Source organism: Calliphora vicina, chromosome 2 (assembly GCF_958450345.1).
Source record: "Calliphora vicina chromosome 2, idCalVici1.1, whole genome shotgun sequence".
Classification (NCBI taxonomy): Eukaryota; Metazoa; Arthropoda; class Insecta; order Diptera; family Calliphoridae; genus Calliphora; species Calliphora vicina.
Genome location: NC_088781.1, coordinates 103,787,206 through 103,859,294, shown reverse-complemented (window position 1 = coordinate 103,859,294; position 72,089 = coordinate 103,787,206). Strand labels below are relative to the sequence as shown.

At 31.6% G+C, this 72,089-nt stretch overlaps 2 protein-coding genes across 2 annotated transcripts; both read right to left on the bottom strand.

Annotated features, from left to right (window-relative positions):
* Nucleotides 1–39,489: 39,489 nt before the first annotated feature.
* LOC135950763 (putative nuclease HARBI1) lies at nt 39,490–40,309 on the bottom strand. Its single transcript, XM_065500294.1, has 2 exons — nt 40,254–40,309; nt 39,490–40,192 (listed from the first exon to the last, which is right to left on the bottom strand). The coding sequence occupies exons 1-2, from the start codon at nt 40,307–40,309 to the stop codon at nt 39,490–39,492; spliced, it is 759 nt and encodes a 252-aa protein (XP_065356366.1).
* Nucleotides 40,310–48,962: 8,653 nt separating this feature from the next.
* Nucleotides 48,963–50,698, bottom strand: tj (traffic jam). The gene has a single exon (XM_065500987.1). The coding sequence runs from the start codon at nt 50,624–50,626 to the stop codon at nt 49,328–49,330; it is 1,299 nt and encodes a 432-aa protein (XP_065357059.1). The 5' UTR covers nt 50,627–50,698; the 3' UTR covers nt 48,963–49,327.
* Nucleotides 50,699–72,089: the final 21,391 nt, after the last annotated feature.

The following is a 72,089-nucleotide window of genomic DNA, read 5'->3' as shown; positions in this document are numbered from 1 at the left end:
TCCTCATATCTCAGCCATTTGTGGACCGATTTTGCTGATTTTAAATAGCAAACTTCTCGAAAGCATGTCTAATAGAATTATTGAAGATTTGGATCCCGAAGATATCCGGGATCTTCAGAAAATTGATTTCAACAGACAGACGGGCAGACAGACATGGCTTAATCGACTCCGCTATCCATAAGGATCCAGAATATATATACTTTATAGGGTCGGAAATGAAAAATGTAGAAATTACAAACGGAATGATAAACTTATATGTACCCTTCTCACGAAGGTGAAGGGTATAAAAAGAGGGAAATAAGTCTGTAACTTCTAAATGGTTAGATTGGTTTGAATGAAATTTCACATGCGCAAAGAAGAAGTGTTTTCGAGTTTAAGTTTTGAACATGGACCTCATGCGCCCACCGGGGGCGCTACCAAGGGCCCTGAAAGTAGGATACCTCTTGTATGTTACATTTTTAAAACGATATTATTTCTTGGTTTGAGTTCCGATTTCAATAAAATTATATATGTAGAATCTTCTCATCGAGCACTATAAAAAATAGCTATAAATTATTTCTTATAGCTTAGGAGATATTCGCATTTGAAAATTAAATTTTCAAAATTTTTACCCACCCTACTCCAGTTTTTTGATAACAGCGTATCCAAATATTTCCCTATTTTCTCCAGTTTTCTTTTATTGTACTAACAACACATGTATGTGTCAAATAGAAAAATAATTGTTTAAAAATAATGACTAAGTCCAAAGTTATATGCATTTGAATTTAAAAATTTTTAAAAAAGCGATTTTTTGCTAATTTTTTGGGGAAAAATTACTTTTTTTCTTTTTAAGTTATCGCAAAAAAATTCTAAGAGGATGTATAAGGAATTTCTACTTTCTGAAAGCTAAGCTTTCATAAAATATTTTAAAGGAAAACAAATTTCAAAATTTGTTGTTACCGAGGGTTACAAAACTTTAGGGCAAAAATTCTCAAATCGCATATTCGATATCAAAAGATAGTAACCGATTTTAGGTGGCTAAATATGTTTCTAATGGTTTTGTAAAGCGTCCCGATAACCTCGACCCTGGTATGGATATTATAGCCAAAAAACTAAAAATTCCCATTTTTGTAATATTTCAACACTTTTTTAGGAATTGCGGGATTACTGATAATAAATTTCAAAATTCGTTTTTATTTTTCAATTTCAAATAGAAAAATCTACATAACTGTGAAATTTCATTAAAAACTAAATAAAAATTTAATTTCAATTCGAAAAATTTGTATCTATGCAAAAATTCAATAAAAAACATTTTTTGTCATATTTTTCAATAAAGTATTCCATGAATTTTTAATTGTCAAAAGTTATAAATATTTTTGAAAAATAGACAAATAGCTTGAACGAAATTATATTATATCGCATCATAACATTTTTAATTCTTTGTATAAATTCCAAAATAATCAAAAAAAACCTTCTGGCGCTAAGGGCTCGATATACATTCTCAACATCTAATTATTTAACTTCATTTAAAGACTTTTATTTAAATAGAATTGATTCATCCTTGAATTAATTCATAAAAGAATTCATTCAACCTTTGAATGATTTAATATTTGGTAATTCAAATCTAATACAAATTGAATTAAAATAAGTTTTCTTCATTCAGTTTTTGTTTACAAAATGAATTGAATCTGTGCAGAATCTTGAATACCCACCATCAATACGCAGTTTTGGCTTTCTATGTGTACCTGAATCAGTTATGGTCCGAACTGTAAAGAATTTGATAAACTGAATAAGTTATTAAAACTTTAAATGACTTATGAAATTTATGTAAATTATTTGTTGACAATAAAATATTTTTTCGATATAGGGGTTATATTGGGGATAGGGTCAATTATGGACCGATCCTTACAAAAGTTGGTAGAAAGATTTAGGTTCATATAAAACTTGTCTATGTCCAATTTCATTATGATATTAATTATTATAAGACAATTATGAATGTTCAAGTCATTTTCTACAGGGGACCCTGTATGGGGACTAGAAACAAATGTTGCCCGATTTTCGCCATAGTTTAAAGTATAATTTCAGAGTACTTAGAGCTAATTTGTGCAATTTGTATGGGTGCTGGATGAAATCATGGACCGATATTGCTAATTTTCAATATCAAACTTTATCAACAGAGTATTTGTGGAAAATTTCAGCCAGCTAGCTCCTTTCATTTTCAACAGACAGACCGACAGACGGAGGGACATGGCTAGATCGTCTAAAAATCTTATGAGGACCTTGGGTACAGGACCCAGAATACATATACTTTTCTAGATTTGAACTATGTTTAAATTCGCTTTTTATTTGTAGCTCTACTATCATATTTCCAGGAAATTGCATTATCAATTTGAAATCATCAGTATACACTTCTTATATCAACAATGTTGATAAAACTGTGTTATTTACATTGTTTATAAGTATGACAACATTAACTGTACTACTTTAAAAGCTCTAGGTGATAATTGTGGAAACCGAAGCTTATGGTGGATGTGATCCATCGGTATCAACATTCAGAAGTGTTAATTTTGACACAGAAGACAAAGATCGTCCAGGCCAGGCAAAAAAGTTTGAAGACTTATGGTGTTTTCTTTTCTGACACAAAATGTTGCCTATATATTGTGTACCATTTATTAAATGTTACCCATACCCTCATAATGTGTTGCATTTTTAACGATCACAATAGAACAAAATCATTACCATTTATGCAATTTTCTTTTATATAGTTTCTAAATATTATAAAACTATACTTTTTGCTTACATAAAAAGTGGTGCATTTCTAACCCTATGATAAAATTGAGGGTGAAACATATTCAGGGTTTTAGGGTAACATTATTAGAAAAGAACACGACCAAACTACATTTTTTTCAGAAAAGTACACAAAGAAGGGTAAAAGGCAGAATAAATGCATAATTTATGCTAGAAAAGAAAACACCATTAGAATTGGGGATATTGCTCCATGAAGATTGTTGTCAAACTCATCAAGAGCTTGCAAAATCATTGGGAGCTACTCAATCAGTAATATCAAAACGTTTGCTAGCAGTATGATTCATCCAAAAGCAGGATAATTGGGCACCATACGAATTGAAGGTAAAAGAAAATCATTTTTCCACATTCATTACTTGCGATGAAAAATGAATTCATTACGATAACCCGAAGCATAAGAGATGGTATGTGATGCCAGGTCAACGAGCCGATTCTACACCAAATGACGCTAAGATAATTATCTGAATTTGGTGAGCCAAAAGGGTCCTATTTATTATGAGCTGTTCAATTTTGACAATACCATCTCATGGAACCTGTACCGAACACAACATATTCGTTTGAAGCAAGCATTGAACGAAAAACGTCCAGAATATGGGGCCAGACATGAAACCGTAATATACAATTCTTGTAACATCAAACAAAAGAAAATATGAAAAAAATCAAAATCAAAGTTTGACGATATAGGGGTAAATATTGAAAACTCTTCCTAGTGATTCAACCTTCTACATATAAGCGTAGCTAGACTTTTACTCTGGGGTGGGCAAGTACTTCCCAAATAGTAAAAATAAACAATTTTTTTTATAAAAAAAAATAATTTTTTATTAAAACAAAACTAAAATCATAGAGAAACATAGAGCGGAAACTAGAAAAAAATTCAAACAAAAAAATTACTCAAAATAATTTATCATATCAAAGTTTAATTGTTTTTCGCTGAATATGTGTTTAAACTAGTACTAGTGCTTCAGCTTTCATAGAATCAGAAACAATTTGCCAAACATGTTTGTAATTAATAATGAATTCATCGGCGCCATCCAAAACTAATTTAAAGAAATTGTTAACAGCTTTTGGTAATGGAATGTTTTGGAATCGGTATTCGATATTACAAATTATGCTATCTATTACTGGATTATATATATTTAACTTGCAGTAATCAACTGAAGGAATAGAATCCAGCAAATCCAGATTTTAGCTTTTACCTAATGTTGATTCTATATAAAAATCTTCAAGATCACTTTTAATTACAGCGTAATTTTTAATTACTGACTTACAATTTTCATAACTACAACTCCATCTAGTTGTGCAAAGGCTATTTATTTTATACTGTTTAATTTGAAGAGCTTGGCTTAGGCTTTTTAAATCATTATTATTTTCTGATTTCGAAATGCATAAAGCCTCTATGCTAAGAATGTTTGCGCTGATGATACATATGTGTGAACACGAATCCACAATAACTAAGTTTAGCCTGTCGGATAAACAATGAACCAAAATGGCTTGCGGATTTGACTCCTTTATTTTAGTTTGTAAACCGTTTTTAAGACCAAACATTACATATGCTCCGTTGTACGATTGGCATTGGACTATTTGTTTAACTTTTTGGGTACCATAAACCCCATGATTAATGTTCTAGGGCACTGGAATCTCTTAACGGAACAATCTACAAATCCAAAAAAATCTTTCTGCGACTTTCCAAATTTTTATTTGGGGTGGGTAGATGCGAGTCTGGGGTGGTTTTGAACAATTATTGTATAATGGGCTATTGTTATAAGAAGTTGGACAATGTTTCTTTACTTACTTATAGTAAAAACGTGTGTGTTATTTGATGCACTATAAAAAGATTAAAAACATATGAAACAGTGTTTAATAAGTTTGGATATTTTAGTCATTTAATTTTTCAGAAATATAAAATTGTCCTGGAAATTGGAGAAGATCCTATATAAATGTTTTGTTTGGTTTATTGCATACTGGTAAAATATGGATATGAGATAAATATGGATTCGGAAAACAAATTTATTAGTTGAGGCTCGTATACATTTTATTGAGTGACTTGAACGTTATGGTTTGTAGTCTTTATTTCTAGACTCTTGATCATCTTCAGAAAACTTTCGAAGTGGTAATATTTCAAAATGACTAACTGATTCAACATGTTATGCACTTTGGAAGGCCAGTGTGTTTTTCAATGATATGTCGAAATATTCTAACCTGGAGATATTCTGGGTCGGGTCACTCTGATGTTCCTGGGAATATTATCGCGGACGAACTAACCAAAGTAGGCTCACGTTTGTAATGTGACAAGATCGATCATTTGGTTGGTGTTCCCCTTTCATGCTGTAAGTCATTCTTCATAAACCGTGAACTTTATGATCCTGCTCAGAGCAGATTGTTTACTTTGAATATTTGCTCTATACGAGGCTATCACGTAATCGACTACGGATTTCACAGCTGTTCTTACAGAGCACTGATAAATTGCTGAGCATGCAAGGAGATTAATATTCTTTCCAATTACTTCCGTAGATGTTGTTATGATGACCTTTTATGCATTACCTGGCGGATCTATCGATGGTGGATATTAGAAAGATTGAATCGTTGTTAGGCATAGAATTCATCCTTCGGGGTATCACAAAGGGACCAATTCCAGAACCCAAGTGAGCTGGTGTAACTGGCTGCATTTATAACCTGACCTAAATGCCTAAAATTAATATTAGGAAATTTTATTCTTTACTGGGTTAAACATAATTTTGTCACAGAATTTGATGTGAATATTTTTTAAGACATTTTAATAACAAACAAAAGAAAAAAACAAATAAGATTGCTTTATTCTGCTACACCGAATGTTATATACCCTTTACTTACTATAATTTTAAAAAATTGTTTGTGCAAAAGCAGTTTCTCAGCAATCGTTGGAAAGGTCTTGAAATATCTCTCACTTGATAAATGTATATATAGTACATACATATATAGAACTTTGTATCCTAGATATATCCAACAATCAATTTAGTTGAGGTTTTCTAAACATAACTCGGCCATTTATGAGTCGATTTTGATGATTTTTAATACCAATTTATATACAGAAATACGATTTGGGTTCGTCGTTGTTGTCGCAGCAGTGATTGCTGAGTTGACAGCTCTTGGCCGAGTGAACTCGGGTCATAGGGTAACATAGAGACGAGACAAAATTGTCAAAAACATAAGTCTGTTGTCAAAAACCTATCTCTTGCAACAACAAAATACATGCTAGTCAATGTATTTTGTTGTTGTATCAAACATATGATTTGTTGTATTTTCGTTTGACAAATCGGAGTGTCTCGTCTCTATGTATAATTCTCTATGACTCGGGTCATTACGGTGCGTATAACCGGCTGTCGTGGGAATGGGGTTCGTATCTGGCGACTTCGGAAAGTTTATTTCAACCGACATATGGCCATCGTTATATCATACTTTCCTTTTTATAAGGAGCCAGAATAATAGGGTTTCGAATGAATATTGTAAAAATTATAAACCGAATGACAAACTTCTGCATAAACTTATCACTTCTGGTGAAGGGTATAATAATTAAGACCGTCATTGTTTATATTTCTCCAATTCTTAGAATTTAAAGAAAAAAACCACAATAAACATTTTGTGTGAATTCAACTACAATTTAAGTATATTCAGAGCTGTAAATTTCTAAACATAATTTTGTTAATATTTCAAAGTGTATAAATTGTTTGGACAGAGACATAAAAAACCACTTGAAAATACATTGTAGCCAAGTTATGCACAAAGCAGGAAGTGTAGAATTTCTCAGTTGTAGTTTTGTCTTTATGAACCGCAACGACAATAATTGAGAATTAAATGTTGTTGCCCAATTTGAAGTGTATGTGTGTGTATTCTGAATAAGATTCTACGAGGGTCATGACGAGAAGACATTGCATTAGAAAATGCATATATTGTGTCCCTAAAGATCATTAAAGTCTGAGCCAATGAAGTGATCTGAATTGATATGGACAAAATTGGTATAAATGTAAAATATAATAAATATAAATTTATTTTATGAACCATGACACAACAATATAAGGTATACTCATTAGAAAATAAATTCTCAATTATACAATTCTTGTAAGGTCAAACAAAAGAAAATATGAAAAAATATGAAAAAAATCAAAATCAAAGTTTTACGTTATAGGAGTAAATATTGAAAACTTTTCCTAGTAATTCTACCTTCTACAATTATTGTATCATGGTATGAACTACAAAATGTGTTAAAAACTTTTGGCAAATCCCTAGTGAAATCTTTAACTATATTGTGAGAATTATATAAATATTTTTGTAACTTTGTGAGTATAAATAAATATTTGTGCTATTGAAAAAAAATTAAAGCAAAAAATAAAATATTTCTTATACATATTACAGTCATCATGGTTTAAATATTTTAAAGAAAATATTTATATATTCTTCCATCTTTTAACTTTATCAAGAACACTTCATACTCGTTATGAAATTGTTCAATTACCAAGTAATTAACTTTAAGATAGTTGATGTTAAATTCTTTTCTTCTGATTAAAGCCACGTTTACAACTGTTTGAAATACAGAGTAAAATCTTTACAAAATTATATGTCAAGTTAATGAAATTTCTGTGTTTTAAAAATAGAACCACCATCCAAAGGAAAAATCCACAATCTGAGCAAATAATTTGACAGTTCAGTAAGTCTGAAATACATACCCTTTCTTATATTACGATTATCCAATATGATTCCCCTACTCTGTCTCAAATTTACCACCTGTCCACTTCATTTCTGTAAAATCTATATGCTGAAAAAATCATGATTATTTCCACAAATACATAAAAATAATTTGTTCTTATAAGAAAAATATATTTTGTAACTAAAGAAATATTTGTTTTTATACCCTTCACCATGAGTGGCAAGGGTATATATAAGTTTGTCATTCCGTTTGTAATTTCTACATTTTTCATTTGCGACCCTATAAAGTATATATATTCTGGAACCTTATAGATATCGGAGTCGATTAAGCCATGTCCGTCTGTCTGTTAGTTGAAATCAATTTTCTGAAGACCCCAGATATCTTCGGGATCCAAATCTTCAATAATTCTGTCAGACATGCTTTCGAAAAGTTAGCTATTTAAAATCAGCAAAATCCGTCCATAAATAACGGAGATATGAGCAAAAAACCGGGACAACCTCGATTTTTGATCTATATCTGGATTACTAAGTCATTAATAGGGGGCGGATTTTCATGCATTTATTATTGGAAAATATGCGCCTAAAATATGCTTCAAAAAAATCAAAATATGACCTAAAAATTTAAAAAATATGCACTTATATTTTTGTGCAGAAACATAAAATAATTAAGTATGGATTTCGAAATGTCTTAAAAATACACAACACTGTTGCCAGCAGTTAGAACTCTTTAAATTATACCAGGTATTAAACAATTACAGTTCTAAAACTATTTTTAACATTACTTTTCTTCTAAAAAACGATGGATATTTATATTAATTTTTGGTATAAATACTTGTTTAAACTTTAAAGCCTTTAGAATCATCAATATTTTGATCGTGCTGTAAAGTAGCATCCAACCTTAATATTTATCTCGTCAATTGGTTAATTTATACATCCCATGTAATCTAGCATAAAGACAATTGTCACTTAAGTGTCTATATGTAATCTATAGTGTAAGGACTTTAAACGTTAATTGTGTAATGTATTTGTCTCTAAGTTATCCAAAATCACTAGTTTACGACAGTCTCGTAGAACTGCTTGGACATGACTGTCAGGAGCGGTTACTGTGTAGGTGAAGTTACAAAATCTTTTGATAACGAAATCTCTTATAAATCGAATGTGCAATGAAAACAAATATGAATGTTTTCGACACATTTAATGAATTTTTGATACTTAAAAAAACTAAACTTTTTTGAATAAAAGTGTTTTGAAATGATAATTTTCAATTACTGATAGAGAAATGAAAAACTTAATACCAGTTTCTCGATGTCGAAAGAAGTTAGTCGATAAAATTTACTGTTATTTCTATAACAAATTCGACAAAAAAATTTTTGTCGAAACAATGTATTGCCCATTAACGACAAAAACTTATATTTTTATTAAAAATTGGCATAATATGCATATAAATATGCATTTTGAAGTAAAATATAACAAAATATGCATTATCAATAAAATATGCAAAAATATGCACTAACAAATCGATGCCATTTTGCAGCAAAATGTGCGATTCGGATAGATAATTAGTCTACATTGTATTTGGACGTTCGAGAAAAAACATGCATTTGCATATAAATCCGCCCCCTAGTCATTAATATAGACAATATGGATATCCAATGATAGATATTTCAAAGTCCATTGCAACGATGTAGATAAGGCTATAGTAAGTTGGACCTACAATGGGTCAAAATCGAGATAAATATTTTTTAACCCGAATTTTTTTTTTATCAAAAAAATTTTTTTGTCATACATTTTTTTTACAAAAAAAAAATTTAAAAACTAAAAAAAAAACTTTTTTTCAAAAAAATTAAAAACCAATCTCAAAAAAAAAAAATTTGAAAAACAATTAATTAAAAAAAAAAAATTAAATTTTGTTTACCTAAAAATATTTAAAAAAAAATTTTTTATTTTAAAGTATAATTTGGTGAAGGGTATATAAGATTCGGCACAGCCGAATATAGCTCTCTTACTTGTTTTATTTAGAACTGGATGTTTTTTTGTTTTGAATTGTAATTCATTTTGTTACATATTAGACATAAAATAAATGACAGAAACAATTTTTGGATTTACTTTATTAGTTTTATTTTTATTCCATAATAAGTGCACAAAATGGAAAAATGTACTCATTTGAGTTCCCCACTGTATATGTATATGACATAAATAAATACACAAAGATCGGAAACTCTCCTGTCAAAGACCTAACTCAGTTGTCAAAAACCTAAGTAATGAGGTATTTGTGTGATTATTTTGATTAAATTTTTTGTTTGAGTTTTTTTTCTAGTTTCCGCTCTATGTCTATTTTTAAAAATAATTAATAGAAATAATCACACATACAAGTGTTGTTTTTGTTTTCACAATTTTGTGAAAACAACTGAGTTAGGTCTTTACAAGGAGAGTTTCCGAACTATGTGTAGTTATCTATGATATGATGTTAACTCCTAAAATAAAATCATAGAAAAATATACATAGAGCGGAAACTCTGCTGTCAAAGACCTAACTCAGTTGTCATAAACCTGAGTGGTGAGAATGTATTGGATTGATGTGTAAAAAAATGTTAAATGTGATTTCCTTTTATATAGAACTTATTTGTGGAAAGATTTGTGTAGACACCTATATAAATCAGATGTTTCTTACAGAAACATTTTATTTCGGGAGGACATTTGAATGGGAGCTAGGTGAAATAATAGACCAGTTTCAATAGGATTCGTCTTTGGGACAAACTTTATCGAAATATCTCCAAAATCGAGAGCTGTACTTTGCGCATATGGTTTACATGGACAGTTAGCCAGTCAGACTGACCGACACACAGTGGGGCAGAATAAAATTTTTTTGGAAATAAATCTGGCATTTCTAAACGGCTGGTTCGATAGGGATAAAATTAGAATTGGGCGTAGCCAAGGAGTATTCGAGTTTAAGTTATTAAAATGGGGCCTACAAATAATCCAGGGGCGGCGCTATGGGGGATCAAAGTAGTGTACCTTCGACATGTAAAATTTTTAAACACGTGCCATTTTTTTGTTTCCCATCCGATTTCAAAGAATTTTATATTTTTGATGCTTGCGTGTGCTATTTATCTCTTATTCTAGTTATAGGCATTTCAAAATTGAAATTTTAAAATTTTGCCATACCTTGGTCCGCTTTTTTAAAAATATAGGGCGCAATTTTGGACCGAATGGACAAAAGATTTCAGAGCAATATCAATTACGAATCCAAAAATAACAGATTTTCAATTTAAAAATTCAAAAAATAGTATATTTTTGCTGTTTTTTGGACAAAAAGGTGACATAACTCTTTTTTTATTAAAAAACAACTTTCTTTAAGAACATATAACAATTTTATGTTTTTCTATAAAGTTTCTTTACGGAGAAAATTTTGGTATAAAAAACATGTGCTATTTTTCGAACATGTCGGCCCTACGCTCTTTGGAAATTGACCTATTTTTTATCAAAATTTCAACTTTGGGCAACATGTTCTAAAATCCCAAAGCTGGGATCAGAAAACGGAAAGCAGTTTTGGAAACTCTGATGTGTTCCCTATTTATCCCTAAAGTATTTTCCCAGCCCCGAAGGAAATGTGGACCCTATAGACAAAATTGTAAAAAATATCATTTTTGGGATTTTCGCTCCAATTTTTAGGAATTGCGGGATTCCCTTTGACCTTTTGTCAAGTTTATTTACACCTTGTTATTTAGAATGAGAGACTTAAAAAACGCTGAAAATTTCATTGAGTTTTCCTAATAAATAAAGATTTTATTACATATTCTAAAACTAAAATTTATATCAAAATTTTAATAGGATTGCAAATATTAAGAACAATTTGATCCATATTTTTTCCGAGCTATATTTTTTTGTTTAGATAAGTTCATTTTTGGTCTTACAAAAAAAATTTCAAGTCAATATCTCAATTAGATTCAAAAATATGCCACTTTAAAACTCGGTCCTTCAAAAATATTGCACTTTTTCATACTAAATTTTTTTTTTATAAATTTTCTTAATATTTTATTCAACACAAATCATTGGTTCTGACTCAATCACATTAAGAAAATTTATAAAAAATTTTAGTATGAAAAAGTGCAATATTTTTGAAGGATGGAGCATCTAGCCGAGCGCTTTCCAAAAATATAAAATTCTTTGAAATCGGATGGGAAACAAAAAAATGGCACGTGTTTAAAAATTTTACATGTCGAAGGTACCCTACTTTGAGCCCCCATAGCGCCGCCCCTGGATTATTTGTAGGACCCATTTTAATAACTTAAACTCGAATACTCCTTGGCTACACCCAACTCAAATTTTATCCCGATCGCACCAGCCTTTTAGAAATGCCAGATTTATTTCTAAAAAATGTCGATTCTGCCCCACTGTGCGACATCGTTTAATCGAATAGAAACTAATATTTTTGGTCTAACATTTTTGTGCGTTACAAACATCAGCTGAAACCCAATATATACAAAATATTTATTAATTGATGTTATTTATAATTAAAATATTCCAATACCCTTCTTTCCATAACCTTTTGGATAGATTTTTAAATTAAACAGATCAGACAGAGCCTTTAGCTGTTATCGTTAACCTAAAATCCGCAAACAAATTACCGCCAAGCGGTATGGAAACTACTAACATTGTTCTGATTAATTTATATTCTAGTTTACTAAATACTTGCTATGAGTTCAACAGATGTCCCTTTCAAATATTTTAGTTTTAAATACATAAAAGTTCTTTAAAAATGAGTCATCAAATTAAAAATTTTACTGAAAATTGTGTGATAATAATGATTGAACACGAACTAATACACAACTTTAAGAATAAAAGGAAATCATTTTATTACATTTGCTAGCCATTAAATTATCGGCACATACAAAGTAAAAAGGAAGAAAAGAGTGATTTAATTTATTATGACAATCGTTAAAATACTGACTGAATCGAACAAACGATGCTCCAAAACGAAGTCATAAAACAGGGATGACCAGTTACGTTTAACTTTTCTTCGTTTTGGTCGACATGCAGTCAAAACTAAACGGATTCAAATAAATTTAAGGATATTAGGAACATATATGTACTAATATACCAGCATCCTTATGCTTTGAGTTAAAGAGAGAGAAAGAGAGAGAGAACGAACTGTAAAAGGAATTTTTATTATGTGTATTGGTCATTACGGAAATTATGTTAAGCGCCAATGTGTTGTTGCTTTTCTTTTTTCTCTGTTAAATTTGTTAAAAAATGTGGAAGAAAAGAAACTGTAATAAAAAAGAAACAGAAGACTCATATCAAATCATCAATAAATGGCTCATAAGATACATTACAAACGGATGTATCTAAATATACGGAAGCAATCGCCTTTGGGATGATTTGAATTGTTGTGCACGGGAGTGTAATGAAAGTATCTGCTATTTTTTTAACAAAAATAAGTTTCGTGTATGGCTGGTGTATTTGTGGCAGTGATGGACATTCATTCCTTCAGTTGTTCATTGTTGTCCATCAATAAAAAACACACATTCAGTAGATACAAACTTAAGATATGATTATTTTAGTTTTTTTTTTGTTCTAGAATCTACCCCCTCCCTTCCTTGTTCTTGTATGTACTTTTTGTAGTAGTAAGTCCATTGGGTATAAAGATTTGTTTGTAGTTTTTTTTAGGTTTATAATACAGGGTGTTTTAGTTGTTGAGGTTTTTAGCAAATGTCTATATATCGGCTCATAAATGGCTGAGATTAATTTTTCGAAGCCTCCAGATAACGTATTGTTATGAAATTGTACTTGAATTCAAATATAACGATTTTAACGGCTGATTTAAAAGTTGCATAATACTTTCAAATAGCAGTGCCTCTCAAACTGTAACATATCCGCGGGCATTATTACCATTGAATAAAAGCTTTCACTTGATCATTGATCGTAAGTATGGCAACGCTGAATGTTTGCTGCGACTCGTATATTCGAATTCGAATATTCAGTTTTGACAGTTAAAGAACATTGTAGAAAGTTCACCACAGATGGCGTATGTATTAGAAAGCTCTAGGCTTCCAATATACGAGCTTTGACAGTTAAAGAACAATCTAGAGTGCAGATGGCAGTGTTATAAATAGTGGCAGAGGTTGCAGTCTTAGTCAGTTTATCAGAGAACTCCAGAATGCTATTCGAATAAACATCTACTGAGTGCCTTAAAGTGTGTCTGTATTTCTGCGAATTTATAAACGTGTATAAAATACATTCTTTGTTAAAAGAATCATTAAATTCAGTTCATAAAGAGGGGCAAACAGCGTTTGCTGCAGGGTCCAGAATGCGCAACATAGCTAATCTGTTGATAATGCCTAATGCCGTGTGACCACTACCAAGTTTTCTTGCGGAAGTTGCTTCCAGAAGTGACTTCCAGGATTTTTTGTCGTGTAAACAAGTATTAGAAGTCGACTTCCAGAAGTCACGGCTTTCCGCAGCAATTATGTGGAAACACGTGTTTGTTGCTTGCTGGAAGTAACTTGAGTGACTTGTTTGGAACAAACACATTTGGAAAGTAAAAAACAATAAAGTTATCCTGAATTACGGGACATGTCCTCAAAAGACTATAACAATAAAAAAAAACAAAACGCTTTACATGCAATAGCCAATGATATAGACGCGCCCGAAGAAGAGGTCAAAAGGATATTGCACAATCTCCGAACGCAGTTTTGCCAAAAAGTAAACAAAGAAAATAAACTCTACTGCAAGCTGTACTCACATTGTGTGGAAACACGTCTGCAATTTATTGCAGCAAGTTCATCGTAATAACTTCTAAAAACTACTTCTGAAAGCAGACTTTAGCTAGTTTCGATTTGAGTGGAAACATTCCAGCAAATACTTGCAGAAGGACTTGCTAGTGAACACACATCTTAAGAATCATCGGTATCCAATGACCATCCATACGTGGTGTAAGCCGCACCCTACACGAGGTGTCTTCGTTTTTTAAGCAGAACATGGCGGACCTAGAGCGGACGCTCGATAAAAGCCTGTAATTCTAATGTAATCCACAACGTGTCCATGGAATGAACTGTACAACGTTAATGTGTCTCCTAACGGTGGCCTCCAGAAAAGGGCATTGTTCGGTTGTATTTTTGCCCATCAGCAACAAGGGGCTGTGTTGTATGATGTTCTGTTGAAATATCTCATGATCCTAACACTCAAATCGAAGAAAAGCTTGATACCTTGGTGTTGGGGGACTCTTGTCCCGAATAAATTTGGAATCCGCCAATACCGATGACACGGAGCACCACGCTGCACAAAAATTACTAAAGATCTATATGGATAAAGGCATGAACATCCTGAAAACCGAATACTCGTAAAAGAGTAGCTAGTGCAACTTCAGATGGTGTAAATCCTACCAAAACCATAGACACATTTAAATCTCCTGTACCTTTGTACAGAGATGTGGTTCATATTGTCAGTGAAATTCCATTAGACTTTCCGAGGACAATATGGCCTGATGGAAATATTTGTAGGATATTTTCCCGAAGCGCCTGAAACCCCTACCAGCAGGACTTTCTTATCTTATTGAAGTCATTCTGGCCTAATGGCAAATTACGTCCTCCAAACTGAAGGAAAAGGAGCGTATGACCTACCGAAGAGGAGAAAAGTGAGTGACAAACCATGACAGACAGTGTCTAGACCAACCTTCTTGTTCTGGTACAATCACCAAACCCGACAAGCAAAAGTATAACGTACCCAATTCAACGGATTCGGTTCGTCAAGACCAAGTGGACAACATTGTCCACAAAATGTCCTCTGTTGAGCTCACAAGTTCGAAAAAAGGTATGAATTCTCCAGCGAACAAGAAAAAGGCCACGAAAGGGCTTTAGTGCATTCACAGAAGAAGCAGCACTCCATATCACCAACCTATCTTTTGATGAATCCAATACACCGTTTTCAGTTTGGTTATAAACCTGGTAAATCGAAGGTGACTGCCATTCATCATGTGACGACGATTATCGAGAAGGCCTTATCGCTATGTGCGTTTATTGACATTCAGGAGCCTTCGGCAATACGTCATATGGTGTTATTGATCTAGCACTGTATAGAAAAGGGATTTCGTACATTATAAGGAAATGGAATTTGGAATTGCTGTCATCGAGGTTTATTCAGTTAGACTTAGGAGGATCATCGAGAACCAGACAAGAAACTAGGGGATGTCCACAAGGTGGATGATCTGTTTTCCCCCATTAATATAGCTTTACTGGAAGAACTTAACAACTTAATATTCTGTACATATGGTTACGCCGACGACTTAGTAATATCTGTTACTGGGTGGTATGACGTAACGATATCGGGCAGGATGCAGACTGCTCAGAATATAACCACCAAATTGAGCTTGGAAAAGGGTTAACCATCCACCCAGCCAAGAGAATCCTTGTACAATTTACCAAACGGAGAGTTATTAGACTCATAGAGCGTACATTGAATGGCTCATCTATAGGGTTTTCTAAAGAGTTAAAATATCTAGGGGTTACACTTGATAGGAGCCTCACTTTTAGGTAAGACGTGGGAGTTGAAACCGAAGATGATTTAATGGTATTTTATTACAGTTTAATAAAACATTGCCGCCTTTGGATGGTGGAATAAAGTGGAACAGATTATTAGTTGATAAGGTCTATCGCCTTATCTGTATTTCTATTACTGGGTTTTATATGTAGATCGTCTCCGCTATCTACATAAAGGAATCCACTCATGATGAAGGATACTCAAATCCAGATGTGTAAGGATAGGTGCCACGACCACAAATCCAATCCCGCCCATTTTCAGCCAAACTCCGTAGTGATAAGAAATGATTTATGCTAAAAATTTAGATACTTTTACGATTATAGTTCTCCAGATATTCTATAATAACCACCAGAAATTTCAAAATAAAAAGTAGCTTACTGGTCCTTCCAGATATAGAGAAACATAATCTGAATTTCAAGAGGATCGGTCCAGTAGTTTAGGCTACAATAAGTCACAGACAAACAAAACTATAAATAAATAAACAGGCTTACATTAATTTTTATATAATAGTAGATTCTTAATTTTGTTCCAATGTAACATTTATTTTTATAACACCCTCTTCTTTAAATGCCCAATAGCCCAAAATCTATAAACCATATAATGGTTTCACTGGTCAAATTGTTGTCTTGTTTTTTTTATTTATTTTATGGCAAAATACCATGAACAATTTTTTTCTTTCATTCCTTTATGTTGTTTTCTTTCATTTATAATAAACAAAACAAAATTGAATTGGAAGTTAAATTGTCATTGTACTGTTAATAATTTGTGTGTGTGTTTTTGTCCTTGAAAATAACCACCACAGCAGAGAAGCAAAGTTATAATTTCAAAATTGAATAAAGTTTTAAAAAGTTTGAAATTCCTAAAGGAAGCTTTTAGGGAAACCCTTTAAACAATTAACTTTTTATATTTAAAAACGCAAGTAAATCAAAATTTAATGAAAGTAGATATTAAAAGCATTCTTGTAGCTAAAATATCGTATACCGAAATTATTAAAAAATTACCTCTATAAATATTTTAAAATTATGAAAATACAAATTTTGGTTTTCTATAATTGAGTTAATTAATATCTACAGAAGTAAAATCAGAATACAATACAAACTTTTTCTATTTATTTTGAATATTTTATTATTAATTTAAAACAGATCGAAATTTCCGTTATCGAAATGTAAACCAAACATTCAAATTTGAAGCCAACCTTGTTATTTCTTTCATTCCTTTATTTTTTTTTGAACTCTTAAAATACGTATGTATATGAATACTACAACTAAAAATCTAAACATAAACAAATATTATAAAAATAAAAAAACGGAAATTTAAATTATTTCTCTTAATTCCATAAACATTTACCGCTAAATTCTTGTTAATACGATTTTTATAAAGTAGATTGTTTGTAAACAAAATATTGAAAAAAACAAAACGAAAAACAAAATAAACATATAGAAATATTATGAGACATTAAGACAAGCTTCATTGATAGTGGTCAATTCAAAACATAAACATTGTATACATTATGAATCCATTACAATAAAACAAAATTAATGTCCCTCCAGAATATGCACTCAAGGCTGCCAGATTATGAAGACTGATTTCCTCATGGAGGGTAAATTGAATAGGGTTAAGCATTCGGTGGGTAGACAAATAGTTAAAAATAGAACACATTTGATACTGTTTGTGCTTTGTTACTGAAAGTCATGGAGGAACTTTTGTAGCGGCGCTGAAAGATCCAGTAGATGGACCGCTAGTGGACTTGAGGCACTTTAAGTGCTCATGGACTCATTTCCCAGGAAGTCTGTCATTAACTTCGGCATACGAATCCCAACCGCATAGTCGGAGAACATCCTAAATTGAGATTAACGAGGATAAGGTATATTGGGCCATACGGAGCTTTGATCCATATTAATCTTTAGGCCCCGATGGTATTATACCGGCTGACCTGCAAAATAACGCAGAGCTAATCACACCCAGGATGATACCAATTTATCACGCCTGTCTCACATGGTCTTACATACCCAATAGTTGGACCGAATGTAATGTGACCTTCACCCCAAAGAGAGGTAAGGCTTCAAACAATAAGGCAATGAAAGATCAGTTGAGACGGCACTTCACTCACTAGTAGGGTACATCGAAAGATCCATCGAATTAAGTTCCAGACTCTTGGCCTTTCTGAATATAGAAGGAGCCTCCAATAATGTAAAATCTGCAACCATAATATTAGCCCAATGTTCCCTAGGACTTGATCAATCCATAGTTACTTTCATTAGGTACCTTCTGAATTATAGGATCATTCGCTGTAAAATTGGAACGACTCTGCCAAAAGAGGCACTATCGCCTATGCGGATGATGTAGCGGTGTCAGTTTCAGAGATTCATCTGGGCATAATATCGCAACGACTGGAGACGGTAGTCGAAATACTTTATCGATGGAGCATCGAACTTGTACTGTTCTCAATGAAGACTAAGATCCATAATTTCACCGATAAGTGTTTATACAACATCAAATACACTCCAGGAATTCCGGGTATACTTAAATTAGATGGCGTGACATTTAACAGTTGTTCTCACTTGGGTACCTGGTCACAGGGATAACGAAAGCAGTTGTATTGCTGATAACAGGACGGAAATAGGATTCTCGATGTTGTAAGATGAAATAGACTTCCTCTGAATGATGCTTATTATGAACTTGCCCAAACAAGGAGGGACTTTGCACTTTCCGTACCCATGCTGCAAGACTTGGCCTGGCTCACTACGACTTCTGCGAGAGTTCTCAAAATGCGGAGGAGGAAGAGACCATCTTACACTTCTTTTTCAATTGTTCGGCACTTGGTGATCTGCCTGCCATGCTTTTGGCGAAAGATCCTTTAGCAATCTCTTCGAACTACCTAGGAAGGAATTAAGGTGCATAAACGCCTTTATTAGGATAATCAGGTAGCTAATAAGCTTGCAAGTGACACCTCATAGTGAGCCGTAACTGTCGCATGATGGTCTGCGCTATTTGAATTCTCTCCTCTAACTCTTCTATATTTTCTATAGCTATCTCTACTCTCACTTAACTTACAGCTTTCCCTCGTCATTTACTTCTCTCTCTTCACTCCTTTATTATCTCTTCCTCAGGTAACACAAAGGGAACAATCAATGGACCCACGTGATCTGTACAATACGAAAGTCTACCTTTGATTAGAGGAGAGGAGGAGAGGATTATTTGGTTCATCGATCATTAAGGCATTAAGGAAAATAGGAAGTCGCTTAAAAACACAAAATTAAAATTCCTAAATATTAAGAGAAAACATTCTACATCTGGCAACATCAGTTACACCGCAAAGCACAGTGGCTACAAACTCAATGTCTACAAGACGACATCATACAATTTTTAAAGTGGCTGTTACATGATACATGCGAGAGTGATGGAAATAAACAATAAAATCTGTTGCCAGAATAAATAAACATTCAAACATTTAATTCATCCATTGATCCATTCGTTACTATGGTGGTCGTACTTTGTATTTGTTTATTATTTTTTGTCTTTGATTGTTGGGTGGCCAAATTAATCTTCTGTTCAGTTTATTTTGTTCATAAATTGTCATAAAACACCAGTAGTCGTATTGATTTGTCTGTAAAATGTTTATTGTCTTAAAAGAATTTGACATTGCAACTGCATTTGAATGATTATCAGTTTTTATAAAGTTTATTTGTGAAATCAAAGTTTTAATTAATTTTAAAGGGAAATTTTTTTGAAAGAAAAATATGTCCAATATTTGTTTTGTTCGACAAAAAACAGCCTAAATTAAAGAAATATGAATCAACTGATTTCAGTAATATCCCAACAGTTCTAGTAGACTGTCCCGAACTAGTGATTTTACTTATTATTTAGGATTACTAGTGATTTTAACACGTACATACATGTCATAACCACTATGTCAATTGACTCTTTTAAGTTACAAAGTAGTCAGAGGTGTGGTAATCCTGATAACATTATTTAATGGGTTATCAGTAGAATTAATGGCTATTGAACACGGCCTTTAGGCTCAACGCATGGAATTATAGATCCTATGTACATTCTTGCATAATAGGAAGTATTGCAAATATTCCTGATTATATTGATCAGGAATATTTGGACGCCTAGAACCTTTTCCCTGTGGAACTTCGGTTTCTCAATCTCGTCCAGTATGGAGCCTGTTGATGGTCCCTACCTTGGTTCAATGAGGCTATCCATCTATACGGATGGGTCTAAAAAAGGGGATATAGTGGGCGGAGGTGTCCACATTCTTGTATTTGGGAAAATAATGTCCTTTAGACTCCCAAATGGATGTAGTATTCTTCGGGCCGAGGTATCGGCTATTAGAAGATCGGCCAGCTGGCTCAGATATTACAGGATATCTGATGCAGACAGTAAAGCTGCAATCAAATCCCTGATAGGTGTTTATACAACATCCAATTCAGTCCAGGAATGTCGGGCATCCTTAAATGAGATGGGGAGACATTCAACAGTTGTACTCACTATTGCTGATAACTTGGCAGGAATAGGAGCTTCGATGTGGGAAGATGAAATAGACTTCTATGTGGCATTCCGCTGTAATCAGCGGCTAAATAATGCATATTACGAACTTGCCGAAACAAGGTGGGATTATATGGCCTGCGTTGGACTGTAAACGCACGTCGTATCTACTTCGCTTACAACGAATATGACTTAGCAATTTGGGGGCGATGATCACCGGGCATTGCAATTTCGGTACCCATGCTGCAAGACTTGGGCTGCCTCATCATGACTTCTGCAGAAGTTGTCAGAATGAGGAGGAGAAAGGGACCATCTTATACTTCATTTGTAATTGTCCTGCACTGGGTGATCAACGTGCCAGGCTTTTAGGTGACCAATTATTTAGTTATCTGGGAAGGTCTCTATGCCTTTATTAGAGAAAGCAGGTGGTTGATAAGACCGAACATGCAAATTGCACCTCATAGTGACCCAGCAATTGTCCCATTATGGTCTGTGTTAGTTGAATTATTAAATTATTCTCTCCTCTAACTCTTGTAACTTCTATCTATATCTTATCTTGCTAACTCTACTCTCTCTCAACCTATAGATTTCTCTTTTAGCATACTTCTTTTTCTTCGTTCCTTTACAACAATCAATGGTGAACTGTACGAGACGAAAGGCTTTGGTCGGCTACCTGTATACCTAAACTACTTCTGGTTGGTAAAATATCAACTTTCTGAATTGCAGTACAAAATAAAGTGACTACACTCTAGGTTACTTAGAGACACTAAAGTGACAAATAACTTCACGCTAGGTTATAGAATAGTTTATTGTAGTATTTGCTTCAACAAAAACTAGTGAATTTGGCAGCTTCAACATTCAAACAACTACGAGTATAATCAGCTGATCGGTTCAACACCCCAGTTAAATCCATTCGCCTTGCCACCACCATTGACAACTTGTTTTAGAATGTCATAATAACCTAATGGTTCGATATTACAACTGTCATTTATTGCATATCTGTACTAATCTGTGCAAAAAAAATCGGTCAATCAATATGACATTGTCTATTTTTCACTGCCTTCCACAGACTTTATTCTGTTTTCTTATTAGGGTCCAAGTTTGGTAAATAGTTTCTAAGATTTGAGGCGTCATTATTCTTCAATGTAACACTGTAAATATTTAAAACCAGGGAATTTAGAACCTCTTTAGTGTATCTTGTAAAATTTATGAAAACGGACTTAGCATGTTTGCACATTAAGCTAACTATATGTAAATTTGTATTTGAAATCAATTTGTGAATTTGAGTTTTGAAGTAATTTCATAAAACTTTAATTTTTAATAAATTAAAACAAATTACAATTTCAAGAAACATTTTCTATTGCAAAGAATACGAGGTAATTATTCTTCATGCATAAACTGGAGCTGTATCTATTGTTGTGGGCGGTATACCTGGCGTCCATTGTTTTTATGCTGTTCGATTTTTATCACAGTTTTTACGAAAATATCCAGAAGAAATATGTATTTTATTTGCTAACCAATGCTACGCTCATATTGCGTGTGATCGGTGTCTTCTGGTTCATTATCATTTTACATGCCTGCGTCCCGTTTTTTATACTTTTTGTCGTCGTCTACTCTAACTTGGAAACTCATCATTTGAAAGGTGTTCCCCTGATGTTCGTTTGGCTGCCTTTGGTGATACAAATTGTGATCGCGTTCCTTTTGTTTTATCTACGAATGAGTGGCAATTCGGAAGATAAGGGCTTTTATAGTGGCATTCATGCTCATTTGGGTATTTTGGTTGTGGTCGTGTACTTTTGGAACTTGTGTCATATTGTAAAAGAAATTGCCTGGTGTGGACTGTGTTCAATGGCTTATATGTTGATGTTTTTGATTATTACTTTAACACCGCATTTTCAGGGGTTAAGCAAGTCGTTGTTAATGATGCAACTGAACGAGAATGAGCCAATAGAGACTTTAACCACTTTAAGTGTTGAATGTGGACCAGTTGCGCCTGGTCATCGTCGTGAACTATAATAAAAATATTTTTTTTTACAGTTTGGAATTTTAAGTTGTTTATTGTTGTTTAAACCAATCGTTAAGTTAATTAATTTCTTTAATTTTTATTTAAATAAAATAGATTTGTTGTAAAATTATTTAGAACCTTTATCATCACTTGATTGAAAATGATGTTTGGAGATTATTTGAAGGCATTCTGGAACTGTTCAAAAGAATATGTTAGAAATATTAGAAAAGTGAAACAGATGTATTGTGTAGTTAAAGATCTAATATGAAGCACGTTAAATAGTTTAGCTATTCGTTCACTAAAACAGCTGGGATATCGATTTCAACCGGCTTTTAATTATCCTTGTATGGATCGACAATTAATCAAGACTTCAGTATATATACAATCGAATGAGGACGATGGGATGATGTTACTTCCATAGTGTCGAAAATCCATTGGGATATGTCGAGGAAATAGTTCATGTATTATATTCTTCAGCTTGGGGTGAATAGGCGAGGGATATGCTATCAGAAATTGTGTGGTCTATAACTATAATTGATCTGTTGTAAGTAAGAAAAGCTTTCACCCCTTTAAATCTTCAGGTATTGATGATATCATTCCAGCGGATTTTCAGGAGAATATTGATACTCTTGCACTTATCTCATGTCCCATTTAATATGGACAGCTTACAATATAGTATTCACGCCCAAAGGAGTGTAAAAATCTCATACCAAGGCTACATAAGGTCTATCAGTATCTCATCCTTTCTACATAAAATATTGAAAAGGACTAATCGACTTAAATATTAGATCATTCTTTAGACACAAAATGCAGATCTACCGAAACCACGGTGAACTCAATAGTTAGCCACGTAGACAAATCTCTGAACAATAAGGAGTACATTTTGATGGCTTTTCTTGATATAGAAGGTGTCTTCAACAATACTAAAGCGGAATCGATTATTAACGCTATAAGACAACTGGATATTAATCCTGCGGTCATCGCATTTGTTGGAAGACATTTTAAAGTACATTTGCTTTGAATTTACCCTAGGCACCTAGAAGTATTTCGTGGTATACCACAAGTCGGTTTGCTGTATTACACAAGGTGTAATCTCACCACTGCTCTGGAACCTTACTATCAACACTCTGCTAAAAAGCCATGGAGAAAACATGACTATTGCATATACAGATGATGTGGCAGTGGTTAAACGATAATTAATTTGGAACTAGAATACACAATCCAGGACCACTAAAGCGGCAACTGGCCTAAACTGGGCCATCAACCCTAGGAACCAAAATAATTAAATTAGAACTTGTGTACACAATCCAGGACCACTAAAGCGGCAACTGCACTATACTGCTGCAAAAAAGCAATTGACCTAAACTGGGGCATTAACCGTAGAAACCAATTATATTCTACATGACAGCGGTTTGGTGGCTAGAGTTGGAAAAGAAAATTCACCAAAACGGAAGGTGGCAATTGTTTTAACAGATGCACTTAGGACTACTTCATCTAAGTCACTGTTCACTATTCTTAACTGGTTACCACCAGAAACAACACAATGTGAACAAATGCCACGAAAGCAAGGAAACATGGAATATTATGGTCATTATAATTTTTTAGTTACCGTCAATATGAATCATACCGTTGATTACACGATGCTGAACTGGTTTTGGGTTCAGATTTTATGACGATTATACCGAATTGAGCCAATTATGACAATGGCCTCCAACTTTTGGAAAATGACAAATGAAAATCACACGACAAGACCTCACATCTAAAAAGTCTGGCCCAATATGGGTTGTAGTTAGAGCACACCATTTACGAAAAATCTGTCTAGTGAGCCCAGAAGGCTAAGAACTTCATGCAAAGATTTCTGTAGAAGCTGTATTGTCGAAAAAGAAAAGAAGGTATTTGGTATTTGGATGTATTGATTTTATCATGCCGTTTGAAATATTGGTCGTAGATCCAAAAAGTATATATATTCTGGGTCCTCATAAGATTCTAAGGCGATCTAGCTATGTTTGTAAATCTGACTGTCTTTTAAAAAATTGATAATGCCCAAATTAAAGAATCCAAGGTCTATTAATAAGGTCTGTGCAACTCTACAACAATTCAAAAACAAAAAGAAAAACAGGCATTTTGTTTGTGTAAAACTATACTGAACTTGTCAAAAACATTACCAAAACAAACATACATAATATAATTTTATTTTCAACAAAAAAAAAATAAATGTATGTATATTACATTTATTTTTTTAGATATATAAAATTCACGAACTATTGAAGAGAAGTAACGCATTTTTTATTAATTTTTTTATGATTTTAATTTATTTTTTCCGTTTTCAATTTGTTCACGACACTTTTTATTATTTGTTTAAGTTTTTAATTTATTTTTTCAGTTTTCAATTTTGTCACGAAACGTTAGAAAAGTAAACAAATTTGAAAAAAATACAATGGCGCTCTAAAATTGTAAACAAATTTTGACAAACACAGTATGTAAACACAAAGGGACAAAAAATTATCAGCTGTTTAGTTGCACAGACCTTATTAATAGACCTTGAAAGAATCTAGCTGGCTCCTTTTATTTGGGCTCCTTAATACTATCTGTTGATAAGGTTTTTTTGGTATTGAAAATGGGCAAATCGTCCAGAATTTCGCTCCTGATAAAATTTTATTCAATTTAGTTCTTAGTACTCTGAAATTATACTGTATAGTTTGGTTGAAATCGGGCAACATTTGCACCTAGTCTCCATAAAAGTTAAGATCCACGCCTTCATTAAAACAGTATGACTGCTTAGGGCGGCAGGCAATGAAACCAAACATGATATGGAAATTTACCTAATCAGATTGTTTAAAGAAATATTGCTCACCATTTAATTAAACTGTGAATTAATTAACCCTCTAACCCGCAAGAGTGCATCAAGAAATGCATTCTGACTTTAAGTTTTTGTTCTGTCAGCTGTTTTGCTTCACCATGAGTGGCAAGGCTATGTATAAGTTTGTCAATCTGTTTGTAATTTCTACATTTTTCATTGCGACCCCACAAAGTATATATATTCTGGATCGTTATAGATAGCGGAGTCGATATAGCCATGTCCGTCTGTCCGTCTGTGTGTTGAAATCAACTTTCCGAAGCCCCCAAATAACTTACATACACGATTCATACATCGATATCTCCGAAATTCTTCCGGCTCGGTTGCTATTTAAAATCGAGAATCGGTCCACAAATGGCTGAGATATATGGAAAAAACCAGGACAACCTCGATTTTTTTACCTATTTTTGACCCATATCTGGATTACTAAATCATTAATATAGACCAAAGTATATTTATACAAGTACATGCAACTCTACAACAAATCAACAATAAAAGAAACAACATTCATTTTGTTTGTGTAAAAACTTGTGAGATTGTCAAAAACTGTTGACAATTTTTCCACAAATTTCACTCACGTTGCCCATTTAATCGGGTCTTTTCGCACATAGAATAAGTCCTCACTGCCACTGGTACATTTTTTTTTACATAATGAATAAAAACACATTTTTAAATTATTATTCTTGCTTTTATTATAGAAATTTTTTAAAAAATTATTGTTTTTGATTAATATTTTCAAATACAAAAAAAAAATTAAAAATGTAAACAAACATAGAAAGAAAAACAAAAAAGTAAAAAAATTTGACAATCACACAAGTATTTACAAAGGAACAAAAAATGAACAGCTGATCACTTGCATGTACTTGTATAAATATACTTTGATATAGACTTAATATAGACAATATGGATATCTAATGATAGATATTTCAAAGACCTGTGCAACGACGTATATAAGACCTACAATGGGTGAAAATCGGAAAAAAATGTTTAAACCGAATTTTTTTCACCAACAAATTTTTTTCACTAAATATTAAAAAATTTAAATTTTTTTTTAAATTAAAAAGAAATAATTTTTTAAAATTTAAAATAAAAATAAAAAACAGTTTCGAAAAAACAACTGGAAACAAAATTAAAATTTAGTTTACCTAAAAATCAAGGTGTATTAAATAAGGTGAAGTTACGAGCCCAGCTGATTATTGTTTATTTATTTATGATGTGTTTGAAAGTGTCAAAAAGTTGTTTACTGTTTGTTGTTGACATTCACAATATTTGAATTGAAAATAATAAAAAAACTAAAAATTGTTTTAAAATTTTTTTTCAAAGCTTTGCAGTAAACAAAATAAGCAATATTGGAAATTTGTTGGTGAAAATGCATCAAATTTTTTAGAAATTGTCTCCCATTTTAGTCCATGAGATTTGTTTTCCTGCTGATTTTCAATACCAAATTCCTTGGAAGAATTTGGTTGTGTATTTTGGACGTGCGAGGGTTTTACACAGACAGACGGACATAGCTAAATGGATAGCTGGATAGTTCCACTGGAATCACCAAACTTTTTATTCCCGTTCGACGTTTTTAATATTGAATCTTCCAAAACAAATACCGTGTTAGAGCTAACTACCAATAAATGATACTTTATTTGTTTGTTTTTTATATTTTTCATATAAAAAACTACCAGTAATTCCTTTATTTTTTTATTTGTTTGTTTTCTATATTTTTCATATGCCATATTACTTTTGACATTCTCAGTCTCTTGACAACTAAGAAATATTGTCTTTGTTGTATTTGTTGTCGAGACGCTCTCACCTGATTAATACGCCTTGCTAAAAATATTTAAAATTTTTCTTTTAAAGTATAATTTGGTGAAGGGTATACAAGATTCGGCACATCCGAATATAGCCCTCTTACTTGTTTTTCTTAAATCAAAGTTTTACTTAGTTTTACTCACCCGATCTATTCGAAATATTTTTTATTAGTTCATTAGTTTTTCAATAAAATCGTATCATATTAATGTTTTTTACACCTAAATCGTCAACAATGCCCTGAGGCACTATTCACCTTTTTGCACCTGGTTCCTAAACTTAATTTGCAAATTAGTTTCTGATGGCTGTTCTGAGTTTATTGTGTCAAAATTACCCTAAACTTTTACGACAATATTTTTTTTTTGCTTTTTAAAGTTTGCGGGTTAGAGGGTTAAGGTCACTTTTTCACGGACTTTAAACGACTTCTAGAGTTCTTTAAACCATAATGTGGTTGATATTTTTATAATTAACAAACCATGGATTAGTTAATTAGATCCACAGACACACTTACTCAAATCGGGCTCACAGCAATTCTTTATATTATTTTGATTATGCCTCAAATCCTTGTTTCAACTGCTTTGACCAGAGGACTTTTAATGAATTTTAAGAAATTATAAACTGTTTAAATTTTCATTAATTTTATTTATTGTTATCTCTTCTTAAATCTAAACAAATACACAAACATAGATAGCGTGATTGTGTATCTTGTAAACTTAAATTTTAATATTTTATATACATTCTTACATATAAATACATACATACATAGTTTTGTAATAATAACTATTATTTTTTATTAAATTTTGTTATATTAATTAAACAATATAGTATTGATTACATTGACGATTGTAGTTGGGCTTTCATTGTTTAATTTTTATCAAGACTTAAAAATTTAAGCTCATTTTTTTAGTATTTTAACAAAATTTACAAATTTCTTTAAAGCAGATTTATTTACTTTAAGATTTTAATAAATTAATAATACGAGAAATATTAAATAATAATCAATTAATAGAAATTATATTTTAAGTTAAACTTAACACAACCATTTAATAAAGATGTATAAGAATTATAAATATAAAATAAGCATTTGAAAGAGAATTTATAAAGGAGTGAATTCAAAAGACTTTACATCAGTGGTCGGCATTTATAGCCACCAGTGGCCAAACATTATCAGTTATTTACCTGTAAACAAATTATAGCAGTTACTTCCACATAATAAATTTTCTTTAAAATTAATTTAAAACGAAAAACTTATAATAAATTGAAATAATTCTTTTAAATTTAAATTAGTTACACGTCATTTTAATAATTTAATCATTACAATATATTGTTTTTTCCATAATTAGTATTTGTTATTAATAATTTTACATTGCATTTTATGATTATGATTAAATATTTATTATTGTTATTATTTTCACTTCATTTAATAATTCAATTATGCTTGTGTTTCTAAAACTAATCAACAATTAAGCGTGTTTTATTTGTTTTTGTTTTTATTTTTATTATTGGATTTTATTAATTTTTTATAAATATTTATATGTAAATTGTCATTTAATACATTGTATACCGGGGTGGTTTGAAATTCAAACACATGTAATTTGTTTTCAATTTATGCGATAGTGAATTTAAATTAATAGGGGTTTTAATAAAATCATAAATTTAAAGGGAAATATTTGAATTTATTTTCCAAATATGAAAGAGTTGCAGTTTTTCGTCAAATATTCAATATTAAAAGATTTATTAGTAACATCGTATAAAGATGAAATCGTATCGTAGAATTCTATTAATCAGTTATGGAAAAGTTGATACAATAGGACTGTATAACAGTATTTTGTATAGAATATCTTATGTTTAACAGTATTTTCTATATAAAAACAGTAATATCTATAGAAAATCTTGGGAATACCAGTATTTTCTATACAAAATCTTGGGTATAACAGTATTTTCAGTAGAAATGCTTGTGTATAACAATATTTTCTATATAAAATGTTGGGTATAAAAATACTTTCTGTAACAAATCTTGTGTATAACAGTATTTTCTTATAGAAAATTTTGGGTATAACTGTGTTTTCTATGGAAAATATTGCGTACTACAATAGAAAATCTTGTATATAACAATATTTTCTATATAAAAACTTTCTTATAACTGTATTGTCTATAGAAAATCTTGTGTATAACAGTATTTTCTAATAGAAAATCTTGGGTATAACAGTATTTTCTATGCAAAATCTTGTGTATAACAGTATTTTCTATAGAAAATCTTGTGTATATCAGTATTTTCTATAGAAAATCTTGGGTATAATAGTATTTTCTATAGACAATTTTGTGTATAGCAATATATTCTATAGAAAATCTCATGTATAACAGTATTATCTATAGAAAATCTTATGTATAACAGTATTTTCTGTAAGAAATCATGTGTATAACAATATTTTCTATAGAAAATCTTATGTATAACAGTATTTTCTTATAGAAAATCTTGGGTTTAACAGTATTTTCTATGTAATATCTTCTGTATAACAGTTAGAGTGTTTCTTATAGAAAATTTTGTGCATAACAGTATTTTCTTATAGAAAATCTTGGGTATAACAGTATTTTCTATGGAAAATATTGTGTATAACCGTATTTTCTATAGGAAATTTTGTGAATAACATTATTTTCTGTAGAAAATCTTGGGTATAACAGTATTTTCTATAGACAATTTTTTGTATAACAATATTTTCTATAGAAAATCGTATGTATAATGGTATTACCTATAGAAAATCTTGTGTATAACAGTATTTTCTATAGAAAATCTTGGGTATAACAGTATTTTCTGTAACAAATCTTGTGCATAACAATATTTTCTATAGAAAATCTTATGTATAACAGTATTACCTATAGAAAATCTTGGGTATAATAGTATTTTCTGTAACAAATCTTGTGTATAACAGTATTTTCTTATAGAAAATCTTGGGTTTAACAGTATTTTCTATGTAATATCTTCTGTATAACAATTATAGTGTCCAAAAAACCGCCAAATTTAAAAAACCGAAGAGGTGTGTTTTTGAAAAAATCGGTTTTGATTTTTATCTTTAAAAAAACCGATTATCCGGTTTCGGTTTTTGTCTTCAAAAAAACCGGGTAACCGGTTTATATTAAATTTTTATTAAATATACGCCAATTTAAAAATTTTTGAATTCTTTAGGCAATAATTTTATACATTTTACGAAATATTGTCAAATGCTACAATTTTCTATAAAATTGATCAATGTTTTTAAAAATGGTATCAAAGTTTTCCAAAAATATGTTTAAATGAGCTTTTGAAAATATATTTCATTAAAACCGGTTAACAGTCTTACTAAAACCGGTTTTTCAAAAAACCGAAACCAGTCGAGTTTACAAAGATGAAAAAACCGGTTGACCGTTTTTCGGTTTTGGATACTCTAATAACAGAACTATCTATAGAAAATCTTTTATATAACATTTTTGTGTATTGGAAATCTGTGTATTTTCTATAGAACATTTAATATACTTAAAAATGAGAGATTTTTTAAAATTTTTAGGTCATATTTTCAAACATTTGCGCAATATAAATTTATTCAAAGTATTGGGCCATTGTAAGCTATGACCTTTTCCCATCTCTCTGGCAACAATTAGATTCCGAGCCAAATCATCTGCTCATATTTTGTAGCCATGAACGAATCAAGCCCATGGTAGATACTCTGTTCCAAAGTGAAGCGTATCCTAGATAGAGCGATCTACTCCGATCGAAAAAAATAGTAGTCGAAATGGGCAAGGTCTGGACTATAAAGCGGTTGAGGGAAAACAGATATTGCAACATGTTGCCAAGAGTTGTCATTATGGATTATTACGGTGTTTTTTTCGGTTAATGATCGCTTCAAACGAATTAATTAATTAATAATCTGTCCAGATTTCAGCAGCTCATAATATATAGGACCCTTTTGGTCCCATCAACTACAGAGCATTACCTTAGCGCCATGGATATTTGGCTTTGGTATCGATTCGGCTGGTTTACTGGGGTTCACATACGATCTCTTACGCTTCGGGTTATCATAATGGTTTCACTTTTTTGGCTGGTCTGGACGATCTTTGTCTTCTATGTCAAAATCACCAATTCTGAACCAAATAAACCATCTCACGCACGTTCAAACCGACGGAACACATTCACCAAAAGCTTTGGTGGGCAATCGGTGTGCTTCAGCGGCACTTTTTTTTCAAATTAAAGAAGTAAAGCAAAACTTCCCGCATATGACGTTTGGTGGCACAAAGTTCGACATTTTCGAAGCAAAAAAAAAAAATCAAAATGACATATTAGTTATTAAAAACAAAAACCGCGTTCAAATCCCGCACTTTTAAGTCATACGCCCAATATAACAGTATTTTGTGTATAACGAATAGAGATTACTACGAAGTTTGCTAATCAAGATTAGAATCGATATTTTGCTTGTTATTATGTTCGTTTGAGTACATTCGCAGAAAATAATGTTTGTTAAGTATTACAAGGAATATTTGGTGCATTTTCTTCTTAATATAGGCAACAGTTAAATATAAAATGCAAAAAAGGAAATATTGTCACCCTGTAAGTAGAAAATCATGCGACATTTTACCTTTTCATGGTTAATATTTCTAGAAAATAACATGTTCACAGAGTTGCATTTTTTAGAAAAGAACTTAAAATAACTCAATTTAAGACAACATTTAAGCCAAAAGAAAAATATTGAAATTGGAATCCCTATAATTAAATAAATTTTATATATTAATTCCTTGTTTAATTGTTTTTTAATATACAAATTCACTTATGAATATAGATTGGGAATTTTAATATAAATTAAAACAAATTTATTTAAATCTAATATAATATATTATGTACATTTTAATAAATGTTTAGTTCTTAAAACTATTAGTATACTTCGGTTTTTTGTTTTACCCTTTTACAAATTGCAAATTAATTACGCTTAAAAAGTGAACAGAATTAAAATGGTAGACGAACCACCAATTTTGAAATATAAATATTAAAAATATATTTGTTGTTGCTTAAATTTTTAAAAATTTCCTTTAACTCATTTATTTTTGAAAATCGACTTAAGCTACGTTTCCGCATACACCGTAATCGGCACCGAAAACGAAATTCCATACATTTGCACCGAAAAAAAGTTCGTTTCAGAAATCGGCAACGAAAATTGGGAAAGAAACGGCACCGATCAGTAACGAAAAACCTGTCATTTGGGGCCGGAACGAAAACAACTTCAAGTACATAGGTTGTTATCGGTGCTGTAGGAACGAAATTATTTTTATATTTCAAATTTAAAGAAAATCAAAATGAATAAAAAAATAAATTTTCTTTATTGGAAGAGGAAAAAATAATAGATTTTGTCAAAAATAATGAAATTCTATTTAATGTGCGACATCCAAAATTAAAAAATAATTTCGTTTCTCTTCTATGCCACAACGCACCCAACTGAAACGAAAACAATTTAGAAACGAGACGGTGACGAACACCAACGTTTTTCAGTTTCAGTTTTCGTTATCGGCGCCGAATGTCTACGACGCATCGTAGACATTCGTCGCGACGTTTATACAAATTATCCAAACAGGAAAAAAATCACAATAACTAGTCAGATTACAACAGAGAATTAAAGTGTATTACATGTTATTTTAATCCATCTCTTTATGCCGACCACTTCCTAGACCATAAACAAATATATTAATCGAACTTTGCATATAAGGACAAATAATAACAACCAACTTGCACACTTTCGATTATGAAATCGGCATCGACAGTTTCTCATTCATTTCTCGGATACAACATTAAAGAACGAGCTGCTAGAGGCAGGCTTCTCAGACTTTTAGATTTATTCCTAAAGTTGGCTTTCCTGCGAATATTTTAAAATATTCGTTGGAATTTTAGAGGGAAAAAACTTTTTGTAATTGGATCCCAAATAGTCGGAATTAGATTCAGGCTGGCCAGACTTGAGATTTTATCCCAAAAGTTCGGGAGAAACAATTTCGTTTATAGCGGGGATTTTGGATTGGGGGTGTTGGATTGGAAAAACATTTCCAAATGGTCGAAATTAATGTTGTTGGTCAATTTCAATTTCGTCAGATATATGTATTTGATTTATGGCCGTAATAGATATCAATGGTGCAAAATACCCAGCAGATAAATATACCTAAAAGATAACTTCACATTAATTTCAAATCAATATCTACGGGTAAAAATTATCAAATTTTTTTACTCCATTAGTAACTAAGCACTAATAGATATCTATTTGTTGAAATTATGGGAATTAATGGTGCATTTTCTGAATTTTAATTTTAAATACAAATTCTATTCACTGTACATTTTATTGAATACTAAAAAAACCTAATCTTCCCGTTTGTTATTTCAAACTTAAAGAATATTTTAAAACAAACCCTTTTATTTAGGTTTAAGTTCAATTTACTTACTTTAACAAACATTTTCTATAGTATTTCAACTTAATTATACCCTACACCACCATAGTGGGGAGGGTATTATGCGTTTGTGCAGATGTTTGTAACGCCCAAAAATATTAGTCTAACACCCACCTTAAAGTATACCGATCGACTTAGAATCACTTTCTGAGTCGATGGTTGGCTGGCTGGCTGGCTGGCTGTCCATGTAAACCTTGTGCGCAGAGTACAGGTCGCAATTTTGAAGATATTTCGATCAAATTTGGTACATATTACTTTTTCGGCCCAAGGACCAAGCCTATTGAAACTGGCTGAAATCGGTCCATTATTTCACCTAGCCCCCATACAAATGTCCCCTCGAAATTGGACTTTATCGATCATAAATGTTTAATTTATCTATGTATCAACACAAATTTCGCTCCAAATAAGTTTTATATATACAAAATTCATGTCACCAAATTTTGTTACGATCGGTCCATAATTAGTCATAGTTCCCATATAGACCCGCTTCCGAAAATCACTTTAACGTGCATAAATCGCTTAAAAATGTTGGTATACACACAAAATTCAACATAAATAACTTTCATATAGACATAAATAATTGATCATAGCTCCCATATAAGGCCCCTTCGAAAAATCACTCAAAAATATAAATTATTGATATTTTAAAAGAAAAATATTTTTACTCATTTACTTGGTGTAGGGTATTATATGGTCGGGCTTGACCGACCATACTTTCTTACTTGTTTTTAAATTAACTTAGTTTATTGTCAATAGTTATATTAAACTAAAAAAGCAATAAATAATTTGTCAAAAATCATTATAATTTAAATGCAATTAAAAACAAGTAAGCGGTTTATGATATTATTTCTGAAATAATTTAGACTTAAATTTTGTTTCAGAGATTTGCAATTTTTTATCAACTCAATCCTAGTGTTACTAGCGGTGAACTCTATTCTCAATATCTTTGAATCTAAGGGTAGGAAGATATTTGTCTATGCGGACGACTTTGTGATTCTGATCAAGTGAAAGTTTCTTTCGACAATCAACGAAATCATGCAAGTACTTATTTAGGGACCTTCCTTGAAAACAAATTATCATGGTAAAAGAATACTCAGGAATTCTATTGGTAAGAATTAGAGACTACGGCCAGGCATAGCAAACTGGTTTGGTGGGAGGCAATGAGAAAAAGTAGTTATAGGAAGATACTCAGTAAAGTTTAGAGACGTGCTTCCATTGGCATAACTAGTGCCATCGGTAGTACATCTCAGGCAGCATTGGATATAATCCTTACTGGGATTTCAGACTATCATTATAAAAATCATTATAATTTAAATTTGAACAGCTGTTTGAAGGAGGTGAAGTTTTCACTGTTGGGTCCAAAATGGAATCTGGCACTGGAGCCGGTGTTTATGTAGTAAATTAGAATTATATACACTACCAGACGAATGCAGCATCTTCCAGGCAAAGATCTTAGCGATCTAAAAAGTCACGGATTTGATAAGGGCACACACCACAAAGGGGTTTGTAGTGACAATTTATGTAGATACTCAGACATCACTGATTGCGTTATTTGAACTATACACAATTAGATTGTGTTGGGTACCAGGGCACTGTACAGGTAAAAGAGATACTACATGAACTGGCCAGACAGGATTCGGATCTGGACTATATTAATAGGGACTGGGAGGTTAAACCTCCTATATGCACCTATATGAAAAAGTCGCAGGTCTTTAGTAGGAGTGATAACCGGGCACTGCTCAATTGGAGCCTTCATTGCTAAAAGGGATGTGGGCGCACAGGTCTTCTGTAGGTTGTGCGAGGATATTGAGGAAACTAGAAACAGTGGGGCATATTCTTTGTAACTGTCCTAGATTACAGGATCTCAGACAAAATTGGCTAGGAATCTATTAGGATTTATCAGAGGAATAGGCTAGCTATTTTATGTAACGGGACCCTGATAATCCCAGTCTATTTTTATTTCGTGTCCTTTTCTTTGGACTGGATTTTCACTTCATTTCTCTCTATATATCACCCGAATTCTTTCTTTTTCTCTCACATCTAGTTCATACCTAGTTATATTGCTAAAGAGTATCACAATGGATCCTATGAGTCTCTGAGTGGAAGTGTACTTCTAAATTCTATACGATTAATTATAATTAATTATTATAAGGCAATTATGAATGTTCTAATCATTTTCTGAGGGGGACCTTGTATTGAGACTACATTACAGTATAATTTCAGTGTACTTAGAACTAATTTGTGCAATATTTTATCAGGATATTGGACCGATATTGCCCATTATCAATATCAAATATAGTTCAGCCAGCTAGCTCTTTTCGTTTGGGCCTTATTGTGTTTTCAACACAAGACAGACGGACGGACGGACATAGCTAGATGGTCTTAGAATTTCATAATGACCCAGAATCTCGATATGTTAAAATATACCCCAACTATTTTTGATGGTGGGTATAAAAATACATTTTTATTAAATGGCATTATTTGGAATTACTTTATTTTTAATGAAAGTTTGAAAATTTGATTTGATTACAACGCTGTGTTTTTGCCTGAATTATAAATTAAAAAAATTTAGTTTTTGTTGGGAATATCGAGCACGTTTTGTGTGAATCCAACCAACAATAGCCCTTTACATTACGCCTATTCTTTGATGCAATTAAAATGTTATTATCTCCCACATGTCAGTGATTAGCAATATTAAAATGAATCATACAATGTTGTATTATCAATTAAATATTTTTTTAGTTTATTTCTATTTAAAATCTAACACATGTCAGACAATAAAATAATACGTTTAAATATAAAATTTCATACATTTCAGATTAGTGACTGTGAACTGACGTCCATGTAATGCGATTCTTTTAGAGCGCTTGCATTTCCAATGACGAACTTTGGTTAGATGTCAGGGTCTCGATTAGAATTTTAAAATCAAATATATACACACCTTTCTTTATATAAATTGTCTATATTTAAAATTATATTGCACTATTTCCATTTATTATAAAATAAAATGCAGTTTCTAATTATAATAAAATCAAATTTACTTATGCATGCAAATTTTGACCATCTCAATATTTAAATAATAAATATAAGATAATGAGGAATTCTTTTTCTAAAAACTATGAATTAAAAATATAAAAATATGCTGACCAAATTCATTGTGAATCATAAAATGCAGTTAATATTTATTTCTCTATATTAATTGTGTCCAGGGGAAATGGTGTAAAAGAAATTTCTTTTTTAAAAAAGAAACTTTTTTTCTAATCATTAAACTATTGCAAAAAAATGTAAATCTATTACAAAGTATCTTCACTATAGACAGACAGAAATATTACCGATAAGAATGGGTCAAATTAACTATAAATCATCGCCATATTTGTAATATATAACGGGAACGTACTGAATTAATAGGTCAACAACATTTCTCAAGGTAATTGCAAAAAAATAAAAATACAAAACTAGCAGCTAACACCCTGAAAAACGAGAGAAAAGAAACTAAAACAAAATGAAACGATTAAAGAAAAAGTCTTGAAATAAATAATTAATGGCTAGAAAAAAAGAATTGCAATGAGAAATTGAGAATTACAATGAGATCAAGGTAAGTTTTGACTCAAACTACGAAAAAAAACTTTCCGTAAATAAAGAGTTATGGAAAATATGTTTAAATTAAATAATATTAATAGTTTTATTATTTAAGGTAGGTTTAAATTATAGCACAATTAAATGCTTTAAATAGAAGAGCAATAATATAATAAATAAACTAAACCAGAGCTTCCCAACTTTTATACCAAAATACACTCTTTCGTTTCAAAATCTTTCGTATATCCCTAGAATATAAAAAATGTCCATCATTTAATACAATCCTAGAAACTACACAGAGAAAACAGATTCGTGATAGCAATCGAATTTGTTGCCAATCGAATGATTCGGTTGCACAAATAGAATTTTTCGGTACTATCAACAGAAAGTCAGTTGATAAAGAAGTATTTCGGTTGAAGCAACCAAACTTTTATTACCCCTGCTACAATTTCGTAGCCACAACTGTAATATGCTATCGAATCTGTTTGGATATGGATAATAACACCTTCCTGACAGTAAGTTCTAGAACAAGTGAAATCAAAATAACTTTGGATTCTTCAATGACAGAATTTTAGCGAGTGAATGGCTAAAAGCGGGACAATTCCGTCCACTATCAAAGTTTGGAAGGGGTGTGCACTTCCTCTCGTAGACCATAAGGTGATTGCCTTCAAGAGTCAGATTCAGAGAAAAAAAGTATGCCATGCCTTAAAAAGGGGAAATAAAGAAAAGAAAGAAGAAAGGTAGTATCTTAGAGATAGTGAGAGTAGTTACAGATTCGAATTCTCCGTAGAATATCCTTTATATAGCCAACATATACTATTCCAGGATTGGTTGGTGGTCACGGCTGGGGGTCGATTCTGGTTCTGTGAAACGGTGAAATGAAAAGTTTTTTCATATTTTCATAGAGTTTCTGATTCTGGTTTAGTGAAAAAATTATAAATAAATTCAAATGTTTTCATATGAAAAGAACAATTGGAATGAAACAAATTGTTTTCACAATTTCACAGTAGTATGATTCTCGTTCTCTGTAGCAGTGTAAAGAAGTGTCAAAAAGTTTTCATTTATGAAATACTTTTACACTTTCATTTTAACGGTGCAAAAATGGAGAAAATATCAAGAGGCAAGCGCGCAAGCGAAAACCAAAAAGAATATTTAATCAATTATTTGGAGGAAAATCTGGACATTGCCAACGATAAGTAATAATTTAAAAAATTAACAACAATTATTTTCTAAAAAGATGTATTTACAGATTTGTAACTGCGGATGGTGCTAGGCATAGAGAAGAAAAGTGGAAGAATCTAGCGGTGAGTCTTAACGCTCTTGGTGGTACCCAAAAAGACGGTCCAAAATGGAAAAAGTATTGGAGTGATTTGAAGTAAGTATATTTTTTGCACATTTGCGTTTAAATTAATAAAATTTTTAAATAAACATTAGGCTCAACACTCGTTCTAAATACTCAGAAATAAAAAAAAACTGAACAAAGAAGTGGGATTAACGGTATAAGTCGCCTAAAAGCACTTTCGTCTCTAGAAGAGCGTGTCATAAAAATCACCACTGTGGAAGCGGTAGATGGAGATGGAACTCCGGAAGTAGGATTCGAAAATTCTTTTTTGGAAGGTAGAAGTTGTGAAGAAGCGGAAATTATTGTGGCCGACGAAACTATTGAAAGCACTGCAAATACTTTCACGCTTGCTTCTAACTCTACGGAAGCAAGCAAATCAAATGCTGCAAGTGTTTTAACCACTGCCAACACTGCAACTGCGGAACCAACCCGTACAATGCGTTCTCGGAAAAGAAAGCAGCAATATGAGTCCCTTCCATTAGATAAATTTTTTAAAATGGACGAAAAAAAGATAGATGAGTTAAAAATTGCAAACAATTTGAAAAGCGAGCAAATAGCAATATTAAAAGAACAAGTGGAAGCAACAAGAATTCAAACGGAAGCAATTAAGTCCAATACGCAGGTTAAAGAAAATCTCGTAGTAACGCTACAACTGCTTATTAACATATTAGTTGAAAAAAACTCAAAATAATACAAACATAAGCTATTTTTTAAATAGTTTTTTACACAAATGGATTAGTTGTTTCAGTTAAATTTTGTTTATGTTGTTTATATGTATTTTTATGTTTATTATTTTTATATATATTATAGTGTTAATGTTTTTAATAGTTTATAGACAAATGAATTAGTTGTTTCAGTTAATGTTTTTTATGTTTTTTTATTAGTATTGATTTTGTATAAATAAAAATAAAAATTGAAATACAATACATAAATTTAAAAAATTGTTGTACAGTGTAATTTAGTTTTAGTTTTCGATGCTAGTAGTAGTAGTAGTAGAAAATACATTTTGCACAATTTGCAAACGTTGTCTTCTTGCAACTGTTTCGTAAAGTTCTTCTAGGAAGTTGCTAGCACGAGACCGACGCCATACAAACGCGTCATGTGCAGTTCCACCAAATTGAGCATTTGCGGCAAGAATGCGATAATCGGCATCGCAAATAATCATTACATTTTTTGAATGTCCACCCTTTCGGCAATAGTACACGTGTTCTATTTCATTTTTTGGAGCAGAAATTTTAATGTGCGTGCCGTCTATTAGTCCAATTACTCCAGGGAATTGAAACTTCTCCATAAATTTCAATTTAATCGACGGGAACTCATCACGCTTTGGAAATTTGATGTACTTATGTGCTATTTTATTTACTGCTGTAGCAACCGCACACACACATCTACTTACCGACGTTTGAGACAACGCAGATAAACTATCTTGCCCCACACTTCTTTGGAAGCTACCACTTGCAAAAAAACGTAGAGCACTTAATACCATTATCTGACTTGAAATAGAATGTTTGCGGCTCGAATTTGGCAAAAATGGAATTAATTCGTTGATTAATTCCAAGCACAATACTTTTGGAATCCGATATAAATCCACAAAGTGCTCCTCAGTCGTCACCTCGAATGGATTTTGGCCATCGCGTAATGTGCGCCTCAAAACTCTCAATGTATTCCTATAAAATGTGATAATATACACAACATTACTGACGTAGAACTTTAATAAAGTTTTCTTACCTTTGCTCATCCCGAATTTCTTGCGATAATTCAATTAAAACCAATAATCCTGCCATTTTTTAGATTTATTATTTTTCGTTTTATATTTGAATAGTTTGACACTTAATAAGAAGTCAAAATAGATATGATATAAATAGATATAAAAGTATCACGTCTATAATGGAATGAAACACTTTTTCATTAAAGGAACGGGAATCGCAATTTGTGTAATTGTGAAATGATAATATGAAAAGTTCTTATGAAAATGAAAATGAAAAGTTTTTTTTCATTTCACCGTTTCACAGAACCAGAATCGACCCCCTGGTCACGGAATCTTTCAAAGATTAGCCTGTAGTAGTTACATATAGGAGGTCTTACTCCCCGGTCCCGGTCCCAGATCCGAGCCATGTCTGGCCAGTTTATCTGCTACCTGTATTGATAACTCTTCAAGAGCTTTCCTGCAGTCCTCCACTATGCTAGAATGTATTACATGACATTTCAAAGCCTTAAGTGACGCCTGACATTCTACATAAATTGTCTCTAAAGGGCAACTCCGTGAATTCCTGGAAGACTTTGTATTCGTCAATTCATCAGAAAGTCTGTATGACAGTCGGCCATATAAACCCCGGCTCCTGTTAATGTTAGTAAATAAAGTTAGTTAAAAATCTACACAGAAAACAAATTGGTTGGAAAACGGAAACGATTACGACAGTTACTAAAAATTACTAAAAATTCATAAATTCAACAGATTTTCTGTATTTATAGCTCCGGTAGATCTCCTTTGCAATTAAGATATAAAGGGTAAGTGTGCATTTATGTATCATTGTTTAGTTATGTATTTCAACAGATATTTAGCTTGTAAACAGAATGAAAAATGGTTAACAAATAGTCTTCTTATATCAAGAAACATGGACCGGACTGAATTATTAAATACTATCTAAAAATTCTTCACAACCTCTTTCTGGCATTTCCAATATTTTTCGAGGAAATATCTTTTGAAATATCTACAGTTACACTGCCCGAAGATCGTTACCACGCCACAATTGAAATAAGCTGTAATATTTATTGCGTTAAAAATGTTACAAAGAAGAAAAAAACCTTTTGCTTCCAAAGTTTGAACTATGTTGACTTTAATAACCTTTTATACAATATTATTTAATTGTCTTCATCAATTATTCATTGGGTGCCCCGATAGACCAGTCGATAGTGTGCTGGACTATTAATCTGAGGGTTGCGGGTTCGATTCACGTCAGAGACTCTGGGTGTATTTGCAGACAAGCAAAATGCTTCGCAGTTTGTGTTTGTTTTTAAAAAAAAAAAATCGCAAATCATACAAAATGATTAAATTTGTTCATAAAACCATGTACCAATATATGGATGAATGTATTCTAGAGTTGGGTTGTTCATGAACGAACAAGTTCAATTGAACAATTCAGTCAAATGAACAATGTGAAGTTGTTCCATCATCTTGTTCTTTATTGTTCTTTTTATTCACTTTATTCCTTTTCGTCATCTGTCATTATATGAAACTTATATTTTGAATACACTTTTAAATGGGATTTACATATGTTGTTTGAATTTTATATAATTCCTTCTTCTTTCCTTTATTATTAATATCAAATTCTTTTTCCAAAAGCAGAAGTGACCTGTTCGTTTTGTTCACTGCAAAAACATTAAGACAGGAATTGTTCATTCACTTAGTTCAGTTAAACACCACAGAATAGAAGTGACCAACTGAACAAAAAGAACGAACTTGTTCATTTATTTGTTTTGAACAAAAACGACCAATCAGTAAAAAGAACGATTATGGCCAACTCTAATGTATTCCACGTTCTCAGACTGGTTCACCATGGAACTACCAAGAACTATCTTCCTTAAAAGATTTAAAAAATAAGTATTACAAAAATACAATAGATCTGGCTAAGCACTCTATTATAAAAAATATTCTGTTCTTCGTGCTGAATATAATTTGTTGATTGCTAAATTGATATGAAACGTAATTTTAAACACAATCCGAGGTCGTTCTTTACTTTTGTTAACACAAAAAGGAAGACTTGTCAACACGGTTTTCGCAAAGGATCTTCATTCTACAATTAACAACTTTGGTTAATGAAGGATTCACTATTGGTCAACATACTGATGCCATTCAATAAAGCCTTTGACAAATATAATCATAAACTTCTGCTAAAAAAATGGATACAATGGGTTTCGACAATACTTATTTAAGCTGGTTAAAGTTATATGTCTGCTTTTACACAGGGCAAGTTTTCTTGCCGCAAGTCTGTGTTTATAGCAGAGAGAGTCAAGAAGAAAGAAGCCAGTTTGCAAAAATTTTAAAAGTATTCTTAATTTCTAGTTAAATCTTTTAATAAATAAGTATAAAAGTTGTATATATTTCAAATAGATCAAATTAAGTTGTTTTTAGTAAACATCTTAATTTGTAAGCTTTAAAACAATGTAACTTTTGTTAAAATCGGTTTAGTATTTACAAAGTTATGTTGTTTTATATGCACTTGCTTGTATTAAAACTTTTTGTATTCAATTATATACTTTGTTTAAAAAAAAATATTTCAAATATTAACAAAGCCACCCTGGATTTGTATAATTGAAATTCGAATAAAATTCAAATTCACAAAATTTCCAACGAACATTTTTCACATTTTTTAGCTCTGAAAGGATGTAACATTTTCTTGAATTTTAAAAAAAAACAAAATATTTTCAAGGAAAATATGAATTTTTGTATATATGTATAAATAACATTTTCTATCTTTATTGCGTTAAGATTCAATATTTTTTTCAGAGTGATGAATAAAGCCTATAGTCTTCGTTTATATCCACTTATTTCCATATCTTAATTCACTATTTGGTCCATTATATCATTGAGAAATCTTTGAGAGACTCTCTGGAAATACCAAAATATAAAACAATATTTTCTCTGGCTAACGTGGAAAATTTCGATATTCCTTAAGATGTTATAAAAATTCCGTTATATTGGAATTAATATTTGCTTATTTTTAAAGTCCGGCTTATGATTTTATGCTTATTTGATGATTTAAACATATTGAGACTCCCGAAAAGAAAATTGTTTTCTTATATTTTTTTTGTGAAATTTTATTTTTTTGTTTTTTTAAATAATTGTCAAATTTTTTTCTATCAAATTGAAAAGAAAAAAATAATTTATTGAATAAAAAAAAATATTGCTACAGATTTTAAAGCAAGATTGCGATAAATGGTGGATTTCTGTCTTTGTTTAAAACTTCAAGAGTCCAATGAAATAAGAATTTACATTTTGAAGTTGTTGGTGCTTAAAATTGATTGAACAAAAGCTTTCAATAGATTGAAATTACAGTGAGCCTCAAAATTGAGTAAACACCACAAATTATTTGATTGTTTTTTAAGATAATGAAAATCCTAAAATTTATCCATCGATTAAAATTAAAAAGTTTCGGTTTTTTGGAGATTGGGCTGAATAATAGATTCGGTTCTGAAAAATAAAGATTTATGTATGATTTTCATGATCTTAAAAAAATCCATAAATTCTCTGGTGTTTACTCACTTTTGAGGCTATGTTGGGGGCTTAATTCATTATGAATTAAAACCCAAAAGTTTGAGGACTTAGTTCGTAGCGCCTTACGAGGTCAGTACATATCTAAATATCTACCGTTTTATCAAAAACGAGTCTTCATACTGACAAGAGTCTGTATAATAATCAAGTTTTTAAAGAATATTTTTGTGATTTTGAAATACTAAAGATCAAGATAAAGAAATCGATGCAGATGGTGGATTTTAAGCTAAATTATCATTTTAAAAATGGTCTCTATGGAAAATATTTTTCTGAAACCTCAAGACACTACAATGAAACATGCTTTTTATCGAATTAAAATCCTTAGAAGTTGCAATGCTGCAGGTATTTTCTATTCTGGGATATATAAACTAGACGTTAGTGGGCTGGCCTATCAATCAGAGGGTTGCGGGTTCGATTCCCACTAGAAATTCTGGGTATATCTGCAGACAAACAAAGCACCTCGCTTTGTTTAAAAAAAGTATCGAACACCGTCTTTGTTAAAAAGTACTTTTTCGTTATAAAATTTTTCTAAATTAACGTCATATAAGTAGATTGAAAATGTTGTGTTTGGTTAATAAATTGTACTTTAATATATGACAGATCCAAGGTAATTAGAAGCACTATTCAATGATAGCCACATTGCTCAGATAAGTTATTAATTATAGAAAATATTTACTATGGGATTAACCGAGGAAGGCTTCATTTTACGATTTCCAAGAAATTATAAACGGCAATAAGAAAAGGGTTAAAAATATTCTAACTTATACCTGTTCTCTAATCATTACCTGAGCCCTTGACGTTTTATATAAAATGTGATCTTAGGTAGAAACAGCATTCAGTTGCATTTTAAACTTTAAGCGATATACAACCTTTCAATGGTGTGGTTCCGAACATGAAGTTTTTGATCACTTTGAAACTCACCACAAGACATTTTTGCGAGAGCCCAAAGGAAATCTGTACTACGATTTCAGTTTTGAAGATTTGCAGCAAGAAGCTTTTGTACTCTAATCACCCAATGGCTTATACTGGTTTAGAAAAAATCAACAACTCCAACCTAGTACCGATGGCATACACTTTGGTGTCTTCCCTACACGCAGAGAAAAAATATAGTTGGGCATGGTTACTGTAACCATTTCAATATTGTTACAAGTTTTTTAACTATATTATAGTCACAGTAACCATTTACATGATTGTGGTAACCATAATATGGTTAACTTACGATTCACATGATTGTCTCAACCATATATATGATGAAGGACGAGTGAAGGCCATTGTGAATATTGGGGTCCATACCAGAGCGAGCAAGATCAGATGAAGAAACCGGACGAATTTATTCTTAGATTTGATTTGGAATTGATTAAAGAAACTATGTCATTACAACGTTTGCGTTTGCATTTTGGCGATATTGATGATATGAGGATAAATTGTGCCCGGGACCCCATAATATAGAGTGGGCGGAAGAAGATGCGGATCTTAATCGTTTCTGTGTTGAACAGTTTACTTGTGCTGTGTGTTTTGAATTCATACAACGTGATGCTAGATTTTGTGAAAACAAACATTTCATTTGTCTCAATAGTTTTGAGGAAATGCAGCGGCGCAAGAAACTGAAATGTCCCACTTGTCGTTGTCAGTTTTTGTACGACTGTGTTATGTTTGGCTTCTTTTGCAGCAACTGCATATTGCTTGCCATGCCAAGAACTTTTTGGGGAAATTGTCTGCTTTCGGGTCCTAAACTTTTCTACAATATTCCCTCGAGCATCAGCAACTGACCCGAAAGCTGAGAAAAATTTTCCACAACATACGTTTCATCATCCATTATCCAGCAGATATATTTTTTTTATAAAATTTTACTTCAATTTCCGTGCTCTGTCTTTGACCTCTAAATTTTTAGCAGACTTCCTGTCAGGAACTTTTGAGCCTTGAATGTTTTTAAACCTGCATTGACTTTAACTTTTCGTACCAAATAGTCCGAGTGCTGAGCTAACCGGACTGCTTTCCTACCGGAGGTCTTGAGAATTTTTGAAAATGCTTTCTATTTTTTTGGCTTTAGAAACATCATGTGGGCCATTTCTTCTACCTGAACCAGATTTTATATCAACGGACAAGTTCTCCCGGTACTGTTTAATAATATTGGAATCAGCTTGACGGCAGATCTTTGATTGTTTGACCAACTTTTTGTAGGACCAAGTTTGGTTTTGTTGAAAATATTTAATAATTTCACACATTTTAATCAGATTAACAACAAATGAACTAATTGACATTAAACATAATAACTGACATATTTTTCAAAGGTAAATTGATAAAAAAAAAATCAAATAATACTTGGGTTAAAAGTTTTAAGGAAAAACGTGTGTTAAGGTTTTTTCGTTCTCACTCCTTATATAATACAAGCAAGGTAAATAAATACGCACAATTGATGAAATTGTCCAACGTGATAATTTCAAACAAAACAAGTAAGAGAGCTATATTCGGCTGTGCCGAATCTTAATACAAATTATACTTCAAAATACAAATTTTAAATATGGGGTCTTCAGAAATTTGATTTCAACAGACAGACGGACAGAAAGACAGACAGATGGACATGGCTTAATCGACTCCGCTATCTATAAGGATCCATAATATATATACTTTTTAGGGTTGGAAAATTATATTGTGGAAATTGCAAACCAGAATGACAAACTTATATATGTACAGGCAAATCCCGGTATAACGAACGATATGTTGTCAGTCTCATTCCTTAAATTGAAAAATTCGTTATATCGAGATTTTTTTTTTAATTTTGGAAAACTTTTTCTATATTGGAATTTAACTAAACTAGGTTGGATGAGCGGTGTAACATTAGGAGGCATGAATGTCGTCCAAATTTGTATATCTTTAGTAGTTTTTACTAATTGTTCTTCTGGAGGATGGCTTGGTGCATTATACACGATTAATAAAAATAAAGCCTTCATTGTAAGGGATTTCGATTCGGAAAATGAAAATTAAACTCAGGGACAAGCATTTTAAAAAAACAGATTTTGAAGATTCTAGATTCCACTTAATTTGTGTAAAGATAATTTACAGGAAACACTTAGTCACGATAAAATGCTTTTTTTTTCTTCAAAATACATGTTGAGAATTTTGTTATTCCATATTTCATTTATTCATCTAAATTTTTAGTTTTTCTTTCAATGAAATTCTTCTACGGTTTCCCATATTTAATTCACGTGAATTATACCCTGATTCACAATATCGAATGAAAGATTTCGTTCGCATTCTAAGCTAAAGAAACCTGATTTTGGATTCCTTAACTTCATATTTATGTGAAGGAATCGGATTTCTTTCAATTAGAATGCGAACGAAATCTTTCATTCGATATTGTGAAAACAAGCAATTAAAACCACTATAGTAAAATTTACAGCACCTATTACACTCTGCTACAAAATGACTCTCCTACGAAATGTATATCAAGAAAAATTGCGTAAGTTTTTATAAAAAGTTTCGTTTTATTTTTTTTCGTAATTTTTCATATTCAACAATAGTTAATTTAATTTTTGTCTATGAAAACCTATTCTTTTTTGCAGTGTTTTAAAGACAACTTTATATGGGAAAAAATGAGATATTAATTGTTAAAATCGGTTTATTTTTGGAAAAGTTATTAAACTTTTTTGAAAAAAGTTCGAAAAAATTTACCTTGTAAATTCAAAATTTTACAAATATTTTTTTTTCTTCTGTTGCTCTGGGAGTTGAATAACTTTTAGAATATCCATCCGATTTGAATAACTAAAACCATGTTTTGTTAAGAACTAAATTTCCTATATACATATGTTGGTATAAATTTGTATAAACTTGCATATCAAAATAAGCAATGAAAAGCGACTAAAATCAAAAATGTTGATAAATTTTGTTTTTCTTTTAGATATTCTTAAGAAAAACAATACTTATAACTTAAAAATGCACGTCGTTTTAAAGCGTAATCAGTTTTCTTTCCAAACCCGTTAAAAAATTTAAAGTCGGACAAAAACTGACTAAGCTACTGGTCGATAAGTCGACGAACATCACTGAAAACGGTTTTTTCAGAATAACTTCTGAATTTGAAGGTTTTTTGACAGAATTTGTAATGTACTCAGCAAGACCTATAACCCACGCTAGGCCGTTTTCCAAGTTTTTTTCCATCGTAGCACCGTATTATTAGCCATTGAAAAATTATTAACCATTGAAAACGGCACTGTAACGAATTAGTTTCTTATTTTTACATTATTTACTACTTTTGTTTTTTATATTTTCTGTTCGCGTACGATTTCCGAAATATTCGCTATATAAGGTTGTGAATGCTAAAAATTTGGTCGTTTATTTGATTTTGTTTGTTTTTTCTCATCATGCGTTATATCGAGCATACAATTTTTGAATCGTTCGTTATATAAGGTGGTCAATGTTACGAATTCGACCGTGCGTTAAATCGGATTTTCGTTAAAGTGAGATTCGTTATACCGGGATTTGCCTGTATACCCTTCTCACGAAGGTGAATGATATAAAAACCTAGTTTAAGAACTGTTCCTAAGAATGTTTATTTGCTGCGTAAAGCTTGTCTAGAACTACTTAGTTCCGAGGGTGATAATTTCAAACAAAAATCATTGCTTAAAGAACTGGTTGCAGAATCCTTCCAAATAACATCAAATTAAATTTACCCAATTTAGGGTTTCAGATTAAGGCAGAAATTTAAATTTTAAAGTGAAACAAGTTTGTATGGCTAAACTGATGTCTAGTCAAGATGGAATTAGACAAATAAATATCAAATATAAATTTGTTGGCCGAATATTAGGCAAGGTTCGATTTCGGCCTTGTGAGAGATGATGAGATGGTGACAGTAATTTGTAATATATAAATAATTCTTCATATTTCGGTCTACATAAGCTCTAATGACTGTAATTTTAATGCCAATATAATCAAAATTTGTCTTGAAACATTTAAAATTATTCCTCGAAAAATTCACTCAGTTTTTTTAAAACTTCTTGACTCCATGAAAAAAAAACTTTCAGTTGCACAACAACAATTAATTGTTTTTAATTGCATAATAATATTTTATTTTAAATAAAATTAATTAATAGTTAATAATAATCATAATAAAAAAGACGTTGAACTTAGAAAATAAATTATGTTATTGTATATGAAAATAAAATAAAAAAAAACAAAACATTAAAATTATGAATAAATTTCATTAAATCTCTAATTTTCTAAACTTAAAGCTCTCAGTATACTTATTATTATGCAACTTAACTCAGTTTACCGCCGTCGCCGCCACAGCTGCTGCGGCCGCTGGCTGGGAAGGCTGAAGCTGCTGTTGTTGCTGCAATGGTGCAGCAGCATGAGGATGCGGCACATGAAGATGATGTTGCGCCAAATGTTGATGATAACGCGAGGCTGCTGCTGATGCCGAAGAAGAAGAAGATGATGACCACTGATGGGCAGCACTATGTGCCGGATGATGATGGTGGTGGTGGTGCGAATGCGAAGAATGATGGTGATGACTGGCGGCTGCTGCTAATTGACGTCAGAGATAGAATTCCGGTGAACTTTGATTTTCTGAATTCAATTGGTGGGCAGGTCCGCCACTACCGCCTCCAGCACTACCATTTAGGGTTATAACGCTGGAGGGTGTCCCTGTGACAGGACCGTTTTGTGAAGAGGAACTACCACCGCGTAAACGCTGCTTCAATTGATCGCGTTCCTGGCAAACACGCGTATATTCCTGTTTTAAACGATGCAGATCATGATTCAATTGACGATTGGTTTTCTCCAATTCATGGCGCTGTAGCAGTCTTTTCGAGCGACAGTTCTGGGCATAACCGCGATTCTTGAGAGTTCGTCTTTTTTGTTTCAGCCGCACAACCTCTTCTCGGGGACAACCATGCAGACGCTTATTCAATTCCCTTACCGTTAGCGTGGTCAGTAGGTCGTCGTCTATGCAATCGTCTAAGCCCAGATTACTGGATGTGGAATATTGACCGGAACAAGTGCGCGGGGAGTTTGTGGAAGATCTTGTTGAACAGACAGAATGTGGCCGATTGTTGGGATGATTGCTGACATGATTGGGATTGGAGTGTATTATGGAGGAGGTGTTATTAACCTGGCCATTCGTTATGATGCCATTGTGATACGGTGAGGAGTGCATATTGATGGGCGTCAAATGCTCTATTGTCTGGAAATGATGATGATGGTGCGTTTGTATAAGATGGTTATGATGATTAGCCGCTGCCACAGACTGCATATATTCTCTATGTCTTTCCCATTCCTCATCTTGTGAGGGACCCGCCAAAGGCCTCAGGTCCAAAGGTTGGGGATCTGATCGCATTGAATTTGGCAGCCACATCATTTCTTGTGTCAAACCGGCACTGGGCGGTGGAGGTCGATGGTGTGTTGCATAATGGGAACTAGGAACTCCAGCATACACCTGGGCACAAGTGCTGCCCGTGGGCGATCCTATAACGGGTGGAGTTTCTGGTGGTGTAGAGGGCACTCCGCCGGGTACTGAAGTATTCACCAATATCGCCTGGCCCGCCATGGGTCCATGAGTGTAGATTTCGGGTGGAGGTGACAGTGGTTGCAGTCTTCTTTCGTCCATGTGTGACCAGTTGGGCGGGAAAGATCTCAATTTTATGAGCGGCTCTACCGCAGTTTCGTCTTCTTCTGCGGGCACAGCCGTGGGTTCGGTGGTCCAGGTTATTTTTGCTGCCGCTATAGGACTGTGATCTTCACGTTTAACACCAACAGCCGAGGTGCCATCCTCCAAATGTTCTAGTACAAACTCTTGTACATACTGATCAGCGAGGTTCGGATCCTCCATTTTCATTGAAGGATAATAAAGGTGGGTTATGGTAGCCAGCGATAAAAATCAAATTAAACTCGTTTATAAATTGTTTTAATTTTGTTAACGAATTTCCGTTTTGAAACACTTTCACATCAAAATTCTTTCATAAATTGTACCACTTGTTTTAAAATAATTGTATCGATTGAATTTATTTTAATTTAAGAAAAGTAATAGTTTTCATTACTTAATTTTTAAGAAAATATATTTTAATTTTAGGTATTTTGTAATTGAAATTCTATCCAAATTTTTTTTGTTTCAATTAATTTGTTTAACACTTTTATTATTTTGAAAACACAGCGTTTTTTTGTAGTTATTTGCAATTTGTTTTTTGTTGTGACCGTTAAATATTTTTATTTCATTTCCGAGTGTTAGAATTTGTATGTTTTATTACAGTTATTTTTATCGCAACCGTCTTTAAAGAGTTGGCGGTAACGACTAACGGTGTTTTTTCAATTTAAAATGGGTGTCCGTCTGTCTGCTTGAGAATGGCCGAGTCAAGCACTTTTTCCCAGGTATATATTGGTCATATCGCTGAGCTTCGCGTTTTCTCGTTTTTTATTTGCAACATGTGTGTTGTTCTTGTAGTCGTCGTTTATTTTATTTTTGTTTTTTTTTTACATACAATTTTCTATTTCGTTCGTATTGTTTCACAACCGTTTTTTGACACGCGTCGTTGTCAGTTCTTATTGGAATTGAATTCTTTGGCAGTCTAGCAGTCTGCTAATGTTGTTGGTTTTTTCATTCTGAACAACAACACAATACTCTTACATTACACCACTACAAGTGCACGAATATTTGAGCATGTCCCAACATCCGCTTTGTGAATTTCTTTGAAGCAACAGTGGGTCAGCCACCACCCTTCTGTAGCTAAAAACCGGTGTTTTGCTATCGATGCTCTCCCCAAGTTCGTTTGAGAGTTTGTTTCGGCATGTTTTGTTTTTATTTGTCAAAGCTTTTGCAAAGGGTGAATAAAATTCTCTTTCTGGTTTATAGTGAGTGCCGTTTGTTGAAATGAAAAAGCTTTTAGGTTAAATGGCACAGTGGTAAGAATGAATTGTTAGTTGAGCACAGTGGTGCACGAACTTTATTAAATTATTGTTTCACTTAAGGGGATTAAAACTATACAATAAAAATATTCGTGGATACTACATTCTTGCCAAGGACAAATAATTGTGCTACTTCTATCGTGTAAGTTCATAAATCCATTGGTGAAGGCGGTTTAGTATGTGGGTCGTGTTATGAGAATCCCGACCGATAGACCTCCATGTACGACATTAACCTTTATGTGCATTTGTAGCATTTTTGCAGATTTTTTTTTTCAGACAGCAGCAGCAGTCTGAAAATCCAAAAATATTAGGCCTTGGAGCATGGCCTGACTATTGAAATGGCACTCGGTAGTTCTCCTGTTCCAAATGAAATTCGCAATTTCATTTGGAATTTTCTCAATTTAAAATGGAAATTCTCAATTTCATTTGGAATTTTCTCAATATCATGTATAATGTTCTCATAGTTTTCCCTACAAATAAATATTAGCTACAAATGTTGACTTCCCACCGCCAACGTAAGTTTACATTCCCGAGCACGTAATTGTTAAAGTTGTCTCCTTGATGGTTTTGATTTAATGCTGCCGTATATAACATATCTATATATTCTCCTCATTCATATGATGGTTCTTCCAGACAAAACTCGGGTGAGACTCAAAATAAGAGTCAGTCATAAAGAGAGAATATATTGGTGCCTTTGTTTTAATGTATAGGCAAATCCCGGTATAACGAACGATATGTTGTCAGACCCATTCGTTAAATTGAAAAATTCGTTATATCGAGATGATTTTTTTTTTTAATTTTGGACAACTTTTTCTATTTTGAAATTTAACTAAACCTATGTCGTTTTGATCCATAGGTTGGATGAGCGGTGTGACATTAGGAGGCAAGAATATCGTTCAAATTTGTATATCTTTAGTAGTTTTTACTAATTGTTCTTCTGGAGGATGGCTTGGTGTATTTTCCACGATTAATAAAACCTTCATTGTAAGGGATTTCGATTCTGAAAATGATTCAACCTGTAGAAAATTAAACTCGGACAAACATTAAAAAAAAACAGATTTTGAAGATTCTACTTAATTTGTGTAAAGATAATTTACAGAAGAAACTTAGTCACGATAAAATGTTTGCTTTTATTTTCTTCAAAATTCATGTTGAGAATTTTGTTATTCCATATTTCATTCATTCATCTAAATTTTTAGTTTTTCGTTCAATGAAATTCTTCTACGGTTTTTCATATTTAATTCACGTGAATTATAGCCTGTTTCACAATATCGAATGAAAGATTTCGTTCGCATTCTAAGCGGAAGAAATCTGATTTTGGATTCCTTAAATTCATGTTAATGTGATCAGTTTTCTTTTGCTTAGAATGCGAACCAAATCTTTCATTCGATATTGTGAAAACAAGCAATTAAAACCACTATAGAAAAAAAGACAGCACCTATTATTAAAGAAAATAACCATTGAAAACGGTACTATAACGACTTATTTTCTTATTTTTACATTCATTACTACTTTTGTTTTTTATACTTTCTGTTCGTTATATTGAGCGTACAATTTTCTAAATATTCGCTATATAAGGTTGTCAATGTTAAAAATTTTTTTTTTTTTTTTTCTCATCATGCGTTATATCGAGCATACAATTTTTGAAACGTTCGTTATATAAGGTGGTCAATGTTACGAATTTGACCGTGCGTTAAATCGGATTTTCGTTAAAGTGAGATTCGTTATACCGAGATTTGCCTGTAATTGGATTTTATTATTTAAAAACTCAATACAACAAAGGTTTGATTTTGTCATTCCATTTGTAGCACATCTGGATATTGGTTCATATATACAAAAGTATATGTATATATTCTGGGTACTTATACAATTCTAAGCTATGCCCGTCTATTCGTGAAGGCACGATAGGTCCTAGAAGGAATGACCTATAGTGCTGAAGGCAATATCGGTCCAACAAGAAGACCTAGAAAACCTACGTTTAAAATGAGAAAAACATTTCCAAACCAAAAAAAGGTATCATTTGTTTCATTTATGTTGTGGTTAGCAATATAAAAGGACATAAAAGTGAAATCGCATATCTGTACTGTGTATTATTGATCAATATCATAATTCCATGTTTGGGAGAACCTTAGTTTCTTGGTGTGGATGGTAATCTGAGGTAATTTATATGTAGCCTGTTACCATCATAATTCACCAACGAATCGTATTGTAAGTCGCCCACAAGGTATTTTATCCATGCCAAAAGTATGGCTGACAAACCAACATTGGCGCCGATTAACCCCGAGAAACTCACTGTTTTGACAGCTGTTTGGTGTGTTATGGTGGATCTACGTTTCGTCCATGGTTACGAAACGGAACAAAAACACGTCCATATTGCGATTGGACAACGCCAAATACTTCTAATATGTTCTCACATGATTACGTTTGTGGTCAATTGTTAGCAAACGCTGCTCCCATATTGCGGAAAGCATTCTCATACCCTAGTGATCATTCAAAATTGATATCACTGAGCCATATGGAATGCCTATGGCTTCCACAATCCCTCGCACTTTCAATCTCCGGGAGGCCTACACCATATCAGGATTTTTTCGGGTTTAGAGACCTCAAATGGTCTTCCAGAAGGTTAAAATTTATGGTTTGAGTATTTTTTTTTTCGCAAAAAATAATTCACTATATTCCATTTTCTCCTCAAGTCAAGCGGTAGTCTGCTATCAATAGCTGTGAAACACCATCTTTATGGATGTCAAACACAAATAAATTTTGACAGGAGTCAATTGATAGAAGCCTAGAAGAAGGCAACAAATTTAAAAAGGCATGGTCTTATTGACCCGCCTTCGTATTTTCTAATTGTGATGGTAGAAAGACTTTTTGATAACTCGATAGTTCACGGTTGAAGGTTTATAGGGAATAGATGAACCTTTTATCAAAGTGGCTACTTGGTCAGGAGAGTTCAGAGAATTTTCCAAGCTAATGAGTATTAGATGAGTTTGGATATTCAGTAAGTGATAATAAATGACTCGTTCCGTTTCATTGAGAGTACAATCATTGACATTATTTAGTAACACAAAAGCCGATCCGTTTCTGGAACATTCATTAGCTAGTTATTGTAATTTTTTCAAATGTCTCCATATTTAGGAGCACATATAAACTGCATCGTGTTTTGATATTGTCCACGAAAATGCAAATGGTCATCATTTTCAGATCAAGCTCCCAGATTTGCTTCAAAACTGTAGGAATGGTGTTGATTTCCTCATGAAAAACTGTACAGGTATGGTATTTCCTTTATTGGTATGAACATGTCGATCTCCTTATCTAGGAGAATAGTGTCAGTGCAGTCATCTCTAGTTGATATTTTGGTATAAAATGGTTTTACCCGCCTATACTTCGTTTCCACCTGACTCCTTGTGACTTGAAGCTGACTTAACCGAGTTGGATTTATCAAGTGGAAAATACATTAGCAAATTATAACTACTCTAGAGATGAGAATTGTCACGTGTTTTGTACTCCTTTGTTATGGCTTCATGTTAAACGATGCACAGTGGTTTAGAAATATTTTGTTTGGAAATAATTCGGTATCTGGGGAACTATTGGAGATATTGTTACGAAATTTCACATGGTTTGAGCTGAGGTGTTTTTGAGTTCATTTACATTTGTTCAGTTTCTTAGCGCTGAACAAAAATCCATTTATGATTCGAATGAGCTGAAATTTTAAATATATATACATATATAGCCCTTGAGATTGAAGAGATATTCAAATTTATTGATTTATTTTTCAATTTTGCTCGATCTTTTTATGTTTTTTTATATATGGGAACTATTGGAGTTTCCAAGATATCGAATTATTTCCAAAAAAATGTTTCTAAACCACTGTGCGATGCAATCATAGACTTAAAGTTGTTTATCATAAAGACATTTAAAAGTATCCGAACTGTTCATTAATGTAACTAGCGGTATCTTATATCATTTATTGCAATATTAATGATTTTCAGCTTCAGAATATAGCGGATGTTAAACCGAAATATTACCTTATCCGAAAACTCAAAACATCTCAGGTATTATTTTTGACTCTAAGCTATCATTTTAACTTAGCTGCTCTCGGATTTATAGAGATCTCCTGTATACTCTTTTTCCTATACAAACTTTGAAACGTAACTTCCAGAGATAATTTATACAAATTTGTACGCGAACACAACTATTGTCATCAGAAAACTTAGTAAGGCCTAAAAATGTATTCTAATTAAAAGGAAAGTTTGATTTATTTTCAAATACCATTTCTCAATTGGATGAGCTGGAACAATAAAAAAAATTACACTTTTCTAGGATTTTCGGTTTGTATTGTATTTGTTCAAAAGAAACATTACGAAATATTCATATAACAAGAAAGTTCTTAAAATGTCTAAACTTTCATTTTAGTTGGGTGCGTAAACCACTTTTTATTGAATTGGGGATCAGAAATTTGAAAGATTATCGATTCCTATCTGTTTAGGAATATACATAATGGCTCTTCAAGTTATGAGACAAAAAAATGGAGTTTAATAATATTATGTCTACTATGTTAACGTTCAAAGCCTAACAGTTGGTATAGTAGACCTTATATGGGGTCTATGGTCAAATATGGACCGATCCAAAAAAATATGGTATTGCTATTCCTTTTTGCTCGAAACTCATGTTTGCTGAATATTATATGGATATGTATATTCTATAGCCATTTATGTACCATAAAGCCATATCCCGGGAAGAAATTTGTATGGGGGCTAGGAGAAATCATAAACTGATTCTTACAATTTTCAATTGAGTTTATGCTTTTATCATATGAATAACGAGTGAAATATTACATGGTATTCTCTGCAATGTACCAAAATGATAAAAAAATGTGAAAAATAACAATTTTGTTTGAGGTTGTCTTATATTTAGGTCCATAACTCTTGTTCTACTAATTCGATTTTGCTAATTTTCAATACCAAACAGCTTATAAAATTAAATTTTATTAATTTCGCTTATGTATTTTGGACGTGAGAGTGTTTTATAGAGACAGACAGATATACAGTGGTGGCCACCAATTTAAGACAAATACTTGAATTTTTTTCATCAACTGAATTTTAAGTGCAATAGAGCCAAAATAAAAGGACCTCTAAGGGTATGAAATTTATTGTTAATGTTTCTAGTTACTGAAAAATGTTTGGAAAAATCGGTAAAACATATATGGACAAAGTTATGTGGAAATACGTTGACCCATCTCAGCGAACATCCGCTGTTAATAACATGATATGACCGAAACTAATGGAACTAAAAATACGAAATTTGGTCCGAATATTTTATAATAATAAAATATAATGATATAAATGTGAGAAAATATGTTTATTTAAAAAAAAAAATTTTGGTCAAGTTGTAGAAAAATTTTATGTGTTCATGGTGAATATGTATGAATTGACACAGTCGAATAAAACACACTTGTGTGTTAAAACAGTCCTCATGCATACATATTTGTGGAAATATTTGAAAAAATAATTGACAATTACATGGAATTTAGCAAACAATTTTTGTCTTAAATTCCTGACCACCACTGTAGGTCAATCGACTTAGATTTGCATATGGATCAATAATAACTTAGCTCTCAAATGAATATTTATCAACGTTACACAAGGAATGAGGTATCAAAAGCATTCCGAAATATTACTCGTTTGAAAAACAGTATAAAATGAAAATACAATATGGAATTGAACTAAAGTCTGCCTACATGATGTTGGACACATGATAACATTCAATTATTTCTGAAATTGGTAATACATTAAAAAGTTTCTGCTAGTTTCGGCATAGTCTAAATATTAACCTCGGTTCGGTTTCAGATCAGACTCTATAAATTTACAATTTCATTGAAATTAAGGTTTTTTATTTAAATAAAAGTCCCACTGTGTACTTAATAAATTCTATCTCTTCTTTAAAAATTATATTTCGGAAAAGCTTTTTTCTCAAATTCCTTTAAAAGTCTCTTTTTACACACACACTTGCTTAACCTTCGCTTTACCAATACCCACCCGGGTGACCACATCGATTTTATTGGTTTAATATTTTTTTTTAATTTTGTTTCGATTTAAATGAAATTTGTACTCACTGAACAAATTCTAGAGTTCTATAAAATTTAATAGAACCATTTTAAACTTTTTATAATGTTTTTTCAATTTTTTAAAATTTCGTTCGTCGCATATATTTATAGAAGTGTAGTGTCACCCGGGTGGGTATTGGTAAACCATGTATATAAAAAACCTTTGGTAAAGCGAAGGTTAACTTGTAACATTAGAATCCCATACCGAGAGAGAGCGAGAGTGTTTTATAACATATGTATGTTACTGTAGTGGTAGTTTAACGGTATATACGAGTACATACAATGTAATTCGTATTTTCCCATATAGTTGTTGTTGTTATAATTGTCAAAGCAATTCAAGCAGTTAAATGTAGAAGAGGGCGTTTATTTTGAATTGCCGGCTATAAAACGTATGAAATGAGTTTGTGTGCCTGTTAAGGTTTATAATTTGTAACAGCTCCGCCCATTTGTTGTTGGTTTTATATATTATTGTTGTTGTTGTTGTATTTATTACCGCAATACACAAAAACTCGTACATCCCCACAAAATTTATGCTAAAGCTAAAGAACTCATACAATCTCTCATTCAAACACAAGTTGGAATTAAAGACCGAAGTCCCATTGACTTCTTTAACGAATTCTTGTCTAGCTGTATGTGTGTTTTTGTTGTTAACTTGCAGTAGTAGTTGAAAATCCCGGCAACATCCCTCTTTTTATATGGAAAAGGCTTAAAATTTCAATTGTATTAAATTGTACATCATATTCCGTTCACTTTAATTCCTCTATTGTTTGGATTTCTGTTGAGTTCAAGTATGTGGGGTACATTTTTTTCAGATCTATTTTTTGGTTGGACATTTTTATGCGCAAAATCTATTGGAATTCTTTTAAAGAAGAATTTGGTTTTATTTTATTAAGAAAAAACAACACATTTGTAATGGGTGCCTATTTTCCATATTCAGTCGGGTTTGTATATTTTTGTTCTTGTTAAAATGTGGTTCATATTGCTAGTGGAAAGAAATATCAGACAGTTTTTGTATGACACTGATAAATTTGATGGAGTTGATAAATTAATTTTATATTTAAACATAAATTATAGGTACATTGTATAAATAATTACAGTTTTGGTTTTTGATGGTGCTGAAAATCTACTACATAAAAATGTTTGTTTTATTAACTTGTTGTGTTGAATATGTAAAGAATATAGTGTGGAATTTGTTAGCATTATTTACCGAAGGTGTTTAAGATATATTAATTAAATTCTTATCAGTCACATCTTAAAAAAATACAAAATTTACTGGCAAAACTACTAAAACTACCTAAATATAATTACATGTTTTAATAGTCTAAATTTCACTGCTTTTTAAAATCTCTGTTTCTTTTAATCGAGTTATTAAAAATTTAAATACAAAATACATAAAAAATTCAGTATTAAAATGATATTTTTAAATCAACAAACGTAGTAAATAATAATACGAGTACCATTATACTCCAAAATTATATTTAAGATGTATTTAAAACTTTGTTTTAAATAAAATTTCAAAATACATATTTGTACAAAAATTATTTGAGGATTAATTTGAAATATTCACTAAATAATTAATTCGAAACATTTATGGAAACATTTAATGCAACACTATTTGAAATTTTATTAATCCTCCGTTAGTCGCAATCATTTTCAATCCAGACTAAGGACTGATATCGTAAAATTCTTAACACACGTTTTTTATTAAAAATTTTAAGCCAAGTATTATTTGATTTTTGTTTTGATCAAGTTACCTTTGTAAAGCATGTCAGTTATTATGTTTAATGTCAATTATGTTCATTTGTTGTTAATCTGATTAAAATGAGTGACCAGAAAAAAGTGCGTACTAAAATTTTTAAATATTTTCAACAAAACCCAACTTGGTCCTACAAAAAGTTGGCCAAACAATCAAAGGTCTGTTATCAAACTTTTTCCAATGTTATTAAACAGTACCGGGAGAACTTGTCCGTTGATTTAAAACCTGGTAGAAAGCATTTTCAAAAATTCTAAAGACCTCTGGTAGGAAAGCAGTCCGTGTAGGTCAGTAATCGAACTATTTGGTACGAAAAGTTAAAGGCAATGCAGGTTTAAAAGCATACAAGGCTTAAAAAGTTCCTGACAGGAACTCTGCTAACAATTTAGAGGCCAAAGACAGAGCATGGAAATTGAAGTCAAATTTTATACAAAAAATATACCTGCTGCATAATGGATACATTTTTCGCAGCTTCTGCGTCAATTTTTATACCCTACACCTCCATAGTGGGGAGGGTATAATGCGTTTGTGCAGATGTTTGTAACGCCCAAAAATATTAGTCTAACACCCACCTTAAACTTTATTGGTCATAAATGTTTAATTTATATATGTATCTACACAAATTCCGCTCCAAATAAGTTTTATATATACGAAATTTATGTCACCAAATTTTGTTAGTATCGGTCCATAATTCGTCATAGCTCCCATATAGAATTTTGAGTGTTTGGCAAACACTCAAAATTCAACATAAATAACTTTCGTATAGACATAAATCACACGACCTAATTTCATGGTGATCGGTCCATAATTGGTCATAGCTCCCATATAAGGTCCACTTCCAAAAATCACTCAAAAATATAAATTATTGAAATTTTAAAAGAAAAATGTTTTTGCACTTTTACTTAGTGTAGGGTATTATATGGTCGGGCTTGACCGATCATACTTTCTTACTTGTTTTATGTTGCAGATGCTCGATGGAATGTTGACGAAAAGTTTAGGACCCAAAAGCAGACAAAATTTCCCAAAAAGTTCTTGGTATGGTAAGCAATATGCAGTTGCGGCAAAAAAACCAAACATTTGTTACAAAAGGCTCTATAAATACCGAAATTTACATCAAGGAATGTTTGGAAAAGAGGATGCTTCCATTCTTAAGACTTCTTCACTATGGTAAGAATGGTCTTGAGTGGTACAAGAACAATAATGTGGTATTTGTACCAAGAGAGGCAATTCCTCCAAACTGCCTGGAGCTAAGGCCAGGGGAGAGATATTGGGCTCTTGTTAAAAGAGAATTAATGAGAACAAAAAAAGGTGTTCAAAAGTCCTGTTCGAACAAAGTGACATAAAGCACTATAAAAACCATAATGGAAGGGTTTTCGAAAAAGGTTCATAATGTCATCATTAGTGATATAACAATAAAAATATTTATTTTTTTGTAAATTGTAACAATAATTTCAGTCAAATAAAAAAAGATTCAAAACTGTAAGTTTAGTGGTTTCATTTTTATTAACATATAAAATTTTTCGATCTCAGTCCTTGGCAGAAGCTTAACATGGCACACCCATATCTTGTTCAGAGGACCAGTAGCTTCGGAATATTCTAGTAGGCCTAAATATATAAAAAATTTATATAAACATCATAAAACATTAAAGGGTGTTCCTTACAAGAAATCTCGTGTTTCGGATAGTTCAAAATCTTCTTTTTAGCAAAAATCAATTTAATCACAATCTTTACTTACCATTCTAACAAAATCAATCGAAAAACTGCTTTGAAACTGCTCTAAAATATATTAGAAATCTCTTTTTAATATTATAAAAAAAGACTTAGGACCATTATTACAACTTGACTTTAACTTCCAAATAGTAAAAGTTAACTTTATCGCACCTTTTTCTATTGCTTAAAGTTAACTTTTACTATTTGAAACTTAAAGGCAAGTTGTAATAATGGCCCTTAGAAATTATCAAAAATAAAGTTGAATTATTTGTTTTACTTTTCCTGATCAGTGGTACCAAACTTCAAAGAAAATAAAGTTTTGTTTATAAATAGTCGGTTTTTATTACAATTGATTACAAAAAGAAGTTTAATTTGAAAATATTCAATGTTAAACATTTGCGACACCGGTGTCCCATATGCGTCCCTTGTTTATGATCGATCCATCGATCTTCCACCAATCAAATATGGATAAATAAGTATTGATATCGACATCAAATTTAACACAAATATGTTTTATATACACAAAATCATGATACGTCAATGGCGAGCGCTATACATATGTCGATGGTTATCATCTTCTTTTGGCCTGAATTCATTCGCGATTTGAGGGCATGGTCATCTTATGTGTAGGTGATGTGAACAGGCCACCGAAATCGTTTGATTCAGTGGTTAGCGAATAACCCATGCCATCAGCCTGATTTATGCGCCAGCATTGGCTTAGATAGGGGGGTGCTGGGGTGGTCAGATTGGATTTGTAGATTGTTCCATTATGAGATTCCTGTGCCCTAGAACATAAATCATGGGGTTTTTGGAACCCAAAAAATTAAAAAATATTCCAATGACAATCGTACAACGGAGCAAATGTAATGGTTGGTTTTTACAAGCTAAAATAAAGGAGTCAAATTTTGGTTCATTGTTTATCCGACAGGCTAAACTTAGTTATTGTGGATTCGTGTTCACACATATCATCATCGCAAACATTCTTAGCATAGAGGCTTTATGCATTCACTTTTCGAAACCAGAAAATAATAATGATTTAAAAAGCCTAAGCCAATCTCTTCAAATTAAACAGTATAAAATAAACAGCCTTTGCACAACTAGATGAAGTTGTAGAAATGAAAATTGTAAGTCAGTAATTAAAAATTACGCTGTAATTAAAAGTGTTCTTGAGATTTTTATATAGAATCAACATTAGGTAAAAGCTAAAATCTGGATTTGCCGGATTCTATTCCTTCAGTTGATTATTGGAAGTTAAATATATAAATTTTATGAAATAAATTAGCAGTTTTAAATATTGAAAATTAAGTAGTTATGTCAGCAAACTGAATTTTTGTTATATTTTAGTTTTGTTTTAATAAAAAATTATTTTTTTTTTATAAAAAAAATTGTTTATTTTTACTATTTGGAAGGGCACTTGCCCACCCCAGAATAATAGTCTGCTTTTACACAGGGCAAGTTTTCTTGCGCAAGTCTAGAGTTTATAGGAGAGAGAAGTAAGAAGAAAGAAGAGGGGTACACACTTGCTTGTACTGGCAAGTCTCTTCAATTCTCTTTTGTTTTCTCATTTTCACTATGGCGTCTATTAGGTTTTGACATACAAAATTGAACACAAACTTGCTGTGTGTAAACAGTCGAGCAAGTTTAAAAGGGAATCGAAGAGACTTGCTTCAAGTAAACTTGCTGTGTGTAAAAGCAGACATAGTCTAGCTACGCTTATGTGCGCCAGATTCATGGAAAATTTAAAAATTTGCTCGATGTTATGGCCCTAATTTTGTAAATCACTTCACAAAGTGATATTTATATGGAAAGCAAAAACAAAATTTTAAAAATTTGTTTTAGTTTTATATACAAATTCTTAACAGAACAAACGCACCAAAATTCAAGCGTTGATTTTTTGCCTATCATAATTTGAAAATTTTTCAAATTTTTGAAATTTTGTTTTTGCTTTCCATATAAATATCACTTTGGTGACGTGATTTACAAAATTAGGGCCTATATTTATTTAAACAGCGTTTATATAAAGAAATCAGGTTAGTTCAAGAGCTGGGATGTGGTTTAAATAGCATCTCGTGGATAAATATGTGTATGTTGAATTTCAGTTTTACCACCTTTACTAAAAAAGGTTTCATGTTCATAAAGTAGCATTAGTTTACCACAATGTTGATGATAGTTCAGATCATAAATATATCGAGCCCTTAGCGCCAAATTATCGTAAGCGACAAAACACAAATTTTACAGGAGAAGGTTTTTTTGATTATTTTGAAATTTATACAGAGAATTAAAAATGTTATGATGCGATATAATATAATTTCGTTCAAGCTATTTGTCTATTTTTCAAAAATATTTATAACTTTTGACAATTAAAAATTCATGGAATACTTTATTGAAAAATATGACAAAAAATGTTTTTTATTGAATTTTTGCATAGATAAAAATTTTTCGAATTGAAATCAAATTGTTATTTATGAATAGTTTTTAATGAAATTTCACAGTTATGTAAAATTGTCTATTTAAAATGGAAAAAAAAAGAATTTTGAAATTTATTATCAGCAATCCCGCAATTCCCAAAATATTGTTGAAAAATCCCAAAAATGGAAATTTTTAGTTTTTTGGCTATAATATCCATACCAGGGTCTGAGTTATCGGAACCCTTTACAAAAGCATATTGGGCCATCTAAAATCGGTTACTATATTTTGATATTGAATATGCGATTTGAGAATTTTTGCACTAAATTTTAATTTTAAATTTTTTTCAATTAAAATATTTTATGAAAACGTAGCTTTCAGAAAGATAAATTCCTTATACATCCTTTTAGAATTTTTTTCCGATAACTTAAAAGGAAAAAAAATTCCTTTTTCCCAAAAAATTAGCGAAAAATTAACAATTTAGTTATTAACAATTTTGATATTCTGAGAACGCTAAAACATCAGTCGGTCCGAAAAATTTTAATTTTTGCAATAAAATTTTTTTTTTTAAAATGTCGCTTACGTTAATTTGGCGCTAAGGGCTCGATATGCTTAAGAGTTTATACATTACAATGCAATAGACTAAACCGTACGTTTCACGAACACTAATCGTGGAAATCGTTTCTTTGAACATGGAACTATTAATTAATGACGACACCAACCACAAATATATATTCTATAGAATGAATTGATAACAGTCTTTATTGGAATGTTTCCAAATATTGATTAGAAGGTTCCTTGTCTCTCATCGGAAGCAACTATTCAAAAACAATATGTTTGGATCATAATATGATTACTTAGGATCATAGTCATAGATCATAATATGTTTTGACTAAAATATTTTTTTTCTAAAAATAGTTAAAAAACAAAAAAAAAACAGAAGAATAACTTTAGGTTTTCGGGTTTGAATCAGAAAAAACGCGGTTTCGTTTATAACCGAATTCCAAGCTGTAGTTTTAACTCTTACCCCCATTAACACGAAGTCTGGTTATGCCTTAACTAATAGTTATACAGTCGGTTAAAATTATTTTTGTATGAAAACTGGCCGTATAACTACTAGTTAAAATCTAACCAGACTTCGTATTACTGGGCGTTAGACTTCTATAAAAATTAAACTTGAAAATAGTTTATGAAGTGGTTTAGATGATTTAATATTTTTAGGCCCTAATTTTGTAAATCACGTCACAGTGATATTTATATGGAAAGCAAAAACAAAATTTCAAACATTTTTTTTCAAGTTTTTGAAATTTGTGACGTGATTTACAAAATTAGGGCCTTATTATTTATTCTACCCTTTCTATGTCATGATTTTTATTAAAAGTGATTTCCATTTGTTTCCTTATAATTAGGGGGCGGATTTTCATGCATTTATTATTGGAAAATGTACGCCTAAAATATGCTTCACAAAATTCAAAATATAACCTAAAAATTTAAAAAATATGTACTTATATTATTGTGTAGAATCATAAAATAATTAACTATGGATCGCTCAATACCCAAAAACTACATAACAGAGTTCCCAGCAGTTAGGATTCTTTTGATTATATTAACAACAAAATTATAATTGGTCTTCTGAGAAAACGATGGATATGTTAATTTTATGATATGTCCATTTTAAAATCATTAAAATATTGAAATTGCTGTAAAGTAGCATCCGACCTTAATTTTCAGTTCGTATTAAATGAATATGAAGTGCCGTTTCATGAGTATGTGGAGTTACAAAATCTTTCGGTGACGAAATCTCTTACAAATCGAAATTACAATGAAATCTAATATGAACGATTTTGATACAATTAATGAATTTTTGATACTTAAAATATTCATTATCAATAAAATATGCCCTAACATACCGATGCCATTTTATAGCAAAATGTGTGATTCGGATAGATAATTATATTGCGAAACTTTAAACTACAGATTTTATACTAATATATGTATGTATGTATGTATTCACAAAATTATGTATTGACAAGTATGTATATTTTAGACAGTATTACATTAAAATGTAAATATGTATTTGACACGTATGAAGAGGATTGTCACTTTAGTATCTCTAAATAAACTAAAGTGAAGTCACTTTAAACATTATTGTACTGCACTTTAAAAAGTAATTATTTACCCACCAAAATTAAAATATATTGGAGAGTCCATTGTTACTTAGTGTTCCTTTGTAATCTGAAATTTAGTCTGTGTAATTTTTTTATTTTCAATTCTCTGTACGGATATGCTATTTTACTCACTGTAAAGTATATATTGCTGGTTGAATTATTATTCACGAAATTCTGGGATACCAAAACAATTCAATGTTTATTTTGAAAAAATTTAAACGATTCATTTAATCACAGTTTGCTACCAGTAATTTGGGTGAAATACTACTAGGTGGTATCACCGTTATATCATCTGTCAACATTTCCAATAAATTAAAGACTGTAAACAATTTAAAGCTAAAGAACTCCTGCAAAAAAAAAACGTTCATTCCCTTGCTAAAAGCGGTAGTAAACAAACCGCAATACATTTGCAAATCAAATCAAATGTAATGAATGAATGAGTAAAAACAAAAACCAGATAAAAAGGAAGAAACCTCAGATACTTTACAACAACAATAAATGAAATACCACCTACAAAGAAACCCACATAACGGAACAAATGGAGCATAAACACACACAAACACTCACATACACAATACAATCAATTTTGATAGTGTTCTACAGATGAAGGTACTACATACACAGATACATACACTGGTTAGTAAAAACATAGATACATTCGTACATACATTTGTACATAGAAAACATAATTCGATTGTGTTCAATTTAATTTTTACAAGCTTCAATTGAGCCGTATTAAACGGAAATACACAAACAAATAAATACTACACAGAAATACACATGTGCATTAGGGTAGGCCTTAATTTGCAACTTTTCGAATTATTTTCCAAAAAAAAAATTAAATGTTGATAAAAATTCTAATTAAAAATAATTTTTGTATTCTATTTATCCATAGATGTTTAAATATAAAAACCATAGGGAAGTGCACATAGAGCAGAAACTAGAAAAAAGTCAAACAAAAAATTACTTAAAACAATCGCACTTACGAGTGTGTTTTTTATACCCTTCAGCTTCGTGAGAAGGGTATATATAAGTTTGTCATTCCGTTTGTAATTTCTACATTTTTCATTTCCGACCCTATAAAGTATATATATTCTGGATCCTTATAGATAGCGGAGTCGATTAAGCCATGTCCGTCTGTCTGTCTGTCTGTCTGTCCGTCTGTCTGTCTGTCTGTCTGTTGAAATCAATTTTCTGAAGGCCCCAGATATCTCCGGGATCCAAATCTTCAACAATTCTGTCAGACATACTTTCGAGAATTTTGCTATTTAAAATCAGCAAAATCCGTCCATAAATAACGGAGATATGAGCAAAAATCCGAGACAACCTCTGAAAATTTCATCAAAAAACACAATGTATTGCATGCTTTGACAAAAAAACAACAAAACGTATGTTTGGATGTGCAAGTTTTGTGTATTTTGTTTTTTATACCCTTCAGCTTCGTGAGAAGGGTATATATTAGGGTGGCCCCGTTTGTATGGAGAAAAAATAAGGTATCGATGTTCCCGCCTAAAATGAAAATTTGATTCATTCTAAGACTACGTTTTGAAATTTTTTCGTCCTGGGGTCAATATTTGGCGAGCTGGATCAAAGGATAAAAAGGTCCTTTTTTGAGGTTTTTTACATTTTTTCCATATTTCTTCCAAAGGAAGTATATGTAAATTTGGTATCATATGAAAGGTCTTTGAGAGACGCATTGAATTAGTTAAAAGAAATTTAAAAAAAAAAATTTTAATTAAAAAATTTTAAAAATTTTCGACAAAATTTTAGTTTTTTTTAATTTTTTCATAGAATTTATTCAAATACATAGATGAAATTTCTTGATCATAAACATCATGTAATTTCACCGAAATGGTTTTTCTCGTTTTTTAAAATTCAATCCAGTTCAATGTTTATTCAAATTTGTTTAAACCTAATTTCATCCCTATCTGACAATCTCTGTACTCAATTCATAGTATATGTATGGGCATCAAAATAACTCAAATTTTATAAGCTTTCCATCGATGTATAAATTCTTATACTTTTCTTTTGTTACACTACGAATATTTAAATTTAAGCTAAAACATTTACTATACATCGCGCTATAATGATTATTTTAATGTTATTCCTTTGGAATGTTGTTGTTAATTTTAAGTAACATGTGAAAAACTGCTTAACAGATAGGGATGAAATTGGGTTTAAACAAATTTGAATAAACATTGAACTGGACTGAATTTTAAAAAACTAGAAAAACCATTTCGGTGAAATTACATGATGTTTATGATCAAGAAATTTCATCTATGTATTTGAATAAATTCTATGAAAAAATTAAAAAAAACTAAAATTTTGTCGAAAATTTTTAAAATTTTTTAATTAAAATTTTTTTTTTTTAAATTTCTTTTAACCAATTGAATGCGTCTCTCAAAGACCTTTCATATGATACCAAATTTACATATACTTCCTTTGGAAGAAATATGGAAAAAATGTAAAAAACCTCAAAAAAGGACCTTTTTATCCTTCGATCCAGCTCGCCAAATATTGACCCCAGGACGAAAAAAATTCAAAACGTAGTCTTAGAATGAATCAAATTTTCATTTTAGGTGGGAACATCCGCAACTTAAATTTTGGGGCCACCCTAGTATATATAAGTTTGTCATTCCGTTTGTAATTTCTACATTTTTCATTTCCGACCCTATAAAGTATATATATTCTGGATCCTTATAGATAGCGGAGTCGATTAAGCCATGTCTGTCTGTCTGTCTGTCTGTCTGTCTGTCTGTCTGTCTGTCTGTCTGTCTGTCTGTCTGTCTGTCTGTCTGTCTGTCTGTCTGTCTGTCTGTCTGTCTGTCTGTCTGTCTGTCTGTCTGTCTGTCTGTCTGTCTGTCTGTCTGTCTGTCTGTCTGTCTGTCTGTCTGTCTGTCTGTCTGTCTGTCTGTCTGTCTGTCTGTCTGTCTGTCTGTCTGTCTGTCTGTCTGTCTGTCTGTCTGTCTGTCTGTCTGTCTGTCTGTCTGTCTGTCTGTCTGTCTGTCTGTCTGTCTGTCTGTCTGTCTGTCTGTCTGTCTGTCTGTCTGTCTGTCTGTCCGTCTGTCTGTCTGTCTGTTGAAATCAGTTTTCTGAAGACCCCAGATATCTTCGGGATCCAAATCTTCAATAATTCTGTCAGACATGCTTTCGAGAATTTTGCTATTTAAAATCAGCAAAATCGGTCCACAAATGGCTGAGATATGAGGAAAAAACCAAGACAACCTCGATTTTTGACCTATTTTTTTTTACCTATATCTGGATTACTAAGACATTAATATAGACAATATGGATATCTAATGATAGATATTTCAAAGACATTTGCAACGACGTATATAAGACCATAGAAAGTTGGACCTACAATGGGTCAAAATCGGGAAAAAAATTTTGAACCAGATTTTTTTTTTTTTTTTTAAAAAAAAATTTTAAAATTTAAAAAAAAAAATTTTTTAAATTTAAAAAAAAAAAAAATTTAAATTTAAAAAAAAAAAAATTTAAATTTAAAAAAAAAAATTTAAATAACAAACAAAAAAAAATTTTTTTTTTCCAAAAAATTTAAAAAACAACTGTAACAAAAATTAAATTTTGTTTACCTAAAAATATTTAAAATTTTGAAGTATAATTTGGTGAAGGGTATTTAAGATTCGGCACAGCCGAATATAGCACTATTACTTGTTTTTGTGTTTTGTTTCTTTTGGCGTTGTTGTTGTTTTTTATACAACTAAACGGTTGTTTGGTTGTGTGTTGGTTTTTTTTTTACAAAAAAGCAACAAAACGTAGGCTTGGATGTGCAGGCTTTGCGTATTTTGTTTTTTTTTGTGTTTTGTTTCTTTTGGCGTTGTTGTTGTTTTTTATACAATTAAACGTATGTTTGGATGTGTGTTGGTTTCATTGGCTTGCGTATTTTGTTTTTTCTTTTGGTGTTTTGTTTCGTTTGGCATTGTTGTTGTTTTTTGTGTTCTTGATAAATTTAGGATGCTGTACGCTGAAAGTGGGCAATGTACATACATATATACTAATTATAAAAAATAATAATGCATCCACAACAAAGGTGAAGGGTATATAAGATTCGGCATAGCCGAATATAGCACTCTTACTTGTTTTTGTTTTCACATAGTGTTTTTTACTAAAAGGGGAGTCAGACGGCATGTATTGCTTGTGTTTTGTGCCATGTATTGGGACATTTTTCCATATGTAAACATGTACATACCGTGTGATCCATATGAAACTTTGTGTATATAAAATACATGTGTATTACTCGTGACATTTTTTGCAATTAGAGCATGTTCTATTTTCGTGTGTATAACAGTGTTGTATTTTGAAATACAACACTGTGTGAGTGCAAAATAAAAAAACAAAACAAAAAATAGTAAAGAAAAATCATAACAAAATAAATTTCATTGCATTAAATATATGTATTGTGATTTAAAAATGTTTTCAATAAATATATTGTTAAAAACAACAAACATATAAACTAATAGAGGTTATGTCACGTGCAATTACATATGTACGTTTGATCGTGGAAATTATGAATCGTATGTATAACGTGAATTTTGACATACACATGTAATTCCATATGTATCGAATACATGTCCCAATACACAAGCAATACATGCCGTCTGACCCCCCTATAATAGATTCACACCACTTAGGTTTTTGACAACTGAGTTAGGTCTTTGTCAGTAGACGTTCTGATATATGTGTATTTATCTATGACTAGCTGACCCGGTGCGCTTCGCCACCCCAATTAGAAGAAAGAAATAGTACTATTAAGTCTCCCGCTCACTCGGGTCCATATAATCTTTATTTCATGTTTCTAAATTCATTGGTGAAGAAATTACTAAAAGTACCATTCGAATAAAGAAATAGTACCAAAAAGTCTACCCCTAGAATCCTAACTCACTTAGGACCATATATGTTTAATTTCATGTTTCTAAGTCCATTGTTATAGAAATCTCAAAAAAGTACCATTAGAATATAGAAAAAGTACCAGAAAGTCCACACTTGTGGTTTCCCACTCACTCGGTTCCATATAAGCTTTATTTCAGGTTTCAAGGTTCATTGATGAAGAAATTACAAAAAGTACCATTAGAATAAACAAAAAGTACCAAAAAGTCTCCCCCTAGAATTCTCACTCACTTGGGACCATGTATGCTTAATTTCATGTTTCTAAGTCCATTATTATAGAAAATTAAAAAAGTACCGTTATAACAAAAAAAGTACCATGAAGTATCCGCTTGAATTTTCAGTCAACTAGGACCATATACGCTTAATTTCATATCCATTATTAATTTGATATCCATTATTAATTTCATATCCATTATTATAGAAAATTCAAAAAGTACCATTAGAATATAGAAAGAGTACCAAAAAGCAGCCACTCGGGCCCATGTAAGCTTTATTTCATGTTTCTAGGTTCATTGGTGAAGAAATTTCAAAAAGTACCATTCGAATAAAGAAATAATTTTTGTATGAATCCAGGAATCTATGTTAAAAAAATTATCAAAATTGGCTTAATAACTTGCAATAAAATGTATTTTCCCGATTTTATCCCTTTTTGGTACCTTTTTTATCTCCATTGCGGTGGTAAAATATTATTAAAATCATTTTCTGTATCGTGGTGGGAGCTGATAGTAAAATAGTCGAATGTCTATGTCAAATTATAGAAAAACATATTTTATGAAAAAGTACCAAAATAAACACAATTTTTATCCCGAATTTCCAAAAAGTACCAAACTTATATTTTTTTATGTTTTTATAAGTAAAGAATACGATTTAAATTTTGTTTCTATGTTTATTGGTTTAAAAGATACATAGGGTGCCAAAAAAGTACCAAAATACAGTTTTCTCCCCTAAAGGTTCGAATTGTATCTTTATTAGTTTTGAAGATATAAGATTACCGGATTTACCCGTTTTTACCCTGTTTTACCCCCTAAACGTTCGAATTTCCAAAAATCCCTTCTTAGTGGATCGTTTTGGGGAGGAACCCACAGTTAAAATTTCATGATTCTAGCTTCAGTCGTTTGGGCTGTGGGGTGATGAATCAGTTAGTCATTCAGTCAGTCAGTAACGTTACTCTTTTATATATATAGATAAAAACTTTCGGACATCAATAACCAATTATAATACAAAAATTTATATTTAAACAAATTTAAAAAAAAATTTCGATTCCAATAGGTAGCTTGGCTACCGATTTGAAATTGGCGGATTTCGAGGAAATTTTGTTTTTTTTTCACAAAATGTTTAAAGTTATATTTAA

Excerpts from the sequence above, each read along its gene's own strand:
- LOC135950763 (XM_065500294.1), bottom strand. The coding sequence starts at position 40,309 with ATGGCAGGATTATTGGTTTTAATTGAATTATCGCAAGAAATTCGGGAT. Across the intron at positions 40,193-40,253 it reads GAAATTCGGGATGAGCAAAG|GAATACATTGAGAGTTTTGA; the intron begins GTAAGAAAACTT and ends CACATTTTATAG.
- tj (XM_065500987.1), bottom strand. The coding sequence starts at position 50,626 with ATGAAAATGGAGGATCCGAACCTCGCTGATCAGTATGTACAAGAGTTT.